The sequence below is a fragment of the Papaver somniferum genome, chromosome 4 (genome assembly GCF_003573695.1).
Source record: "Papaver somniferum cultivar HN1 chromosome 4, ASM357369v1, whole genome shotgun sequence".
NCBI lineage: Eukaryota > Viridiplantae > Streptophyta > Magnoliopsida > Ranunculales > Papaveraceae > Papaver > Papaver somniferum.
Window position 1 is genome coordinate 139,784,523 of NC_039361.1, and position 72,089 is coordinate 139,856,611.

General features: G+C 37.4%; 3 protein-coding genes and 1 pseudogene across 4 annotated transcripts; 2 read left to right on the forward strand and 2 right to left on the reverse strand.

Annotated features, from left to right (window-relative positions):
- The first annotated feature begins 16,240 nt into the window (after positions 1–16,240).
- LOC113362823 (membrane-anchored ubiquitin-fold protein 3-like) lies at positions 16,241–19,139 on the forward strand. 2 transcript variants are annotated; one of them, XM_026605323.1, is made up of 3 exons: positions 16,241–16,570; positions 17,910–18,080; positions 18,790–19,139. In XM_026605323.1, the coding sequence occupies exons 1-3, from the start codon at positions 16,441–16,443 to the stop codon at positions 18,807–18,809; spliced, it is 321 nt and encodes a 106-aa protein (XP_026461108.1). In that variant the 5' UTR covers positions 16,241–16,440; the 3' UTR covers positions 18,810–19,139. The 2 variants fall into 2 exon arrangements, with proteins under 2 accessions (XP_026461108.1, XP_026461107.1); XM_026605322.1 differs by having other exon boundaries at positions 16,246–16,570; positions 18,785–19,139.
- A 340-nt stretch (positions 19,140–19,479) lies between these two features.
- On the reverse strand, positions 19,480–20,694 carry LOC113274314 (DELLA protein GAI1-like). The gene has a single exon (XM_026523735.1). It carries the CDS (start codon positions 20,568–20,570, stop codon positions 19,524–19,526), a length of 1,047 nt encoding a protein of 348 aa, XP_026379520.1. The 5' UTR covers positions 20,571–20,694; the 3' UTR covers positions 19,480–19,523.
- A 68-nt stretch (positions 20,695–20,762) lies between these two features.
- Positions 20,763–21,812, reverse strand: LOC113273204 (putative uncharacterized protein DDB_G0272456). Its single transcript, XM_026522962.1, has one exon. The coding sequence runs from the start codon at positions 21,810–21,812 to the stop codon at positions 20,763–20,765; it is 1,050 nt and encodes a 349-aa protein (XP_026378747.1).
- A 14,831-nt stretch (positions 21,813–36,643) lies between these two features.
- LOC113276787 lies at positions 36,644–36,743 on the forward strand (annotated as a pseudogene).
- The last annotated feature ends 35,346 nt before the right edge of the window (positions 36,744–72,089 follow it).

The following is a 72,089-nucleotide window of genomic DNA, read 5'->3' on the forward strand; positions in this document are numbered from 1 at the left end:
CTTTCGGAGAAAGGACTTATAGGTAGGAAAAGTTTTAGATTGAGGTATATTTGGGTACCCTCGTCTTTTTAATTGGTATCAGAGCAGGCAAACACGAAAAGATCTAATAATCTGTGTTTGGTGCGATCTAACCTATAAGAATGAACTCGAGTTCTCATGAATCGACTTCAATTAGCGTACCGCCAAGATTTGACGGAACAAACTATCTATGGTGGAAATATGCTCTGAGATATTTTCTTAAATCATGGCTATTAGTCATCGATGGTTACAATTACCCAAAGGTAGAAAATTTGGAAACTGAGCCTAAACGCTTAGTGGATTTTTCAAACGAAGAAAAGGCTTTTGCTAAGCATAATTCAGATGGTTTGAATGCGATTATTCATGCTGTAAGTCGTGATTTACAACACCATGTTTCAACATGTCAAACTTCGAAAGAAGCTTGGGATAATCTTCAGATCGTATTCGAAGGAAATACATCAGAGAAAGAAGATAGACTTCAAACTCTTATGTCCGATTGGGAAAATGTTCGAATGGATGACAACGATACCTTTGAAGATTTTAATTTTAGACTCTATGAGATAATCAATGCTTCTTTATCTCTTGTGGAAAGATTATTTCTTAAAAGGACATAGTATGCAAAATTCTCAGATCGTTTCCATCTAGATACGATTCCCAAAAACATGCAATCATTGAAGCTAATGATCTTTCGTCTCTATCTAGAAGTTCGCTAGTTGGTAAACTGAAGATATTTGATTAAGAAAATTTGTCTAAACGAAAGGACAATCTGGCCTACAAATCCTTAAAAAGGATTCCGACTCAATTTTCGGAAAACTTTGAAGATCACGAAGATTGATCTGCTGAAGATGAAGCTGAATTAAATCATCATTTGTCTCTTATTACTCAACGATTCAAGAAACTGTTGAGACATCGAAAAAGAGAATCATCTATGACAAAGGAAAACATGTTCCTTCACATAAGTGTGAAGACACCTGGGATGATGATGATATTATTCCTCAATGCTACACGTGTAGAGGTTTTGGCCATATTTCTCCAGATTGTCCAACCAAGGACACACAGTGGAAAAGAAATGCTTACACTGCCACACTTGATTATTTTCCTAATGAGAATGATCAAGTTGTTGAGATAGATCACGTTGCAACCATTGCAGAAGGCTATGAATCTGAAATTCTTCCAACTATAGATACTCAAGAAGAGTTTACCTCTTCGATTTTCGAGGAGATATTTCCATGTAAAGATAAAAGAACTCACCTTCTTAAATCTGACATTGTTGAAATAAAATCATCGCTTAATCAACTCAAACAGAGTTTTCTGAATGATAAAGAAAAATTTAACAAGCGACTGAAAAAAATCGAAGTTACTCAATGCTCTGAAGAAGCGCAAGTGTCTAAACTCATCTCCGATATTCAATATTGTCAAGATGAGATCAGGAAGTTAAAAGCAGAGAATCAGAAACTGAGAGATAGACTCAATTGCTTTGAAAAATAATCACCATGTATGAATGTTTCAAGAGACAAGAAGGTTAGGCTAAACAAATTCGAGGGATCTAAATCCAGAAAACGTAATATTTCTGGTGTTTGCTTCTTTTGCAAGCAAAGTGGGCATTTTCAAAGGGAATGTACGGATACTAAACAGAGAGAGAGACTGTATAAAATTGTTGAAATCTTCAAGAGAAGAAAATTCAACAACCAAATTGTGACAACCTAACCGATTATCATGGATCCTTACTTGTTACCCTTGAAAGTATACAATAAGGATATAGATGTAAATATTTGGATAAAAATATTTCTAAAAATTGATTTTTCGGTGATGAATTTAATTGAAATAATATTCTCAAAGATTTTTGAGAAAAAGTTCTAGAGATTATAAGAGGTAAGACCTCTTACTTGATTTTCATAGAGATCTGACAGAATTTCTACCTCTAGTTGCAACTCTCGTAAAACCGAAAAGGTCTGGACTACATTGTTTCCTAACAAGAAACTTCGCCTCGAGTCTTCTGATGGAAATTCTGATTCATCTCCAGTGCTTCAACATGATGTTCCTAATGAAGAGATCTCTTCTCTCAATGATAATCTTCTCAAGAATCTCTCACTAAAACTAGATCTAATTTTATGTAAAGTAAGGAACATGGAAAAGGATTTGCGAAAGGAAGTTAAAGAAGTCAATGAAAGTGTTGTTAGTTTTGAATCAAGACTTGTGATTATAGATGATGATTGGAATCCTGTAAAATCTGTTGATCCGGCTTCAATTTTGGAGGAAAACTCTAAAAAGTTGATTTTAAAGTTTCAAAAATGAAAAATAGACATCAATTTTTTGATTTCCTTCAATGATTGTATTAAGGTCTATTATGAATAAAATTATTTGATTTATAATTTTTTTTTTGTGATAGTTTTTGATTTACATATCCTGTACTTGAATGCTTTTATATTATTGCTATGTATGTTTATGGGATGTTTGATTTCGGTTTTACTACCTTAATATTCGATCTCATAATGTTGTGAACCCTTGTGGTTTGGGTGACTTTTTGATTTAGCAGGATTAAGTTCTAGCCCATGTTGGTAGGCTTTATCAAAGAATCATGAGGGGTTCTGGTAGAAACAATATGTGAAAAAGTAACAATATGTTGAATCGGTTTTGGTTAAGCATAAAAGCATATGTGTTTCGTCGGTTTCCAACTTTTGCTTGCAATTGTTAAAACCGATTTTCAAACTTTCTCTGGTAAAGGTTGGTTGTTATTATTATTTTGTTTTTGCATAAGGATTTCAACATAATGATATTTCGATATCAATTCTCCCTGGACTAAGATGCAAACTTATTGGAGAAGTGGATGCGAAATTTGAGGTAACAATCTAGTTAGTTAATTGTTTCCCTGTTTAAGAAAAGCCTGAGTTTATTTTATATATATTTATTGCTTTTTCTTAACAAATTTCGGTACAATTGATGTTTATTCCATTATGTGTGTATGGATGTATGTGTGATTTAATTGGTTCCGGTTAAGAAAAACTATTGTTATCTTGCTTTATTGTGTGGTATCAATTATTTAGGGTTACAAAATTTCGGTGCAATTGTGGTGTTTTAACGCTTATGTTGATTCAATTGCTTCCGTTTGAGGTGAATAATTATGAAAGTTGATTTATTTGGTTTGTATGAATTATTTATGGCTTAGCAAAATAAAAGGTTTACGTGATGAGTTGTTTAGTCAATTCGATTCCGGATAAGAGAAACTAAGTTAATTCTGATCTTAGTTAGACTTATCGAAGTGAGGTTTCGGTTATTCAAGTCTAATCGAATGCCTTAACAAGAATTGCTAGTTAACTTACCTACATGGTACTTATCTTGTTTAAAATTGAAAGGTCTAAGTTTGTGGATAATTAGAACCTGATGAGAAAAATAGAGCTGTCTTTATTTTGGTCTTATCGAATAAGCGATTGTTTTTGTACAATCGGTTTAGCAGAGGAACTAAGGTGCTTAGTTGATTTTTGGTTTGCTAATCTAAAATGGAAAAATTGTTTTGGACAATTGTTTCCTTGATAACATATCAAAATAAAACTACTTGTAGTTTCGGTTTTGATATTGGTTATCAAAACATGGTGTGTGGAACCCTCATGCCTAACTCTACAGGTTGCAAGTCTATTTTGATATTTGTAAGATTCTTTTCGTGTTGTCCTTTATTTTTTCGTTTCTTTGTCATTTTGTGACAAAAAGGGTGAGAAATATATGGAGTAAACAAGTGATACTGGCATTGATTTTATATTGATTGGTATCGCTAAGGAAAAGAACATTGGTGCTTAAACGTTTAATCTAAACGAAAGAGTGAAAGCACATACTAAAGGGGAGTAACATATCATATTAAGTGGTATAACAAAGACGTGCGGATTGAATATCTACCTATCTTCCATAGGGGGAGTATTAGATTTATTCTTATAATGTCAACAACCATAATTTTGAGGATTGAATGTATGCAGTTTACTGTGTTGTTGAATTCGGGAATCAAGCGTATGTGTAATGAATTCATGTAATTTGTTTATCCATATGATGTAAGAGTTTTGTCACTAAAATTGACAAAGGGGGAGATTGTTAGAGTATAACTCGGTTGAACCCACCAAGCGTTGGTATGTCAAGTTTGGTTGTCATATTTTACTGAATCAAAACTCATGTTAAGAGTCACTTGATTATGTACTAGAGTCAACTTCGTATAGGTTAGCTTGAAAGTATTAGGATATGAGACACTACAAGTATTGCGAAGAATTGAAGATGTGAAGAAGCAAGGAGATACAACGACAACAATCATCCTTCCACTTCAGGTTAGTGATATTTGACTTGAACTGTTTCATTCCCTAACGTATCTTTCAAGTCATGCATATTGAAAAAAAAACTGCGAATCATGTTTGAACTCTAGATAAATATAGTATTAAGTAATACAATACGATGTTTATTTCTTAACCATTAAACTTTGTAGATAAGACATCGCCATATATAATCATTTGAATACTATTGTGATTATGTATGGGTATGAGATGAGGATTTCATCCTAGGGAACAATGTTTACATGTGTTCTAAGGAAGTAAATTCATGAACTTGGTTTGTGAATCGCAAAGGAAATCGCCAGGTGTTATTGGTTTTGTTATTCATTGCTTATCTTATGAACAACCAATATGTGTGATTAGTAGAACCGTTCATGACTTTTTGTGTTCTTGGTAAAACTATTCACAAAGGCCCTGACTTATGTATTGGTATGACTTTTATTAGTGAAACCGATCTTAAGTAATCACCTGAGATGGTATGATTGGGTTTGGGATTTTATGTCTGACCAAAACTGAGAAAAGGGAAACCGATCCTACTAAGAGGTGCAGTACATCACAAAGAGGAACCGATCCTTGTATGAGGTGCAACAGGTTTATAGCAGAAAGGGGAACCGATCCTATGGACATGTGAAACACATTTTTAGGAAAAGGGGAACCGATCCTCTGGACATGTGCAACACATTCAAGTTATATACCATATATATGTGGTGAACCGATCCTAGTACCTAGTCAACCGAATTTTGGAAAGCTAGTGTGACTATGCAAAGTACTCACATGGAGGTAGAACCGAAACTTTTTTTGGTAGAACCGTTAAACCCATGATTTGTGATTGAATGTTATTTGATCAATCGCATAGTTCTTGAAAGTCAGATGAACCAATTCTAAACTTGTTTGGAACTGTGGAAAATCGGTTTCAAGGTTGTAAGTATGAAAGAGAACTTACAAAGTTAGGATGTCGACATACTTTGAACACGTGCTGTGAATGTTTATTATTTAATTGTTCAAAGTTATTCCTTAATAGCTAAGGGAAGAGAATCCCAGGATCGAAACACAAATAAGTTAATAATCTTTTAATTAAGGTTATTAATTTCAGTTTTAGGAAAATAAGAATTAGTAATGTGCATTTACTAATTAAAGATTTTCTGAGAGATTTCGATCATTATTTTTGGATAGATCATTTCCAGGAATTAGGGAAACCGAATTTGTTCTTTAATGAATATCTTGAGAATATTTTCGGTTTTGGAAATTCCTTGGTGTCCAAACTTCCTAGTCTATAAATACTTGAAGTTTGCATTTCTAGCAAATTAATCCTTCGTAACAACAAACTTCCTCTTGTTGTGCTGCTATTGGTGAAGCCGCCTATTCGGAGAGGAGAGTAAACTAATTAAGAGAAATCTCTTACGACCTCTCAGTTTAAAGTCTTCTTTGGGATTGAGAATCTCTATTAGTACCGTTGGTGGAAACTAGATAATTACGGTTGATCTTTTGTTTTCATTGATTTGATTGACTAACGGTGGTTTAACTTTGATTGCACCTAGTTTGTTTATGCTTGAGGATCTTCTCTTCTGATATAAGATTCACTCAAATTAGTTCAGAGTTTCGACAGGGATCTTTAGACTGTTTGTAGTTCTAAAGACGATCTTGTGATAATCCATTGTGCGTGATTGATCACAAGAGATTCAAGTGATTGTGTGCAGGTGTTTATTGAAGATCTAAGAAGATGAAGAAGATATTGAAGATTTTTGATTTGCGGGTTTATAATCTTTGGTGTGCACAATACTTGTTTCGGTAAAAAGAGGATCCAATTAATAATCGGTTTTATCTTTGTGATAGAATTTGATTGATTAATTGAGTATATCGTCATCAACACAACTCTTTGGATTAAGAGTGTTGATCACAAAATATTAACGATTACTTTGATAATTTAACATAAGATAGATCTAAGGACCTGATGAAGGAGTTTATGTTAAAATAAACAGAAGAGCCTTTGTCTGACTCATATCACTTGGTTGAAGAGAGTTGATACCAAACAGATTTGTTGTTCCTTTACTGTTTGGAATACGAACCAAAGGAATTGTTCCAAGTACGTGACTTATTTATAAGTTAGAGGCGTGGGAATACAGACGGAACTAGGTGAACTATAGGTTTTGTTGCTTGGTCTCAACTATATGAAGTTAGGTTTAATTTTGTGTAGCGGCTTAATCTTGAGAGTATTCAATTCTGGACAAGGTCTCGGGGTTTTTCTGCATTTGCGTTTTTCCTCGTTAACAAAATCTTGTTGTGTCATTTACTTTTATTTTCCGCATTATAATTGTTTTATTATAATTAAAGTAAATCACACAAACATTAATTCCTATTTGCTTGATAAGTGAATCCTATTGTGTTTGGTTAAGTCCGAACCTTTTTATCAAGTAAACATACTTCGTTGTTGTATTGTCTCGATCTCGTATCCATAGACGATCGCACGAAGTGTGAACTGATTAGTTGTATTGTCTCGACTCAGTCCATAGAAAATCACTTTCGGAGAAAGGACTTATATGTAGGAAAAGTTTTAGATTGATGTATATTTGGGTACACTCGTCTTTTCAGTAACCGGTCCTGGTAACATGTGTGACTGATCACAAGTGTTTCCTTATTAGGGTATAACCGATCCTAGTGATTGGTAGAACCGATTGAACCCATGTATGTGTTTTAATCAAACACATAGTAATCTTGGAATACAGGTGAACCAATTCTAAACTTGTTTGGAAGTGTGGTATAATCGATTACAAGAATGTAAATCCATGTAAATATGAATAAGGATTTAAAGTGAAGAGATGTCAGCATACTTTCAACACATACATTAACTCTTATCATTTATTGTTCAAAGATAATCTTTAGTATTCAAGGAGATCATGTACCGAAATAAATTGAGAATCTTTTAATTAAGGTTTTTGGTTTTATATGCTTTAGTTACCAGCAATTAAATGCATATCTCTAGAGAATAAGAATTAGTAATGTTCCTTTACTAATTGGAGAATTTCAATTGAGAGATTTCGGAAATTTTGGACAAGCATTTATTGGGATTAGGAAAACCGAATTTTGTTATTCATTGCATATCTTGAGAATATTTTCGGTTTTGGAAATTCCTTGGTGTCTAAACATCCTTGGTCTATAAATATCTAAGTTTGCATTTCTAGCAAACTATCCTAAGAGCCAAGCAAACTTCATTCTTGTTGTTTCTGGTGGAGCCGTCTAATCGGAGAGTAAAGTATCCTAATTAGGTGAAATCTCTTACGACCGCTCGTTTAAAGACTTTTGTGGGATCAAGAAGCTCTGCGAGTACCGTTGGTGGGAAACTAGATAATTGCAGTATTATTAGTTTTTGATTGATTTGATTGACTAACGGTTTTTGAAACTTTGATTGCACCTAGTTTGTTTATTCTTGAGAATCTTCTCTTCTGATATAAGATTCATTCAAACTAGATCGAAGTATCGACAGGATCTTTAGAACTGTTTGTATATCTAAAGACATCTTGAGATAATCCATTGTTAACATACTCCGTTCTGTGTGTGATTGATCACAAGAGATTCAAGTGGTGTTGTGAAGGTGTTTATTGAAGATAAAGAAGATTTGAAGACGAAGAAGATTTAGTTCTCATATCTTTGTTGTGCACAAACCTTGATCGGCTGGGATCCAACTAGAATCAGATTTATTTGATTGATTAGTTGCGTGAGATTGGCATTCTCAATATATCTCTTTGAGATTTATTTTGATTGAGTGCGAATCTAAACTTGAATACTTTGGTAGTTATTGGATAGATTGATCTAACCAGGCAAAGGAGTTTAATAGATTAAAAGGAAGAGCCTTTGCGTATGACTTGAGATATCTTTATCTTGAAAGAATCGAAAGAGTTGTTACCAAACATATTTTTTGTTCCTTTACTGTTTGGAATACGATCCAACGGAATTGCTCCAGTGCGTGCACTCATTGAAGTGGGAAGCGCAGGGATACTGAGGAAACTAAGTGAACTAGGGGTAGTTGCTTGGTCTCAACTATACGAAGTTGATGCATATTTTGTATAGCGGCTTAATTCTGAGAGTATTCAGTTCTGTACTAGGTTCCGGGGGGTTTTCTGCATTTGCAGTTTTCCTCGTTAACAAAATCTTGCTGTGTGGTTTACTTTTGTTTTCCTCAACTATATTTGTTTATATAGTAAATTACACAAACGTTAACTCCGATATACTTGATAATGATCCTATAGAGTTTGATTAAGTCTGAACCTATTATCAAGTATCACACTTTGGTAGTCGTATTGTCTCGATCTCGTATCCATAGACAATCACACAAAGTGTGAGTACCGATTTGTTGCATTGTCTCGACTTTGTCCATAGACGATCACTTTCGGTAAGAGGACTTATAAGTGGATAATTAAAAGATTGTGGTGTATTTGGTTACCACTCGTATTTTCAATTGGTATCAGAGCATGCAAACATGAAAAGATCTAACAAGCTGTGTTTGATGCGATCCAACCTATAAGAAATAAACTCTAGTTCACATGAATCGATTTCAGTTAACATACCGCCAAGATTTTACATTTGAAACTATCTATGGTGGAAATCTGCTATGATATCTTTTCTTCAATCACGAGACTTTAATACTTGGCTATTAGTCTTCAATGGTTATAATCGCCCGAAAATAGAAGGTTCATAAACTGAGTTTAAACGCTTAGTGGATTATTCAAGCGAAGAAAAGGATTTTGCAAAGTAAAATTCAGATGGTTTGAATGACATTATACATGCTGTAAGTCGCGATCTACAACATCATGTTTCCACGTGCAAAACTTCACAGGAAGCTTGGAATAATATTCAGATCGTATTCGAAGGAAACACATCAGAAAAGGAAGCTAGACTTCAAACTCTCACATCTGACTGGGAAAACCTTTGAATGGATGACACTGATACTTTTAAAGAGTTTCATATTAGACTCTCTGATATAGTAAATGTTTCTTCCTCTCTTGGAAAGGCTATTTCTGAAAAATATATAGTGTGAAAAATTCTCAGATCGTTAAACGCTTAGTGGATTAATCAGGCGAAGAAAAGGATTTTGCAAATTAAAATTCAGAGGTTTTGAATGCCATTATACATGTTCTAAGTCGCGATCTACAACATCATGTTTCCACATGCCAAACTTCACAGGAAGTTTGGGATAATCTTCAGATCGTATTCGAAGGAAACACATCAGAAAAGGAAGCTAGACTTCAAACTCTCACATCTGATTGGGAAAACCTTTGAATGGATGACAATGATACTTTTGAAGAGTTTCATATTAGACTCTCTGAGATAGTGAATGCTTCTTCCTCTCTTGGAAAAGCTATTTCTGAAAAATATATAGTGTGCAAAATTCTCAGATCGTTACCATTTAGATACGAATATAAGAAGCATGCAATCATCGAAGCCAATGATATTTCTTCCTTATCAATAAGTTCTAATGAGACATTGATACTGTGATGATTTGGATGAACGAAGTTCTAATGAGATTGCTCGATCATGGAACTGTTGGTAAAAAATGTCGTTGAGCACTCAATCTACTGTGTCATGAATTCTCAGATGACAAAACGAGATTATAATGGTGTTTTGGGGTAAAAACTGATTCTGCTGGAAATGGTAAATTTGGGTGTGCCGCCGAGAAACGAATCTAAACCCTAAACAAATGCATTACATAGGAGTACTTTAGATTCAAGAGATCAATCTGTACAATCCTGTCCTAAACCAAGAATGGTCGTTCCAGTCTTTCTTAGGTCACAAAATGAAGGAGAAGGGTTGATCTTAAGGAGGGAAGCGAAGAAAGTATTGAAATCAGAATGGTTAACTTTGAAGGTGTGGTTGTTTTATGACTTGTATCATAATGTGAAACTCGCTTACGAAATATAAGCTATGAGTTCTTTTGAGTTTTTCTGGATACTTGTGTTGATAACCCTTGTTGGTTGAAATAGGTCGAAAACCTATTTATGTAAGTCATAGTTGAACGTACCCTGATCTCATAGGAAGTGGGAGTAGTTCAGTGATGGAGAAGTGGGATCGTGTGAAAATGTTGAAAACCACGTCTTTCAATGAGGGAAGACGGGTTGGTGTACACCCACTACTTCTCTGATGCCACTAACTGTCCACCTTTACTGACACTTTCTCATAATGAGCGTGTTGCACGCCGCATGCTATAAACCGCCAGACCAATACCCTGATGAACATCCCCCAGTTTGCGACGTGTTTGATGTCTCGATTATTTTCGTAAAAATATGCAGCAGGTTGCTGAGTGGGTCTTGTTTGCAAGACCTAGTTATTTTGACCAATCACGCGCAAGCTAGGCGGCGAGTGTTCATGTATTCAAATCCAATCCACGAGGCTTGCCGCAAGAAACATCATGTAACGATTCTTAGGTCAAATAATTAAATTATTTGTGAAATCGATATTTATAAAACATCGTTTGTAATTGATGCATATAATGCATCGCTTTTAAGCAAGCGGCTCAAACTAATGGATGCTCATAAAGCATCGTTGTATAAAGATGCTTTAATTTAGTCGCGGAGCCTAATGTCTTAAAAGGAGCATGACCGGCCATTTTCGAGAAGCTGTCGGGAGCCATTCATGCGCGCCAAAAATAGGCCGATCGGTCCTTATAGGAGATTGACGGTTGGCGACCACGGCGACATCTTATTGGTCGCCTAAGATTTGATCTAGGCTGGTCAATTCAGATAGCGAAGTTGGACAGCCAAGATGATTTGCGACATTTAACGGCTGCTGCTGAATTTATTTAAAATTTTTATTTGCAGCGCGACTAGCCATTTTTGGGCGATCATTTAAGAGTTATATAGGCAGGCCGCGGCTTGGCCGATTGTTCTTTATGGAAGAGAGGTAACCGGTGATCACGATGACATCTCATTGGTCCCTTAAAATTGGATCTAGGACGGTTGATTCAGAGATGTTTTGCGCCAGTTACATACTGCCGTTAATTCAATTTAGGGTTTAATATACGTGTGGCCAACCTACTTTGGGCTAACGGTTTCTACTGTTAGCGCGTGCTGGGAGCTGTTCAATCGGCCAGCACAATAACCGTGCCGCTGGTGAGTGTATCCTCATATTGCTCGTTGATTAAGATTGAATCTAGGCCGGTCAATCCGGTTGGCGAAGTTGGGCGGCCAAGATTGTTTCGCGGTAGCAATATACTACTGCTAACATAAATTAGGGTTTTGTAACTCAAGCGGACAACCCACTTTGGGTAATCGTTTAATGGCTCCGCTTGCAAGTTGGAAGGAGTCCGATTAGCCTAAGCACTAGGGGGCTCGCCGGTGTGCCTGATGACGCTTGTCCGGTCGCGTCAAAGAGCGGCCAACCTTGATAAATCAGTCGGCCAAACGTGTAGCTGTGATCGTTTTGAGACTGACATGGGCAACGTATGTCCAATTCCTTAAGGAATTAATTGTATCGACCAATCAACTTCCACTTTTAATTGAAAGTGTATGTGGAGCTTTTAAAGCAATCTGATTGGTCGATGGGAAAGGGGGCCAGCAAGCAGCAACATGGAGCATGACCAGCCGGCCACAGGTGGTGCTTGTTGAAGCTAATCGGTCGGCCAAGTGGCGTGGCCACGCCTCCTTTGCCGCTGCTCTTACTTGCCGCAGTTCCTCTTTATTTCTTGTTTTCTGATTTTTGGTAGGATCTTGCTCCTACTTGATGGATCAATTTCCTAGTTTGCGTAGGTTTAGTTTCGACCAATAGGGTTCCAACTATCTCACAGGGCGCAAAAAACCTAATTTTTGCAAATTGATAAAATTAGGTTAAAGAACTGAATTTTGCGGGTTGCCGTAAAATCAATCATTTTTTGGTGAATTTTGCATACTGATACAAAAAATCACTAATTTAATATCAAAGGGCAGCATAACTTTGCGTACCTCTGATTGAGTACTTCCACACACATCTTAATCATGATACTTCGGGAGATTCATGCTACTCAGCGGGGAGAGAGCATTAGTCGTCATGTCATGTCAGTATTAAGAGTTCAGCTGGGGAACATGGCATAGAATAAATACTCAGAAATTTACAGAATATTTGGGATTGTTGCTACAGGCACCATTCTGGATAAATTTCATATAAATATACTAAATTGCTCTATACACATGTAAGTAAAGAGGCCTGGGCACTCATCACTTTTAAATGGCTCAACTTCTTTGCAGAATGATGGCGCATTAAATACAGGATTTTACAATTTTATCCGTGAACTAAAAACCACCATCAATAAATGATTGACTGACGAACCAAATATTGGTTGATAAACCGATAAAATATTGATATCTGGATAGTGTAAAATTATCGAATGTTGATAATTGAATCAACATGAGGAATACTGCTCGGTCAAGCAGTTAAATATTGATAGTTGAATCAATATTTCCAGAAGTGAGTTCTGACCCCTGTTGATCGTTTATTTTGCTAACTTAAGCAATTTAGTGTTGATAGATGAGCAAAGCAAATATTGCTAGTTTGAGTGAATATTGCTAGTTTAAGCAATTGCTCGATCAATGAATTATTGTTAGCGGGACCAAACAAAATATTAATTAAAAATACTGGTAGCTGGACAAAATATTATATAATTAATCAAAATATTGATTGTTGAATCAACATAAATTAATTGGTGTTTGAACCTGCTCAGAATTATGCTTTGCAGAGCATTAGGTTCGAAACCCTAATTTTCGATTGATGGTTGATCAATGGATGATTTACTAAAAATCAAAAAATGAGTGAGAGAGGGACCGGGTACATGGGATGCTGGCCGACCATGTAGCGCCCGGGTGCTTGAACGAGCATGCATCAAAGTATTTTGTAGACTAGTTGGTAAAATGATGATTAAATGCTTGTTTAATCATTATTAAAATAGTACTCGTCTGAGCATTAGGTGGTAAAACCTAATTATGGAGAAAAGAGGGACCGACCAAGGGGTATGAAACCGGCCCTTGGTGGTCTTGGGACCATTTGATGGTCAATAGATCAAATTCCAAGTTGTTTGAAAAGAGTTTGAACCCAATATAAATCGTAGAAGATTAATTAGGTCAAAATCATCAAAATGGGTGAAACTGGATTTTGCAAGCCAAAGAGCCGACCTTGGCCGACCAAGGTGACATGCCCGTGTCACCATGTTGCTCGTGGCTGAACTCTGAGAGTTTTTATATTTTCTGATGTGCGTTCGAGTAATATTTTGGATTTTCAGAAGAGTTCGATCTTGATTGAAATTCTCAATTTTGCTTGAATGGGCAAGTAGAACTTTGCTCGTGCGACCAATATTTTAAGAATATTAAAATAATTATATTTAATATTTTTCGTGAGAATCCTGGACGGTCATGGGATCATTTGACTTTTTGGATTTTTAGAGATTTGAGCAATATTGGAGAAATACGGAAAAATTAGGTTTTTTTTCTCTAACATGGGAGTTTCCAGAGATGATAGAAGCAAATAATAAAAAAACAAGGAACTAAAGAGATGTGGGACCGGCCACGACCGTGGCATGGACGGTCGGCGGGTGGGCCCAGTCCTGTGACACTCTTAACTATTTTTTATTATTTTCCTAGCTTGTGTGCAAGAATATGGAAAACTAAGAGTTTTTCTAAAACAAGGGAGTTGTCAAGAGATGAGGAAAAAAATAAAATAGCTTAAAAAAGAAAACGGAGAGGTGTGGGACCGGCCACGGTGGCATGGCCGGCCCAGCCCGGTCCTGTGAGCCTCCTAATTCTTTATTTTTTATTTTTTTTTCTTTCCTATTTGCATAGGTCTCCATACTTTCTCGTTCGTCCATATTTTTGAATGCTCCTTTATGCATTTGGGTGCTCGTTTGTGCATTATCGCTAACCCATGGAATTCTATTAGGAAAAGCCATGAATTGAAGTAATCAAATATTATAACGAAAAATAGAATATATTAGGAATTCGATTGATGAATTTTGCAAATACTAGCAGGCAATCTGTCTAAAAGCATTATATTTATTCGAAAGTCGAGGTATGAGATAGTGGAACTCATTCTGAATGTTTATTTTGTATAGTCAGGAAACATTGCGACATTCTGAAGACATTATTTCTCTATACTAGTGGTTAATCTATCTAGGAGCCGTCCAATCATTCTCGATTCTATACAGGAATGAATACTGAAATTGCTCAGTATTGATGAAATATGTGAAATATTGATGGCTCAGCTGAGAGGCTTTAATGATTGCATATTTATGCGTGCTCTGAGAGTCAATACACTCAGTCAGAGTTTATCGTGGCATGAGCTTTCATGCTTAAATTCTGAAATATGAACTTCACATACTCGTCTGATTGGTGGATTAGAATGTGCGGAATTATGATTTTATAATTTTAGCCTACGTCAAAACTCCACCATCAATAATATAATAGAAGGGGTAAAAGTGCTAGAAGGAGTACCATACAAGAGGACCGACCAAGGTGGAGCAAAGAGGAGCGACCAAGGTGATAATGGGACCGGCCATGATGCCCGTGCAACGTGGACCATATTGTGTTTTTTGGTCTTCACAGCTTATTTTGGCATATTTTTTAAGAGTTAGATCTTGACTGAAAGACCTAATTTTACTATGCAAATCATGTATGCTTTTTTGGTATATATTTATGCTTTAAAGAGGTTAAATGATCAATTGGAGATTCCTATAACATTTTTTTTTACTTCACTTTTATTGTGGAACGCAAAAATATGAATCCCATACTTCCGATGCGAGTTAGAGACATATGAGATCCTCTTTTTTCTACGGCTGAGTAAAGGAAGTTTGTCGATTTTATCCTTCGTAAAAAATCCACCATCAACACCATCCTAACAGATAAATACGGAAATTGAGTTTCCGTTCAACTTTTTGTAGTCAATTTTTTTCGGTTGATGTTGGTAAATATTTGTTATGGGTTACAGGATACTTAAGAGAAAAAGAAGAAGATATAATAGAGAAAAAGAGAATTAGTAAATAAAAAAAATTAAAAAGTGAAAATTGGATATGAAACTCAGTATCCATCTAAAATGTCAAAACTAAAAAACAGAAACTTAATTTTCATAAATCATTCTTTTAAATGCAAACTGAGTTTCTGTGAGGCAAATCTTAGCTTAAACGAGGAACAAATTTGTTCTACTCACTGGCCAAATCAAGCGAATTCGCCATTTAAAGCCAACCAATGCCCCATAATATTTGTCTTTCACTATAATTAAGTAATAACTAAGCCAAAAGAGATGTAGCTCCAATTTCTTTGAAAACGATAAGATCTTTGATACAAAAACGCAAGAAGAAGGGTTTAGTCACTATTCTCTATCATCTTGGCTTAGTTTTGCTTCCTCTCTTCTCATTTGAGATGGTCTAATCAAAGAAACAACTATGAAAAAACTTAAATCCCTAAGCAAGACTGGTCGAGTACGAAATATGCTACCGTAGTGCTTGGCCTTAGAAACCGAAATACAAGTGAGTGTTTCGGGACAGACTACGATTTTCCTTTTCTTTTTTGATGGGTTAGTATAGTGGTTGGTTGTGGCCCCTAAATACTATTAGCAATTACAAGGTTCAGAATTCGAACCCTTACCTCGATAGAGGAGGGAACATGAAAACCATCAGGCCACTTGATAGTTCTCGGACTATGCTTTCAAACCACCCCAAAACTGTCCCACCCACCCACATGGAGTGAATCCTGCCCCCAAAAGCTACCGGCACGCAACCATTATAGGGTGGGTTGGATCTTACCCGGTCTAAAAGTTCACCAAGAATCTTTAAGACAAAATGCTGGTCAAAAATTTGAGAGAGGAGAGGCGGCACCGAATTTCAAGATAATTCTCAATTTTACAGTAAATAGCCAGCCAACACTTGAGTAACATGAAAAAGAGGCTCTTCTTCCTATAAAATGTACAACTCATAATAGTATTCTCTCTCTCTGTCTGTCTACAGTCTACACTGACCTTGATTCCACACCCAAAAAAACCCCCACTTTTCCACTCACAAACACACACAAGAAGAAGAAAAATAGAAGATCACCATTTTTGGTTTCATTTCTAAGGTTTTCTAGTTCTGTTTGAGTGATTCAAGAAAGGGTCAACTAACTTAAATTTTCTTCAAATGCCTGAAGAAGATTTGGTTGAGCTTAAGTTCCGGTTATACGATGGAACTGATATTGGTCCTATCAGATATTCGTCTGCATCTACTGTTTCTATGCTCAAAGAAAGGATAATTGCTGATTGGCCTAAAGGTAACAACTTCCTTCTTTAGTTCAAAGTTTTTAATCAGAGAAAAAAAATGGGTTTTGCCGTTTGATTTTTGTAGCTTTATCTGTTTTGATTTGGCGAAACCATTGTATGTTAGTACAATTTAGAGTAATTATTTGAGGAAGTTAAGATAGTCGATGTATTTGGGTTTGGAATTCATCAAAATGCTTCCCTTACAATGTCTGACTATGATTGGAGAAATTAAGTTCAGAGCAACGGTAGGATGTTTGTCGGTGTGCATTGAATTTGTCTCAAACAATTGATCTGAATAACTTATGAGCAAATTTAATGTGTCTCTTTACTAAGTTTTGACTTATGAATAGTTTTTGGTAGAAATGTTGATAAAATTGTGTAGTGGAAGTAGGATGAGATGTTTTAGTGGAATATAGGGTCCTCAGCATGGCTGCTTTTTCTTCTTTTGTATCTGGTACGAAATGCTATCTTTTATACTAGCAGTAACGACTTTAGCTTGGGTTCCCATTGTTTGGGGTTGGCGAATGGGAATAACTGGTTCGTACACCTTTATTATCCCGGTTCGATGATATAACACTTTTATGAAGGTCATGGTGGTCAGTTTGTCGATTAACGAGCATAGAAATGTGGGAGGTGGATGGAAAGAATATATACCCCATGTGAGAAGGGTTTGTAAGATAGACTAAAGTGACTTTTGAGATGTCCACATGGGGTTGGAATTTTGTTGAATGCCAGGTGATGGATTGTTTCAAGTGTACTAACCTTGTAATCTATCAACGTGACTGGAGAATTTCCCTCTTATTGATGCCGGTTTCGCTAACCACTTCTATTTTCTGAGATATTTTGATTTTTTAAAACTTTGGTTTTGTCGTTTGGATTGCAATAACTTGTCCTTACCCACAACACTCAACAAAATAGTATCTGTAGATAAATTGACGGAAAGAATGAGAGTCATATGGTGATTTTCTCTTTTCTATTGCGTCGCCGTTAGTGTAATTTGAAATCATTGTCAATTATATTTCTTCATATCACCTTGTGAATATATTATTTGCTACCGATCATAAAAGAACACAACACTCCTGTGTGCATGATATTCTTACATCTTTCAACTAAAAATATAGATAATCTTACTGAAAGAAAGATATAGGGCAACGTTTTTAGAGCACAAATGCATAATCCAACCTTGGCAGCAGTATCTTTCTTTCTTTCTTTCTTTCTTTCTTTTTTTTTTTTTTTTTTTTTTTTTTTTTTTTTTTCTGTTGGGTGCTACATATCTGTGATCTGTCATTTTTGTACTTAATGCTAATCGATGCTTCTTCAGTTTCTCATTTAAGGATTTTGATTCTGTAGATAAAAAAGTTATACCCAAGGCAGCGAATGATGTGAAGCTGATTAGTGCTGGGAAGATTTTGGAAAACAACAAGACTGTTGGTCAATGTAAAGCGCCTTTTGGTGAACTTCCCGGAGGTGTTATCACGATGCATGTCGTTGTGCAGCCATCTCTAGCCAAATCAAAAACAGGTAGTTGGCTCTTAACCCCAGCATCCATTGTTTTCCTCCATATTGCACTTTTCCTGCATTTCACAGAGGAGCTAGTTATGCTAAATGTAAATGATCCTACTTTCAAAATTCCCCACCACTTGAAAGTTAGAAGGCTAATTTGGAGAGGGATTCTGTAACCCGAGGTATCCTGGACTTGAACTCACCCCTGCCTCTTGCACTCTCTGTCCATTGGCCTAAAGTATGTCGCCTTCACCCGGGGAGTGCCAGGAACTAATTACAGGAATAGCACCATTTTCTATTCGGTTTGCCAGTCAAAGCATATGAAAACCCTAAGAAACATATGATTAGCAGTAGGAAATGGGTCATTCCACTTTTTTATGCTCCTGTCACTTGAATTTGCATGGGTTGGTGGAGAATAGGGCTTTTTTTTTATGGTCACATGTTCTTCAGTCACTTTATATCTTCAAAACCTGGATCATAGCCATGGATGAAACTGGAATTGAATTAGATGTAGCGGAGAGTGGAAACAGGTCATCCTCACCTCAATGAAACAAATCAGCTTTTGCCCTTACACTCATATGCAGTAATTAAGATTGTACATGGTTGTAGACTTGAAGCAGTCAACATCTTATCGCTTTAAACAGAATTTAAGTTTATCTATTGGTTTTACCTTGTATACATTTTTTCTCTCAAGATCATTGATTTCTAAATTGTCTGGACAGAAAAGAAGGTCGAAGATTCCCCTAGGAAGACCGTTTGCTCTTGCTCCATACTATAAACGAAGAGCAAACAAGATAACCAATTTAAACTTGTAGAGAGTTGCAAGGTCTGGCACACTCCCATCTGCTAAGATTGGTGTTGTGCTTTGATAAAGTAAAGTATATCCTAACGGTATCAACTGTAGCCTTTCGGCTGTTCTTTGTGATGCTGACATGTATATATACATGTAACACGACCACAGTAGTGCTCGATATACTACTGTTGTATACTTTTCGTTATTTTGATTACGAAGTTATTATTGTTGAGGCAGACTTACTGTTCATGAAACATGAATGAATCTAGAGAGATTTCCAAACTTATTAGGCTGAGATGTGTAGATTTTGGCAGTTGCCGACATGTTGTTTACACTGGGCCAATTCTAGGCTAGACTGCATCATATTTCTTTTTGGGGACTATGTCAACTTCCAGCTTCCACCTTGTAGAGTGACAACAACAAGAAACATAAAACAATACAAAACAGATTTTACAAGAACAAGAATTGCAGAAACAACAATTTCTATGTGGAAAGACTTTTTCTCTCATTTTCTCTTTTTCTTTTTTATAATAAAAAAATAAATTAAAAACTAGTATATGACTTTCTTTTTTCTGTTTATAGAATTTTTTCTAGCTTGTGGTTGTGCATGGAAAGCTAGACAAAAGAAGAAACAAAAGAGGCACATAATACACGCATTTTAGGCCCAACTAACAACGCCATGCAGAAGCAGCTAAGATAGCTCGATCTTGCCACCCCAGGAGCAAACAACCACGGTCTTCAGTCAACCTATACCCATCACAAGAGTACAAACCTAACAACAGTTTTGACTGAGTCAATGCGTTTTGACTCAGTGCCACCTCTTTGAACCCTTTCCCTTTCATCAACTTTCTCCACTTCTCCAACCTTTCATGTCTCTCTACCCTTTCTGATCCTTCACAGGCTACTATATTTCTTATCTCTGGCGCAAATATATAATGTTCAACCTTCACTCTTTCAGGCGAGTTGGCCGGAAATGTTGCGTGCAATGAGTCGAATATAGCTGAGTAATAATGCAGTGCTTCGAGGAATCTTCCCAAGAAGTAGGGTCCGTTATGACTTGCTTCTTGCTCAACTAGGGTTACGATATTTGGAGCTTGGTCTCTAATCATTCCTAGTAAATTTCCTAGATAATTACTAGAAACTCGGTGGAGCCGATTCACAGAGTTGACAGCAAGTGCTTCTCCAACCCGTCGTTGTAACATATGGGATTTAAGATCTTCGAGTCTTTCACCTACTGGATGAAACTCAAATCGCACATGAAGAGAGTGTGCTAGTTCTGTAAGACACCGACCTGTTTCCTTAACGAATTCAGGTGGTGACCCAACACCGGTTATACGAAGAAATGGAGCTCCACCCTTACGAGCGGCAAGAGCTTGGATGAAAGCCGGCCATTGATAACCCTGGAGTATGTCCAAGTCAATGATATGAACTCGTTCTTCGCATTCAAAAGCTTCAAAAATGGCTTGGTTGGCAGTGAAATGGGCAAACTTGATGTAAGGGCAGGCTTGGTAGAGCGTTTGATAGATTTTGAGAATCTCAAAGGAGTTTGGAGGGAATGCTGTGTAGGGTTTAGGAGTACAAGTAGTAGGAGTGAGGGTAACAGCCGAGAGTCTTGTGGTGAGCGCCTCAGTGAAGTACGAGGCAACGCGTTGCATGGAGTCACCAAGAGGAGTAACCACTTGGCCGAGGTGGTGGATATATCTTTTAGCTAACATGTAATCCTCTTTGGCCACTGCTTCAGCACAAGCCAGGAGGAGGTGCACCAGCTGAAGACCACTGTCTTGCTCCTATACATGGATATGGAATACCATATTAGGGCAAGAAAACTTGGAACTTTATACATGGAGGGACCTATATTAAATTTCTCATCTTTGATGAGATCATAGTTTTAGGGTGGATCCCTTCCGTTAGATATAGATAAAGAGTTTTACCTTGAAAGACCCAGATGAAAGAGACCCTGGCACTGGCGCCATTAAACCATGCTCAACATTGTTATGTTGTTGTTGTTGTTGAGGGTTTTGCAGTAGTTGCTGTTGCAGTTGCATTTGCTGGAGTTGGTGTTGCTGCCTTTCGAAAGAACTAAACTGATCATACAGATTCACTTCCTGCTGGTTATTCATTTGCAAGTTACCAACTTGCTCATGATCATTCAATGACCCACCGAGAAACCTAGAATTTTGATCATCAGTCTGCACAGGCAAGCTTTCTAGTATTGTTCCAAGTGTTGTTGGCATCTGATGATGTTGAGAATGATGATCGAAAGTCTCTCCTGCAGATAAATACTGTTGATTGTGGCGATGAACTTGGTCAATAAGCTCTTCTAACCCTTCCATTGCTGGAAGTTCTAAACTCTCTGGAAGCAGATAGTGATTATTATTGCTACTACTACTATTATTGTGATTATTGTTATAACTCTTTGTATGTGTATTGTTGTTGTAAACCCTTTGAAGTGGGCTCATGGAGGATTTTCCCTTCTGTTGTATGGCTGTTGTGTAAGGAGGAGAGCTACTGCATCCATCAGAAAGTATATATTGCATTTCGAGTCTTTGTAAATAATCATAATTGATTTCATTGTTAGAACCACAACTCTGTGGCGGTATGATGATTCTCCTTGGTGAAGAAATTATGTAATCTGGTGTTCTTAAAGGTGAACACATCATGAAATCAGAAATAGAATCTATTTGCTCAAAACTATTAAACAAACTTTCCCATATGTTATTTTCCTCCGACGGGTGCACGTCTTCTCCCACGACATCGCCGTCGTCCTCGAACTTTAGTGCTTGGAAATCCAAGCTTGAAAGGCTAGCTGTACTGTTTTTCTCCAGTTTCGAGACTCCCCCCGGGACTTGATCGGGTTCCTGAATGGAAGCAGTTGAAGAAGTTGGTTGTTGGTTAGTTGGACATGGAGAGTTCTCACTCTTAACAGTACCAATGCCCTCACATAGAGAATTTAACATTTTTCTTTTTGTAGAAAGACTAAAATGAGAAGAAGCTTTGGATCACCCTGTGATGGTTTTCCTTACAAAAAGATTGTAGATGATATTATCAATGACTTGAACTATTTTTCTTATGTTAACAAAAAAGTTGTTATCGTACTCTGAAAAAGCTAGGTTGTGTGTTAGGATTTCTTCTTATTGGGATTTAAGGTTTTGTCATTATATGATGCTTCATATTGTCTTTGGAGGGGAAGATAATTTAGAGAGAAGGACAATTCTAACTCTATGTTATTTGGAGGGTTTTGAATGAGGATTCCGTTATTCCATATATACTTTTACATCATCTAACTTCTACTAAATTACATGATCTTATTAGCTGTGAATTATGAGGTTTTGGGTTTTTCATGAGCATCACTTATTTTTTACGTTGATCCGTGTCTGATGTGACGTACTTGCATGGCCAAGGACCCATGTAGAGAGTGTAGAGTCTTATGTCTCTTGGGCAAATCGAAATGATCATCAATTATCTCAAGGTTAACCTTCTTATACAGACGTGACGTTTTTACTAATTTGTAGCTTTGGATTAGTTATTTGAGATAGTCTAGTCTTTACAAGAGCGTTGCACCGCAATAATATGTTCAAACAACCTGCTAGACTGCTAGTTGCTTACTCGGAAGCTTAGGTGGAATGACAGCATGCACCACATTCATGAGCCCTATACTCTCGAAAGTCCAAGTGATGTCACGTCGACATAACTAGTTTCTATCTTTCCTTTGTCTCCTGAAAAGCATCGACACCTTATGGGATTTTAGGGTTCTGTCATTTTAATTTTGTGATGCTTATGTCTTTGGAGAGATGGAGAGAGGGTTTTGGATTAGAATTTTTCTTACCTATGCATCATCGCCTTTTGATTGTAGATTGTGAGGTTTTTGGTTTGTCATGTGCAACTTCCTGGATATTTCTCATACAAGAGGAGATAGAGCAGCATTTACTGTTTGACATGTTAACAAGTTTTAGCCACCACTTAATTGTAAGAGACAAATAAGTAGGTTGGGCCCACTTTCCGCGGACCGGCCCAGAAAGGATATTTCCACTTTTTGACATTTTGATTACAGGTCAAATATAGAGACAAATCAAGTGATTATAGCATAATACAAGTCTCTCTATTGAACAAGCAATTACAGGAAAAGGATTTCAATCAATTACAGGAAAAGGATTCATAATCAAGTGCGTAATAATGTTGATCAAAATATATAGTGTTTGTTTATCATCAAAGTATGTTGAAAGTATGTCTAGTATGTTGAAAGTCAAAATATAATATTATTTATGCTCGTTGCACGGATAATGAAAGAGTTTTCCTAACATATAAGATTCAAGAAAACATGATCTACAGTTCGGAATACATAGAAATTTTATTTATTTATTTTCATTATTACAAAAATGACATTTTTCTAAATATCGATTTTTAAACTATTTTCAGTTAATACCTATAAATAGCACTTATTAATCTAGCACCCTGTTTAATCTAATGGCTTGATTTGAATATAAAATAATATTTTACGGCTGAGATTGGATCCTGATACACTAAATTGATGCCAAATCCCAAGTTCGCAAATGGGTTGCCCACTAATATAGAGCAATTTGAGTTTTCTCTAATGTTATACGCCACATCTAAATTTTTGGAAATAGATTTTTATCGATAATCATATTATGCTGAATGATATTGATTCGTTATAGTGCTTGTACAAGCCTGTATAGAAGCATGTAGCAAGCTGCACATGAATATACTTGACTGAATCGCCATGTCTTCGTTAAGTATCAAGTCAAAATTGTGCCAGACACAAGATCAGAGCTCTAACTATCCAAGCTCTAACTTGGCCGAGCTTAGGAATCACATCTCCCATGATTGGTTGTGCTAAAATCCCAAATATGATCGAGAAATAAGAAAACCCTGGGCTTTGGATCATAAACAACAGACATGCCCGAGTTAGAAAAGGTTTGTCCACCTAACTTGGACGACAAAAACTGACCCGTGATCGACCAACTTGGCCAGCTAACTTGTTCGGCCACCCCTCTTCCCATTTGACCAAGTTTGGCTGACCAACTTGGTAGGAAAAGTTTCTTTTTAAGGAAGCCGATGAAACAGAAATATGCAACGGTAACAAGCGTTGCAGTTGTACACGTGACAAACCTAGGGATGGAGTCCCCCTATAAATGTTGCTAAAAAGTGTTGCAGCCGGACCTAAGGTTAAAGTCCCGCCTCTCCCTGTAGGTTTCAATAAGTATTATTGTTTATTTAAAGGGTACATGCGACATTCATTAAATATCGATTTTGTTTAAATGACACACGCAACAGACGATGTGCGTCTTAGTAACGCGTCTTCCCAAATTTGACGAATTATATGTACCATGTACCACTTCGTCTGGCCATTGATGTCTTCATGACATAAGACTCACACAAAGAGTCATAGTTCATAAAACAAACTGTCCGTCACATGCAACAAGCCATAGACATTTTATTACCTTCACTATGAGGCTAGTCATATGCGTCTAGCCACATGTATCTAACACGGAGGATCCCCATTTCCAAAGGACTTGCCACATTCGACCGACCATATGTATCCGTAAACATGTGTATGACACGGTAAATCGAAAAGCTTGACTTGTCATATGTGACTTCTCATTATGTCAAGACACATATGACCTGATATTATATGGTTGACCATGAATAACTTATCATAGTGTCTATCCATGGATGCTTACTCCATATGGTGTAACATATATGTATTTCTACGTATGCTTAACCACTTCAGTACTCCTATAATTTATTCTCTACTCTTTCATGACCATATATCACTTCACGTTGATGTCATCAGATGCAGTGTTTAACTCGTTTAACGCATACATCTGGCATCAACCGTTCATTAAGGCATGCAGACTGACACACTTAAACTCTTATTGCTCATATGGGACTCTCGGAGACTTGGCATAAGGCCTAATAAATACGCATTTATTTTAGTCTTCCAAAACAAGAATTTCCACATTCAAATAAGGTGCATATTCTCTACAAGTCTCTCTAGTCTTGTCAGACTTAACAAGACTCATTAGTCATGGCTAGTCTGGCATGACAAGCCACTAGCCAACTGATTGACTTAATTAGAAAGTCTCATCCGACTTCATAGTAGTAATGTTTAATTTTACTAAAATTGCAAGAGACATCAAAAGATTTTCAAATGGGGAATATTCACTAGGGTATTTGTATGACATGTCTACAACATGCGGATTAGCAATACACTCATTACGAAAAAGTATTGGGATATGTGAATGGTTGATAGACTAGAGGACTAGTGGGTATGCATCCGTCTATTCTTTCTTACGAATAGGGACACGGTTTTCATCATATTCCCCACGACCTACACTTCACTGTTAATCATGTCTACAGAAAACAAATTAAAGAACCAAAATAAATATGGCTAATTAAAAGAAAAATATTCTAAAAAAATGATATGAACCGGCATATAAGATACATTGATATCCACCGATTCTTGTTGGACAAAATTAATAAAGGATATGAATCATCGTATATATGTGTCAAACATACACCGATTTAGTGTCAGAAAGTCGTACACTACGAAATCGGTATATGTGGACGTATATAAATATCGATCCTGGTTATGGTATTTGGACATTAAGAATCAACAAGAATCAGAACATAAGATACATGGATATCTTCATATTTTTGTTGTAGAAAATTTATAAAGGATATGAATTGGAATATATATGAATTGGAATCCATATACATGGATATATATAAAAGTTGATTCCAGTCATTATGTTATTTGGATAAAAAGAATATCATCCAGAATCGGCTAATGTTTATGTGCCAATACTACCGATGACGGTTAATATTCTTATGTGCAATAAATATCAACCAAAATCGGCGGATGTCAAACATCGACATTAGCCGATTTTGGTTATTTTACATTTTTAAAAAAATTTGGTTTTCTTAATATATACATCATTAAAAAACCTTATTCATAGGAATCCATTGACCGAGAAACTTACCTGTAAAACTCAATCTTTAATTGAAGTTCTCATCAGTTAATAGGAACGGGTTGAAATAAAAGATGGAGTCGTTTTTTGATTAGGTTTTAGTATTTGATTATGATAAAAATAGAAAGATACTCCATAAGTTTCTAAAAAATAAGCTTATCTGGTTTTCACAAAAATTAAGAAAAACAATTATTGTAACCACTTTTTCATTTTTTTTCCTAATGTATCCTTGGTTCCCATTCATCTGATATAAGAGAAATGGGAGAGAGAAGTAGTTCCCTTTTTATATTAATAGAGAAAAGCGAGAGAGAGAGAGAAGTGGTCCCTCTATGGATATACTAGTAAAATCATAACATTTGATTTTCCAAATATGGAAACAAGCCTATTTTTTGACATACCCAAATAAGGAAACAAGCCTATTTTTTAAAAACAGAGAGGGTATTAGGTTTCTTTTTAGAGTTTAGTACTTGGGAGAAAGAAGATAGAAGTGATTCGGCTTTTATATTGTGTTTTATTATAAGCATCAAGGTTAGTGTAGAAGGAATCTTGGTATTTTCAAAAAAAAAATAGATACCCCATATCCCACTCTCTAATTGGAGCAAAATCTGGTATGTCTCAAATTAGCCAGGTTAGTTGATTATGGATAAGTGGTTTGCTAAATTTTGACATATTAGATGTAAAAGGTTCATAACTCTGATTTATTAAGCCACGTTTGTTGGAATTTTGGTTTAAATAGGAGGATAAAACAAGAATCATATTATTGGGGATTTAAACGACTGGTTTTTTTGGGGCTGTACATGAAATAGTAATTCATGAAATCCCTTATCCTGATTTTTTTTGTAATATCTAATTTATCCTCAATTTGGTTAGTGCTAATTAAAATGATTAATCTAACTAATCAATATTAATTACTGGATTAGACTAATCGTTTTGTAAATCAAAACTTGATTTTCTTGGATTTTGAAGAAGGAAAAAGGGTGATTTTGGTGAAATTTTTTTGAAAAACTTTGAAGAAAAATGATGAAACATTTCGTCACAATAATCGGGAAAACCTTATAATCAACTCCCAATAACATTTTATCGATTCAAATCCGTTAAAAATCAGAGCAAAATCAGAGTTTTTTACCTGTTACGGCTGGGAAAATGTGTCAAACCAGCCATAAGTAGGTAATTACGGCTGGAAACCGAGGAACTCCCAGCCGTGAATACGAATAACAGATGGAAGTGAAGAACTTCTGGTCGTTATTTTGCCAAGAATCACCTGAGTCTGTATTACGGCTGCGTTAATATGTTTGGAAGCAATTTATCGTCCGTAAATGAATATATAGTTGAGGAATTTTGAGTTTCAACATGAATACATACTACGATTGAAAAGCAGTAATACTTTCATTAATTAGACCACAATAAAACCCATTACATACTTAATATATCCCAATTACAAAATTGCTTTTAATAACATCCCTTTTGATGTATCAAGAAGTCTTTGATGATGGCGAATTGAGCTTCGAAGTTGAAGTTATAACCTTTCAATTTTCTCCATTCCTTCTTAGCTTGAGCTACGACTTTTTCGTCGGTCTCACCTCTAAGTCGAGGTTGCTTGCACATACGAAGTAAAGCCATATATTCTTCCACTTTTTTGCGTATGTCTGAAAATCGAAAATAAAATTCAACTCCATCCCGGTTATTAGTGTTACCTATTCCACTACAAAATTTTTTAAAAATCTTACTCTAATACGATTGACTTGCTAAACCACCTTTCCTTCATTCTTCTCCCCTCTTTGGATAACGTAGTACAAATTTTTTGCAAAGAGATAAGTCTTCATCCAAAGTAAAGTTGGGTTTATCCTTTGAGTACATTGCATTGAGTTTGTAGGGATTTTGGTGGAGATTATTGATTTAGAGTGTATGATTTTTATTTGGAATGGTGGTTATATGGAGGTGGAGTTATTTCAAGTTTAAATAAGTGTTTGAACAACTAGAGCCTTCTATAGATCAGTATCTATTTTTTCAAAATTCAAAAAACTAGCCGATATGATGTGGTATAAAAGGAAATTATATGTGTTTACGGCTAGAAAATCAATAGGTCGACCAAGATGTAATTAAGTATAAACCTGCAGGTTTTGTGGTGTATCAGATTTACGGCTAGTAATTAAGGCCAGAGTTGTTACTTTTTGTCAGAATTACGGTTTGGAGTTCTAACCGTGACATAGAAAACGACCTGTATATCTAGCCGTAACTAGGAGTCAATTTCTTTATGGGTTATCATCATAATATAAGGCCATGTACTTCCCAACCGTAAACAAATTACGGATGTTTTTTCTAACCGTTCTTACGTTATGGCCAGGAAATTGAAAGATCGACCAAGCCAGTTTTGTGGCGTATCAGATTTACGACTAGGTCAGACCGTAAACCAGAGTTGTTACTTTATGTAAGAATTACGGTTTGGAGTCCTAATCGCGACGCAGAAACACGTCCTGGATATCTAGCCACAACTAGGAGTCAATTTCTATTTGGGTTATCAGAGTAATACATATCTAGGTTTTTCCTAACCGCTTGTTGGGTAACGGTCAGGAGTTTCTAACCGAAAACCTGTGCAAGTTTTTTTGACGACAATTATATGAATTTACGGCTAGGTTATTTGAAGCATCGACCTAGACGAAAGTGCTCAAATATTTCAATAATGTTGATTTTTTCATCATTGTTCTTAGATTAGACAAATGAAAAGACTAACATTCATTCATACATGCAAAGTTATAAAAAATCATTCGTCCAAATCCATAACCAAACAACCAAATCTATGAAGTAAAATACTAAAAAGCCACTACATATCCATTAGTCATTCACTGGATTCCTCGTCCGAATCCGAGCGCAAAACCTCATCCAAATCGTCGTCCTCTTTATGCTCTTCCACAACCTCTTCCACAACTCTAGATTTTTTACCTCTTCCACTTCCACCTTGAATTGGGTTTTTTTTTTACCTCCAGTACGGCCATCTTTTTCACCTCTACCACGGCCATCTTTTTCACCTTTTTTACCTCCACCTTGACCACCTTTTCCTTGCTTTGATTGAACATTCTCACCGGAGGGAGTATTCGAGTCGTTGCTAGAAGAAGGAGACATAACCCTCTTACTTCTCCTTGGTCGGTCTTCTTCATAAGCATATAAACCTCCTTTGTCAGGGATTATTATGTCATTAACTCGATTCCGGACTAATCTTTGTTCAGGGACTGTTTGATGTGATTTGTAGATAGTGGTAAAAGTGGTTCGATTCTCAGACTTGTAAAGGATATTAATTAGACTTAAATTCTAATATTAAAATAGAAAACTCACTAAAAATTATAGCAAACTCAATCAAAGATGATATCAATACTAAAAAAAATACTGAGGCTAAGATTCCACTATTTTCCAAGTTCAAAGTGATTAAACCAATACTTATATTTATGCAATTTTCTTGTTTAATTTGATTCTAAAATATTGCAACAAGTAGATTTTCAAAAGTAATAATTGTAAATACCAAGTATGAAGCATCAAAAGTCTTAAAACTAAGCATACTCCATCAAAGTAGATCACAATCACTCAAGTAAAAATCATATTCAATAATAGTTCAAGGCAAATAATCATATAATTATAGCAAATAAAAAGATAAAATAGAATATACCACTTTTTGTTGGAAAAATAGCTTCCTCTATCGCCTCAGCAATGGGGTTTAGCTCCTCATATTAATCATGATCTCAAAATGTGTGTTTGTTGCTCAAAAGATGATTAAAAGAGTGAAAAGTAATAACACAGACTGTTTGCAACAGTGTATTGGTGTTGCAAAACAGCTGTTACAATGGAACTGTTACAAAAAAACTGTTGCTTTGTCGCTGATTTTAAGACCCTAAAATAAGACTGCCCTGAACAGCTTAATGTTCTTCAGCTGTTAAACAACGACACTGTTCTGCAACTGTTTACCGAGCGTCAATGTTCTTCGCGTTCTTCTTTTTCAGCAGCAGCAGAAACAGAGTTTGGTAAAGCTCTGATTTCTTCTTCTCTGGCTCTCCTTAGGTTCCCAAACTCTCGACACCTCTTCTATATGACCCAAGAAATCTATATATATCAAAAATATCGATTAAATCTCTCCCAAATCTTCCAAAATCTCTTTCTTTCTCTTCACGGCCAAGTTGCGGCAATTTCTTATTTTAGGATTTCTACGCGTTTCTGAGCTTTCCTTTTTATCTGAACTCTTCCGTAGATAGATACAAATCTTTGGGAAGGTTTACAGGGTTTTAATCTCTCTAAAATTCCCTAAAACAGGTCACACACGTGACTTTCCATATTTTCTGTTGTGAGAAAAATCCGTCGATTGGGCCCAGTCTAATCGATTTAAACACCCATATCAGATTCCTAAACCCATAAGGAGTCTATCCTATGAAAATCAGAGGTTTAATCGACCTCAAACTCCTCAAAATCACGATTGCCAAAACTGTTCTTTAACTGCACTTTTTTCCCGCCAAAATCCTGTTTTTTGAATGTTGAAGATGGTTGCCCCTTATCCAGAATAGGGGTGCGATTAGCAACTACCTGGAAATGTGATGCCCCTTAGTAATTAGGTTACCCCTTATCCAAAGTGAGAGTCCGAATAGCAAATGTCCTTCGGGTGCTTTCCGACAACTTTTCGAGCCAATTTTTTCCAAAAATGTTTATTAGCCAAAAATACCTACAAATAAATAAAACACCATAATAAGTACAAAAATGAGCCCTAACAATATATAGAATCGAGACAAATCGGACACAAAGATGTGTCTATCAAATACCCCCAAACCTATAATTTGCTAGTCCTCGAGCAAAAATAAAATAGAAATAAAATCCTAACTCACTGTCGCAGGCATCGTCGATTGCATTTAGCGTATGCAATAAGACTTAAAACCCCTAGGTGTCCCTAGTGGCGGAGTGTTGTCTCCGGAGGGATTACCAGAGGTATACCCACAAAACCTTTATACTCCAGACCCTAGCTATGTACACAGAACCTTGGAAGGCACTAAAGAATCTCCTTGGTTGGCATACTTATTGACTACAAGAGGAAGTACCCTGATGCGAAATTCCAATTGTTGTACACGAGTTTGCACTCAAGCATACTAAAATTCATATGAAGTGACAGAGCTCTACTCAGATAGTCGCACTATGGACATCAATATCCAGAGTCAAAACTAATCACATGGATAGATCAAGAAGATGGATATAGAAAAACATAGATGGTTTTGATGTTTACTAGGTGAACGGTGTTTCTCATATCTGTCTGAAGGCCTCCGCCAAAATGAACCTATCCTAATGGACTGAGATACTAGTCTGACTAATATCAACACACTGGCATATACAAGGGAACCAGTGATTGATAATTCTAACTCTATGTCAACACAACTGGCATATACAAGGGTTCCAGTGGTCGAATTTATTGAATTTATTCCAGTTGGTCTGATGGTCTGGTCTTTTTTTTTTTTTTTTTTTGTATCTCAATTACTCTAATTCACCCTAGCATTGGTAACAACTTGAATCGTGAGCCCCACCTAATCACTTAGAGAAACATAGTTTAAAAACAAAACAAAATAAAACAGAAGTGAAAAGGACTCAAGGAGATATGGTGAAACTATCATGTTATTTCTAACACCTGAGCTCTGTGCTTTTATGAATAGACTCTTTAGATGTTGCCATCTAGTCAGATTGGTTCCTCAACTCCTACAACAAAAATGCTTCCATCTACTTAGATTGGTTAGTGCCATCCTTAATAGGGATAAATTTCTAGGCTCTGGAGTTTATTTATTGCAACGAAAAGGTAACAAAAAGTTCTACCCCACCTCCAAACTTAAATCTAACATTGTCCTCAATGTTTCTAATCAAAGAACAGTACCAAAAATATAAGTAACATGAGAAAATAGTAAAGAGAGAAGTCGGAAAGATAGTACCTGGGTGAAGTGTAACCAAAAACCTACAAAAATATTATACAACATACAAAATCGCCTCGATGGTCAATCAAGGTAAACAGGGTTCTCCCGAGGGACCTCCTCAACATCACCTGTAGGAAAAGGCTCTAAAAAGGGATTCAATTGCTGACCGTTAACCTTCAAAGAACTACTACCATCTGGTGTCTCAATCTCAATAGCGCCATGAGGAAAAACAGTACGGACCACAAAAGGACCGGTCCACCGAGAGCGCAACTTCCCGGGGAATAGATGCAAACGAGTGTGATACAAAAGAACTTTTTGACCTGGAGAAAATGACTTTCGTAAAATATCATGTACAAGTTTCATTTTGTTTTTATACTCCTTAGCACTATCTTATGCATCTCTACGAATCTCGTCCAACTGATTGAGCTGGAGCTTTCTTTGAGCTCCTGCCTTGTCAAGTGAAAAGTTTAAGTTCTTAATAGCCCAATAGGCTCGATGTTCTAACTCAACAGGCAGGTGACATGCCTTGCCAAACACTAAACGATAAGGTGACATTCCAATGGGTGTCTTAAACGCAGTACGGTAAGCCCATAAGGCATCAGTAAGCCTCGACGACCAGTCTTTCCTATTTGGATTAACTGTTTTCTCTAGAATACGTTTAATTTCCATATTGGAAACCTCTACCTGACCACTAGTCTGAGGGTGATATGGGGTTTCTACTTTATGGGTAATACCGTAGTGTTTCATTAAAAGAGAAAACGGTCTATTACAAAAGTGTGAACCTCCATCACTAATTATAGCTCGCGGCGTACCAAAACGTGTAAGTATATTCTCTTTCAAAAACTGGACTACGACCCTGTGGTCATTCGTTCTACACGGAACCGCCTCAACCCACTTAGACACATAGTCTACAACGACAAGTATGTAAAGATAACCAAACGAAATAGGAAATGGACCCATAAAATCAATGCCCCACACATCAAAGACCTCAATCACTAAAATAGGGTTCAAAGGCATCATATTTCTACGGGAAATGGTTCCTAACTTCTGGCAACGCTCACAAGAAACACAATGACTATGGGAATCTTTAAACAACGAAGGCCAGTAAAATCCACACTGCAAAATCTTAGCAGCAGTCTTCTTAGCACTAAAATGACCCCCACATGCATGTTCATGACAAAAGGAGATAATAATAGACTGGTCACTCTCAGATACACATCTCCTAATAATCTGGTCCGGACAATACTTAAACAGATAAGGATCTTCCCAAAAGAAATGCTTAACCTCGGATAAAAACCTAGAACGTTCTTGCTTACCCCAATGTTGAGGGGTTCGACCAGTAACAAGATAATTCACTATATTTGCATATCAAGGTGATTGGGAAATAGAGAACAATTGTTCATCAGGAAAGCTATCCCTTATAGGAAGGGAATCACTAGGGGAACTAAAAACTAGCCTAGACAAGTGATCTGCTACTACATTTTCTGCACCCTTTTTGTCTCTAGTGTCTGGGGAAAATTCCTATAACAATAGGATCCATCTAATCAATATAGGTTTGGTATCCTTCTTAGATAAAAGGCATTTCAAAGCAGCATGATCTGTATAGATTATGATCTTAGAACCTAATAGGTAGGACCTAAACTTATCCAAGGCACACACGATGGATAAAAAGTTCCTTCTCGGTAGTTGTGTAGTTTATTTGGGCATCATTCAGAGTTTTGCTAGCATAATAAATCACATGAAGTAATTTGTTTTCTCGTTGTCCTAAAACGACGCCTATAGCATAATCTGAAGAATCACACATAATCTCAAAGGGTAGGTTCCAGTTAGGTGCCTGGACTATCGGGGCAGTAGTGAGTAAAGTTTTAAGCTTCTCAAAAGCCTCTAAACAAGCATCATCAAAGACAAACTTAACATCTTTTGCAAGCAAATTGCAAAGAGGTCTAGAAATCAAGCTAAAATCCTTAATGAATCGACGGTAATGCATGCCCTAGGAATGACCTAATATCTTTTACGGTTTTTGGGACCTGTAAAGTCTTAATAAGGTCAACTTTGGCTTTGTCTACCTCTATACCCTTTGAAGAGACGATGTGCCCTAATACAATTCCTGATTTAACCATGAAATGGCATTTTTCCCAATTAAGCACTAAATTTTTTTCCTTACACCTAGTCAACACTAATGTCAAATGATGCAAGCACTCATCGAAAGATGAACCAAACACTGAAAAATCATCCATAAAGACCTCTAAGAACCGTTCTACCATATCAGAAAATATGCTCATCATACAACGCTGAAAAGTTGCAGGGGCATTACATAGCCCGAAAGGCATGCGTCTATACGCAAAGGTACCAAAGGGACAGGTAAAAGTGGTTTTCTCTTGGTCTTCTGGGGCAATAACGATCTGATTATAACCGGAGTAGCCATCTAAGAAGCAATAGTGACTATGTCCAGCTAATCGCTCTAGCATTTGGTCGATAAAAGGAAGGGGAAAGTGATCCTTCCTTGTGACCTTGTTCAATTTCCTATAGTCAATACACACACGCCATCCCGTGGTCACTCGGGTTGGGATTAATTCATTATTATCATTCTGGACTACAGTGATACCTGATTTCTTGGGGACAACCTGAACAGGGCTGACCCACTTACTGTCTGAAATTGGGTAAATAATACCCGCATCTAACAACTTAAGCACCTCTTTTCGAACTACCTCTTTCATGTTAGGGTTCAGTCGACGTTGCATCTCCCTAGAAGGTTTGGAGTCTTCCTCTAAATGAATCTGATGCATACACACAGTAGGACTTATACCCTTAATGTCTGCTATAGTCCACCCTAAAGCTTCCTTATTGTCTTGAAGTACATTTACTAGCCTACTTTCCTGATCACTATCCAAATTGGAAGCTACAATCACAGGTAAAGTCTCAGATGGGCCTAAAAAACATACTTTAGAGTATCGGGTAGTGGTTTAAGGTCCAACTTTGGGGGCTCTTCTAAAGAAGGAATTAGGGTAGTCTCAGAAACTGGTAACGGTTCGAACCTAGCTTTCCATCTATCAGTGTCTAACACAGGGGTAGAATCTAATAGAGCATTCACCTGTTCAATAGTGCTATCGTCGTCAAAATCTAAACCAAAATGGGATAGACAACTTTCTAATGGGTCTTCAGACAAGATGTTTGGTAATGACTCCTGAACTAAGGCTTCTATCATGTTCACCTCCTCAACACATGTGTCATCTAGCTCATGAGGTTGCTTACTGACATTAAAAATGTTCATCTCCATAGTCATATTACCAAAAGATAAACTCATCACACCATTTCGACAGTTAATGATCGCATTAGACGTAGCTAAAAATGGGCGACCTAAAATCACAGGTATCTGGTTCTCTGGGTCAGGGACAGGTTGGGTATCTAGGACCACGAAATCCACTGGATAAATAAACTTGTCGACCTCAATAAGAACATCCTCGATAACACCTCGAGGGATTTTAACAGACCTATCAGCTAACTGCAGTGTCATCTGAGTAGGTTTCATTTCACCAAGTCCTAGCTGTAAGTATACATGGAATGGCAGTAAGTTCACACTGGCTCCTAAGTCAAGTAAAGCTTTTTCTACCCGGAAGTTACCTATTGTGCAAGCAATGGTAGGAGAACCTGGGTCTTTGTACTTTGGAGTTGTGGTGTTCTGAATGATTGAACTTACGTGACTAGCTAAAAAGGCTTTCTTATGGACGCTAAGTTTTCGCTTTCGCGTACACATATCCTTAAGGAACTTGGCATAAGCAGGAATTTGCCTAATTGCATCTAATAAGGGAAGGTTTATGGTAACTTGCTTAAAAACCTCCACTATGTCATTAAAGTTCGATTCCTTCTTTGTTGGTACTAATAGCTGAGGAAATGGGGCTCTAGGCCTAAAATCAGACCTTTCAGGAACCGAATTCACATCATCAGAAACTTTATCAGTCTCTTCAGCTACTGGTCCTGAGAGGTGAGATCCTGAGGGGTGAACTACAGTATGTTCACTATCGGGCATGGTTACCTTATTGTCTACAACTCTACCACTTCTAAGGGTTCTAACAACATTCAATTGATTCGATGGTTTTGCACCTAATTCATGAACTCCTCTAGGGTTGGGTGTGTTTGACTAGGAAACTTACCTTTTCTCTCAAAGAATCACTTATCAGACCAACCTGGGTTTTTAACTCGGAAATAGCCTGACTATTTTCTTGTCCTATCCTGTTACTAGCTTGTAGACTCTGTTCTACGGATAACTGGAATTTTGCAGTTTGCTGAGTTAACAAGGCGAGAGATTCCTCTAAACTTAGGATTTTCTTATCTGACTGATTCTGAAACTGAGCTAGTCCTGAAGGATTCTTAGTATAGCCAAAACCTGGGGGAGCATTAGAATTACTAAACTGACCTTGACTTTGGCCCTTAGACCACGAAAGGTTCGGATGGTTTCTCCAACCAGGATTATAGGTTTCTGAATATGGGTCAATCTTTTGACGGTTATCAAATCTAGTGTTATTATAAAGAGCATTGGCCTGCTCTTCAATATTCTGGCCTTCCCAAAAAGGCTCCACTCTACCACTAGTCTGGCCCACTTCTAAGGCTTCTAACCTTTTTGCTATAGCAGCAATTTTGGCATCTGATTCATAGCCTCCTTCTACCCTATTAACGTTTCCTCTACTTAAAAGAATTGTTTTCTGGGGTGCCCTACTATTTTCCCATTGCTGGGTTTTTTCGGCGATTTCATTAAAAAATTCCATCGCCGCATCAACAGTTTGGTTTTCAAATCCACCAGTGCATAGAGACTCAACCATGGTCGTTGTGGAATAATCTAAACCCTCATAAAGGATCTGAAATAGCCTAACCTTTTCTAAACCATGATGAGGACACTGGGATAATAAATCATTGAACCTTTCCAAATACCTATATAAAGATTCTCCCTCTTGTTGTGAAAATGTGCATATTTGCGTCCTAATAGACGATGTTTTGTGCCTAAGGAAGAACTTATTGAAAAAGGCAGATGTAAGTTGTTCATATGTCTCAATTGACTCGGAGTCCAAACTATACAGCCAAGACTTGGCCTTATCTTTCAGGGAAAATGGGAATAACCTAAGTTTCAAAGCATCATCATCTAAGCCTCTAATTCTTAGAGTACTATAAATTTCCTCAAAATCCCTAACATGGTAATAAGGGTTTTCATTTTCTTTCCCTAAAAAGATTGGGAGCATCTGTAAGGTCCCAGGTTTCAGTTCATAGGGTGCCTCTGTTTCAGCTAACTTAATACACGAAGGACGGGTAGTCCTAGTTGGATTCAACAAAGCTTTCAAAGTTGCCATTTCTGGCGCTATCGGAGCACAAGGGATTCTCTCCTCAGTCAAATAAAAATTCAAAAACAGAATCTTCAAAAGCCGGACTTTCTAGATTAAGGTAATCGAGACGCTTCGAACTACTAGGTTTCTCTTTAACAAATCTACCTAGTGCGTCTCTTTTACGTTCAGGCATACAATAGAATTTTCTAAATTGGAAGGGTAAGCAAACACAGATCAAGGCCGACTCAACCAAATCAAACCTATTGATTTCTAGCAAACAAAAATCATGATGGCTCCACTTAGATTGTTTCTAGACCAGCTTCTAATCCTTCGAACGGGAATTCGTTACTATTTAAGCAAATCCCTCTAGAATCAATCTGAGTTAACGTAAGTTGAATAGAGGCGAGGGAAGCTCGGTGGAGCTTTGATACCCAAGGCCTCACCGGTATTATAAGGCGGAGCAGTCACGCATTCAACTTACAGAAACCGTCAAGAACTTCGAAGTATGCTTAAAAGAGTAACCAATATTTTTCGAATGACTTTCCTGTTAAGCTCGTTACCCTATCGGTCTCGTTCTAGTCAAAATTTTAAGCTTAGGTTCGCGTAGGTTACGTGTTCCTAAATCGGGCAAGAAGAGAACGGTGATGAAATCCGAACCCTTATCTTGTCTGGCCGGGCCTTGCCCTTTACTAGAAAAATAAATGTCCGTATTCAGTCCTCCACATATATGCATACGAAGGAGTCCAGTAACTCACTGACAGGGGATTCGCGAGTGTTTAGAATCTTACCTCCCGTTCTAGACGGGGGATGAATCGGTTGTAGTCGACTCGGGCCACTGACTCCGATGTCTAGTGTACGAACCCAAGGTGCAGAGACAATATCGTAATTGTCCTCCTTCTCAGCAAACCGTTTATATTTAAAGTACCCTTCCGTAGGGTAATAAAAAAAATGTCCCAAAGTCCAAAAGTCCAAAAGTCCAAAAAAATAAAGAAAAATTACAAAAATAATAAACCCTAATACAGTTTTTTTTTTTAAATAAAATAAACAAACCCTAAACTAAAATTGTATAAAATAAAATTGTCTTATTTTCTATTCTTTTTGCTTTAATCTTTAGCTCCAAGTCTTTATAAAATCACCAAACTCCTTGGCTCAATTATCTTTATGATCCAGAACCTGTAGACACAAGATAAATACCCAAAAACATAAAAAAGGACAAAAATAATAAAAATAAATAAAAATAAAATAAATCTAAAACCCTAAAAACAAATCCGCGTCGGCGGCGCCAAAAATTGATGTGATTTGTAGATAGTGGTAAAAGTGGTTCGATTCTCAGACTTGTAAAGGATATTAATTAGACTTAAATTCTAATATTAAAATAGAAAACTCACTAAAAATTATAGCAAACTCAATCAAAGATGATATCAATACTAAAAGAAATACTGAGGCTAAGATTCCACTATTTTCCAAGTTCAAAGTGATTAAACCAATACTTATATTTATGCAATTTTCTTGTTTAATTTGATTCTAAAATATTGCAACAAGTAGATTTTCAAAAGTAATAATTGTAAATACCAAGTATGAAGCATCAAAAGTCTTAAAACTAAACATACTCCATCAAAATAGATCACAATCACTCAAGTAAAAATCATATTCAATAATAGTTCAAGGCAAATAATCATATAATTATTGCAAATAAAAAAATAAAATAGAATATACCACTTTTTGTTGGAAAAATAGCTTCCTCTATCGCCTCAGTAATGGGGTTTAGCTCCTAATATTAATCATGATCTCAAAATGTGTGTTTGTTGCTCAAAAGATGATTAAAAGAGTGAAAAGTAATAACACAGACTGTTTGCAACAGTGTATTGGTGTTGCAAAACAGCTGTTACAATGGAACTGTCACAGAAAAACTGTTGCTTTTTCGCTGATTTTAAGACCCTAAAATAAGACTTCCCTGAAAAACTTAATGTTCTTCAGCTGTTAAACAACGACACTGTTCTGCGACTGTTTACCGAGCGTCAATGTTCTTCGCGTTCTTCTTCTTCAGCAGCAGCAGCAGAAACAGAGTTTGGTAAAGCTCTGATTACTTCTTTTCTGGCTCTCCTTAGGTTCCCAAACTCTCGACACCTCTTCTATATGACCCAAGACATCTATTTACATCAAAAATATCGATTAAATCTCTCCCAAATCTTCCAAAATCTCTTTCCTTCTCTTCACGGCCAAGTTGCGGCAATTTCTTGTTTTAGGATTTCTACGCGTTTATGAGCTTTCCTTTTTATTCTAAACTCTTCCTTAGATAGATACAAATCTTAGGGAAGGTTTACAGGGTTTTAATCTCTCTAAAATTCCCTAAAACAGGCACACACGTGACATTCCATATTTTCTGTTGTGAGAAAAATCCGTCGATTGAGCCCAGTCTAATCGATTTAAACACCCATATCAGATTCCTAGACCCATAAGGAGTCTATCCTATGAAAATCAGAGGTTTAATCGACCTCAAACTCCTCCAAATCACGATCGCCAAAACTGTTCTTTAATTGCACCTTTTTCCCGCCAAAATCCTGTTTTTTTGAATGTTGAAGATGGTTGCCCCTTATCCAGAGTAGGGGTGCGATTAGAAACTGCCTGGAAATGGGATCCCCTTAGTAATTAGGTTACCCCTTATCCAAAGTGAGAGTCCGAATAGAAAATGTCCTCCGGGTGCTCTCCGACAACTTTTCGAGCCAATTTTTTCCAAAAATATTTATTAGCCAAAAATACCTACAAATAAATAAAACACCATAATAAGTACAAAAATGAGCCCTAACAATATATAGAATCGAGACAAATCGGACACAAAAATGTGTCTATCACCGTTAAATTCTCACCCGAATTAATATTACGGGTCATGTCCTCGACCACCCAATTAACTCATTCCACCTATTTTTTCTTATCAAATGCGTAAACTGTAATTATTTATAGATAATAAAAAAAATATATACATATACAAACATAATTAGTAGTATACGTACCACCATTTCCTTCCAATCACTTTCATCATCCCTTGATGTCCTTGATTTCGAAATCTCTTCCTTCTTGAAGTGTTTCCTTGCTTCCGGTTCCAAATTTTACACATAAGGATGAGATCACTCTTGATACCATTCCATGCAATTGTTATCCACATCAAAAGTGCCATGAGAATCTTCAAGACCTCTTATATTCATTTGGTTTACTTCTTTGGAACGAGCATTCCAATGATCGATCGACGGTGCTGGTTCATAGGTCAATCTGACATCTTTGTCCTTAAACTGGGAGTTGGCTACTCTCAGTCTAAAATGAGAGTCTTCAGGTACTATTTTCTGAACAATACCAATTTGACGGAATGTTCTACGAGGATCTAAAATGACAGACCCAATTGAATGAAACAAATGCCATATGTAGGTCGCCACATTAGAAAATACTCTCACCAACTTCATCTTCTCCATCCTCATCAAGTTTCAAATAAAGATCAAAAACACATCATCGATTGTCAAAGAATCCAATATTTTCCTCATGTCGTCCATTTTCATCTCTTTAGCCTTGTGTTGGGTCTCTCGAAAGGGGTATGTTCTTCTTGTAGATTTCTCTAAATCCCATTTCTTATCCCGAGAAGGACCTAAGCATTTAAAATGGTCGTAATCCCATGCCTACGGGAAAAAATAAATTATAAATAAGATATTATGCACAAAATATAGAAGTAAAAAAATAATTTCTTATATGGAAACAAAAAGATATCTGGGTAAGAGCAACACAACTTGTAATTTGTGTTACGTTCCACCTAGAAGCTTTGCAAAGATTTTCCATCACACTAGCAAGGAGGGAGATGCCCCGCGAGTACCTAGGTACCTCGTATGTTTCCGGATCGATACTGAGAGTTTTCAACCACTGCAAATAACATGCATTTACCTTATTTCCTGGGAAATCGAGAAAAAAGACGGTGCCAAGAGAGTGCAACAAGTAAGCTATAGCTGTATTTCTAGCTCTTGCTCCGACCATCACCACATGTCCACTAGCAGTCTTGGGGACAGAATCCCCAGACTTCTCCCTTAGACGAACCATGTTAATCTTCCTTCTCATATTAACTGTTCCAGGACGTTCACCCGGTATAGTGAATGGCCTTTTAACTCTAGGCAAGGCTCCGCCACCTATATCAAACTCTTCTTCCGCTTCAAGTTTGTCCCATCTAAGACAGTCTTTCGCCGAGACAAAAAGCTCTTCAAAAAGAATAGAATTGTTGAAACTCTCGAACCCAGCTTTTCCTTCCAAAACCAGACCGGTCATTTGATTTACATCATCGGGAGTCATAGTCATCTCGCCGAACGGGAGTAAAAAAATCATGGTTTCGGGTCAGAATCTTTCTATAAACCCAAAAATAGTCACATCATCATAGGTTTTCTGCAAAGCCTCGATTTAAGATCATAACCCCGAAGCTTTTACCAAGGCTACCACATCTGGATGCTCTCTATCCAACGACCAAAACTTTCCTTGTTGGTGCTTTAGCTTAGGGACCGCTTTATTCGGAAACTACAAAGAATATAAAATTTTGGTTGTTATAATTAAAAATCCATAATAAAATGAAAATAACATATATTAAATTTGATTTATTACCTTCGCGTCACATATCCTAGCAGCCCATGATGACTGGTAACCAAACAAGATGGATCTATTTTTTGGCTCACCCCAAGGTCGCACATTCTTATTGAGAGGTAAAAACTGTATAACATCAACGATTTTTCTTGTCGAGTATTTTGGTGGATACTTCTCCTTCTTCCCCCCCTCTATCACGCCTTTACCCTTATTAATAGCAGCACCAGCAACACTTGTTTCGACCAAGTTTTCTTCTACAATCTATAAATTTGGTTGTTCAAAAACCACATTTGTACTTCCTCCACCTTCATTTCCTCCATCAGTGGAAACTCCACCTTCATTTCCTCCATCAGTGGAAACTCCACCTTCATTTCCTCTACATTCACTTCCTTCACCCATGAAAACTTCACTTGCATTCACCTTGCATTTGCACCCAATGATTTTAATTGACGAGGTTGCGGTGTCGGGACATTACAAGGTGTTACTTCTTGTGTTATTTTCTTTCTCCTTTCATTTCCTCTGTTCAAAGACAAATAAGACCAAAAAAACAAAAGCAAATAAGTAGATACGGTTGGGAAATCTAAACATAACCAAACCGTGACAAAAAACACGGCCATGAAATATTTACAGTCCCAGATGCAACGACATTTACGGATGGGTTATTTACTAATCGACCAAGAAGTAAGACCAATAACGGCTAGGAAACAAAATTTCCGGCTTAGTTATTCAAATTATGGATAGGAAAATTCGAGCCATAAACACTACCGCTGGATTAATTTTCATCACAGTAGAAGATACGAATGGGACTTTCAGTTATCGACCAAGCCGTCACATACAAAACGGCTAGGAAAAAACATTTACGGTTAGGAAGTAAAGTTACGGATAGGAAAAACCTAGACGTAAACACTAGCGTTGAATAAATTTCGAACATAGAAGAAGATACGGCTAGGAATAACCTAGCCGTAAACAAATTGTTTCGGTTAGAATTTACAGCTGGGAAAACAAGAACTCCCAGCTGTAAGCGGTTTCAGAAACTGTTTTCTCAGACCTAAAATTTTCGAAGCCAACTGAATAATCAAAAAAAGCTTAAATAAAGAGTGGGTTTTTCAATACGTACCTTATTGCAGTCATATCAAGAGTCTCGGCGGCTGGTTCATCTCCTTCTATCACTTGTTGTTGATCTTCAGTTTCATCTTCATTTGATGAAGTTGATTTCTCTGATTCTGGAGGAGGTATATTCAATGACGATTTTCCTAGTTTTTCCTTTGTCTTCATGGTTTTCTACAATGAATTTTTTGTTATCGATGATTAATCATTTTATAGAAAAGAAGAAACAAAGGAAAAAAGAAGCGGAAGAGGAGAGGAGAGGAGAGGAGAAGAAGGGAGCCGACGGTTTTTTATTTATTTTTTATTTTCAGTTTTTTTTCTTTGTTTTTAATAACATTAATTAGTTAACATAAGGGCAAAAGAGAAATAAGTAAAATATATGGAGGATGTTTTTGAACTTTTACATATATTAGGTCCCCATATCCACGTTTTGATTTTAATTATCATTTTAAGCCCCCAAGAACGCAGCCCCTACGGTCCCAATAATAGGATTCTAAAACAAATAGAGAATGATTGTATTATTGATTTCCATGATTGTTCGATTATTTAGACAATAATCCAACCCTCTGAACAAATTTACAGTGTAATAAGTGTCATAAGTCGGTAAATTATTATCCTCAAACTATGATGAAGCCGCGATGCATAGTAATCGAGTTTAAGGGCAGTGCTTCCTTCCGGCCAAGAACATACTAACAAAAAAAATTGATGGCACCAAGAGAAAAGAAAAATATTTAAAAAAAAATTGTTATAAACTTTTTGTGTATCCGATATTGGTATTTATAGAGGATTTGTATATATTGGAAATGCATGTTGATCTCTAACAGATAACTACGGAGAATTATGGTAATTATGTATGTCCGAATTTAAATTTCTGTTTAAAATTAAGGTTTCGATGGATGCATACTGTTTCGGTATAGGGGCGCAATCCCCAACTCTGCTAAAGGGCTGCTAACTTCTAATTACCCCTTTCCACCAAAAGATAATTAAAATGCGCAATGGATGTTATTTCTAAACAATTGAAAATATCCAACAACGATTTCATCACGACTTCATCCCGTTAATTCATCCATCCAACAGATTAAGAATTTCCATGTAAAATGAGTGCACCTAGTGTCATTTGAGATTCACAAACCAAAGATTGAGTTAGCTGCTGCTTGAAAGTTGCAATTGGCAAACACCTTGGCTTCTAACAATATACAGTATGTAAATACAAGTACACGTTAGGTGGACTTAGTCTTGACTCTTGAGGACGGATGATTTTTTATACGCCAATATTAAATATGTCTAAATTATATTCTCTAACTAATAAAATATTACGAAAGAGAATGACACGTACGAGATATTTCTATGACGATTCGCAAACAAGGATTAGAGGCAAAATAAGGGAAAGAGTCGAGAACTTGTGTCAGGGTTCCCCGGGACTAAAACCTATCCTTGGGAAATTAATCTCCCCAAATCAATTGGCTTTTTTTTCTGGTCCACAAATCACAGATAACATAATTATTGCTCACGAACTTATTCATTCGATGAGAACTTCCAAGAAAAAAAAGGGTTTTCTAGCACTAAAGCTAGAGCTATCAAAAATCTTTTGATATGGTTGAATGGAATTTTGTTGAGAGAGTTCTCTTGGCTTTTGGCTTCTCGGATTTCTGCACTAAACTTGTTATGCAATGCATTTCAACAACCTCATTTTCAATCCTTCTAAATGGTTTCCCGGGGCCATCTTTCAACACTTCTAGGGGTCTAAGACAAGGTGATCCTTTATCACCGTATCTTTTCCTTATTTGCATGGAAATTCTCTCTAGACTCCTTGAAAGGCAATTGAAGACAAGAAAATCTCGGGTTTTCCAAATAAACAAAGATGCTCCAAACATATCACACCTTTTTCTTGCGGACGATTGCTTTTCTTCCACAAAAGCGTATACGGGGGAAGCAAAAAGTCTCTAAGAGATATTACAACTTTTTGGGAACATCACGGGACAATTGGTTAACCTTTAAAAATCTAGTGTCTATTTCAGCCCAAAAATTCATCCAAGACATGGAAAGATTTTAGCAAAAATAGTAAAGGTGCCGCTGATGACGAAAAATGATAGATATTTGGGTACACCGCTCTTCTTCGATAAAAACAGAAAAGCCAATTTTGAGCCTTTGTTACAAAGGTACTACTCTACGCTACAAGGATGGAAATCAAAATTGTTATCTCAAGCGGGAGGACTGTTTTAATAAAATATATTCTTCAATCCTACCCAACATATCAAATACAAGTTCTTGCTCTGCCGAAGGAAACTCTTGATCAGCTCGACCGCATTCAGAGAATTTTCTGGTGGAAGAAAGATGGGAAAAAAGGACAAGGAGGATTTATAAGGGCTTGGAAAAGTATATGCAAACCCATTTCTCAAGGTGGTCTAGGAATTAAAAATCCCCATCAATTCAACTTGACTCTCCTCACTAAACTTGCCAGCAGGCTGGTAACAGAACAACACCAATTATGGGTCAAACTCTTAAAAGCAAAATATTTCCCAAACTCACACCCTCTTAAGAAATCCAAAACTTCGAATCTATCGTGGATTTGGACCAGCATAAAAAAAGTATTAGAGTTAATAAAAGGTAACTTTATTTGGCAAGTCAAAAATGGAGCTTCGGTGAAAATATGGGAAGACAGATGGATTCCTAATGTGGATATAATCCAAAGAATCCCTAACTCTCAAGAACAGGCGCCAACAAGAGTACAAGAGCTAATAACGGATCAAAATAGATGGGACCAGGAAAAGCTAAACCAATTCTTCTACCCGGAGGACAAGGAAAAAAATTCAAGCTTTAAATCCAAGAAACCATGAACAAGACGTTATTAGATGGAGACACCATCAATCGGGAAAGTTCTCAGCCAAAAACGTCTATACTTTTTTAACCAAACAGGATATTGATAATAATGATTTCCTAGATTTCCCATGGAACAAGATCTGGAGAATTCAAGTCATCCCAAGAATCAAACTATTAATCTGGAAACTAGATCAAAAAGTGCTACCAACATCGGCGAGACAAGGTGCTCACAATACGGAAATTGATCCGTTCTGCCAGTTATGTACAACCAAGTGAAAGAAACGGAAGCTCATCTATTCTGTGGGTGTCCTTTTACAAGAGTCTTCTGGTTTGATTTCTCCCTTCATAACATTATACCCAGAAACCCTCACAACAACATTATTGATTGGATTAATGGTGGATTACAGAAGATAATTTGAGCCATAATCAGGTTAAAATATCCACTACAATTTGGTTCATTTGCAAATACAGATGCTCGGTAGTATTTGAGAAAATCCACCCAAACCCAGTCAGCTTAATAGAACTAATCAATAGTTTCCTAAATTCCACCCCGTCAGATACCCTTCAAAGCAATAAGACGAGTCAAAATAACATACCAACCAACACTACTTGGTCCAACCTAAACTCGGATTGGATAATATTCATTGATGCTTCCTACAAAAAAGAACACTTTTCGATGGGATATGCGTTCATCCTATATTCTACTGATGAGGAGACATTCATGCATCTTTCTGCAGGTTCGGAGTGGGAAACGTCATCTTTCCACGTGGAAGTAAAGGTCTTACTAAAGGCTCTTACATGGCTAAAAAATGTTTTTATCAAGTGTGTCCATCGTAACAGATTGCAAAGTTTTGGCAGACAATATAAACAGGGTTACTACTGAGTTTTCGTGGTCGGCAGAAAATACTTTGCAGGAAATTAGGAACTTTGGGAGATCTTCCTCAAGCGAAAGTGAAATATATAAAGAGAAAAAATAACAAAGTTGCGGACTACATCGCTAAGGAGGCAAGGATCAAAAGACTACAACACATGTCGGAAAACCTAAACCAAAAAGTTTATAAATCTAGCATTGATTCTAATACTTTTAGTAAAAATGATTTTGTAAAACTTATGTACTACATTTGCTAGTTTTTAATATATGAGTTTTTCCATAAAAAAAAAAGAAGAGAGAGAACTTGTGCACTCGTTTGTATTGTAGTAGTACTATGAAAGTGGGAGACGGTTTTCAATGGTGTTTAAGTGGTGGTGGATAAGATTGACATGATCGTCACCACCTAGGCCTTGGGATTTTCCAAATCGAACGGAAGTGTTTGTTCTGGCTGATATTAAAAAAAAAAAAAAAAAAACTACTTTTGTTTGTGGTTATATTATAAAAACTTTTTTTTTTTGAAGCATGCATTTATAAAAATAAGATTAGGTTAAAATTTGACGGGGTATGTGGTACCCACGGAGTCATGGTAAACAATTTGATTAATAAAAACAGGTATTGCCTGGTCCCAAATTTTAGTTGAAAAATTTCCCATTTGACTTTCATTTGCTGCATGGTTGACCAAACCATCCGCTGCTTGATTTACTTCTCTGTAGTTGTGTTGTATAGCTGCCTATGGAATCTGTCGCATCTTATTCTTTATTTATTCAATCATTCCTGTGATGTGCCAACGTGGGGGAATAGGGGATGTGATGAAGCGCAGAAGGTTCTCTGAGTCTTTCTCGAAGAGAACTTTTGGCCACTGTCTTTCTGCTGTTGTTCTCGACGCCAAGAGCAGAACCCAAGTTTCTGCAGTTAAGGCAGTCGTAATTCCCAAAGGTTGAGCTAGAGCTATTACCGTTCGTGCGTCGGAGTCCCTGCAAATGAAACCTACACCCGCAAAACCCGGATCACCCGTGGACGCTTCATCAATGTTGATCTTAATCCAACTCATGTCCGAGGTGGTCCATCCTACCGAGATTGTTGAGATCCTTTTTGTGCTTCTTGATTGGCTGACTATCGGCGAATCTCCCGGTAGGACCGGAGGTAAGGATTGTAGTGCCGCAGAATATTCTTGTTGTTGCTTTTTAGCCCAAGATAGTATTTTTTTGTTGTTGTTTGCTTTTGGATGTATATAAGTTCATTCCTAGCTAACCATAAGGTCCAGAATAGATAACAGAATGAGGAGATGACATATGTTGGTGCTGAATGTTGTAGGACTTGGGAGATGGCTGTATGAGGCGTTAAAGAAAATGTAGGGGTATTTTTGGAACTTGTTGTGGTTGAGGGTTGAGAAAGTAAAGTGTTCCAAGATGTAGTTGCCGTTGGACAGTGAATTAGCAGGTGAGCCGCTGATTCCGGTTCATTATTGCATCTGGGGCAAATGTCTGAGTTGGTCAAATGAATGTGATGAAGGAGAGAGAAGGTTGGTAGACCTTCATTGATTGTTTTCCACAAGAAAATCTGAATTTTTGGTGGACACGGTAACGTCCACAGAAATTTGGTGGGTGGGAGGGGGGGTATGATTAGGTTGATTATGGGTTAGACATTTGCATCTTGATGAAGTAGTGTATTTTCCGGATTTTGAATGTGGCCAGATAATTTTGTCTTGTGGGCTATCTTGGAGGAGGTGGATGTTTATGATTTTTTGGGCTACAAGATTTGGGAATGTGTTTAATTTTTCTTGGTTCCAGTTATGAGAGATTGGATCGATGACATCAGCTACCTTTCGGAATGGGTAACAATGAGTTGGTTCTAGGTTTGGGGAATGTGGAATCCAGTTGGCTTCTATTGGTGTTGATAACCCATTTCCAATAAGATGAAATATAAAGTATTGCATGGTAGGCACGATTGATGCCAATTGTCTCCATTGGGGGATGGAGGAAGATGGTATGGTATCAATGCCTTATAGAATTGGTTGTTGATCGAGATACTTTTCACTGAAAAGACTTCTACATATGGAGTTGAGTTGTTCGTGTAAACTCCAAATTCTTTTCATGAGAAGAGCCTTGTTATGATCACTGCTTTTTCTTATGCCTAATCCTCCTTCAGATATTGGTGTTGTTACCTTGTCCCATCCAATTGGATGAAGCTTTTTAACTGACGAATCATGTCCCCAAAAGAAATTTTTGGTGATACGATCTATTTGTTTATGGACATTGATAGGTAAATTTTGTGTTTGCATAAGGTGATTTGAGGTGGGGATTAGTGAGGTTTTAATGAGTACGAATCTTCCATCCTGGGTTAGGCATTTTGCCATCCATCCTTTAGCTTTTCGAGCTAATATTTGCAGGAGTGGTGCAAAGGTATGGTTTGATGCTCTTCCATGTTTGAATTGGACTCCTAAATAGATTGGAGGTTTTGAAGTTGCAGGCATATCAAAGAATTGCTGAATATTAGTAACCTTGATCTGGTCCAATCTCGGGTGACGAATGATTATTAATTTGGAAGTATTAATTACATGTCCCGCAGAAGTGCCGTAGGAGTGTAGTAGGTTCTTGAGATGAAGTTTACTTTGAGCAGAGGCTTTATAAGTGATTAAAATTTCATCGGCATACATTAAGTGAATAATTGGTGGTGATTTTTTTGATATGCTAAGCCCCTGAAACAACTTTTTATTTTGAAGGTTACCCAAATTTGTAGACAAGATCTCTGCACATATTATGAAGATATACGAAGATAGCGCGTCCCCTTGCCTAATACCTCTAATTGGGATGATATATCTATGTGGTGTACCATTGATGTTGATTGAGTATGTAACAGTTGTGACACATAACATGATATAGTCTATAAATATTATCGGAAATCCTAGTTTGCAGAAGGCGGTTTTGATGAATCCCCAATCTAACCGGTCATAGGCTTTTTGGATATCTAATTTGAGTGCTATGTTTAGGTCTTTGGTGAGGCTTGATGTTTTTATATGATGGAATAGCTCTCCCGTGATTGCTATGTTATCATAAATTGATCTTTGCGGCACGAAGGCACTTTGATATGGTCTAATTATAAAAGGGAGTAAGGATTTAATTCGATTCACTTGGACTTTTGCAATGATTTTGTAGGTGACGTTACAAAGCCTTATGGGTCTGAATTGTGAAGGTTTTGATGGATGATCGACTTTGGTATTAGTGTTATATTTGTGTGATTCATGAGAGGATGTATATTAAGATCATTGAAAAAAATTCGAACCACTGCTATCAATTGTTATTGAGTTGTTTCCCAATTTTTTTTGAAAAACTTACTTGTGTAACCATCTGGACCAGGAGCACTCTCGGAATTTATGGAGAATAAGGCTTGTTTGATTTCCGCTGTAGTTACCTCCTTGGTAAGTAGGTCTGATTGTCTGGGAGTTAATCTGGAGTTAATATTTCTAAAAAGATCTTCGTCTATCACTGTAGGTGGGGCCGTATATTGTTGAGAGTAGTGATCAAGAATGAGTTGAACAACGTCTTCCTTCTTGTTAACCCAGTTGTTTTGTGGGTCTTGTAATTGTTGTATACTGTTACAGGCCCTGTGAATTGTTGCTTTAGTATGGAAAAAAGTTGTGTTAAGATCGCCCGATTGTAACCATTTGAATTCGGGATCTTTGCTGCCAGTATGTTGCATGACATTGAAGCATCTCTGCATGATCGATTATTAATTGTTTTTCCCGAGTCAACCAAAACTCCAGATCTATGCCAGATTGGGTAGCACACTGATATTGAGCAAATTTTATCTTGACTGTCGATTTCTTGATCATAGTAGGAAGGTGACCAAAAGTTTCCTTGTTCCATTCCAAGAGAGTTTGACCAGTTATTATGAGTTTTAAATGAAGGTCAAGGGTAGGCTTCATATCTTGATGTTGTGCCCAGGATGATTAAACCACTTGCCTGAGTTGTGGATGAGAGAGCCATAGATGTTCAAATTTGTAGTTTTTTGTTCCTTGCCAATCTATTGCTTTCTTTTGTAGTAGTATTGGGGCATGATCAAATGATATTATCGGAAGATGTGTAACTGCTGCATGTGGATTCGCCGTACGCCAATGTTGGATTTCCATTACTCTATCTAATCTTTCTAGAATGTTATCTTGCCCCATTTGGTTGTTTTTCCAAGTGTAGGGGTCGCCTCGAAATCCCAAATCTATAAACCCCATCTGGTCCATCATTGTGAGGAGAGGTTGAGATTGAGCATAAGTTACTTGCCTTCCTCCTTTTTTTCCGGATTGATCTAAGACGTCATTGAAGTCTCCTAGTAAAAGCCAAGTCATGGACGGATTGGTGTTGCTGAAGATTGTTGGGAAGTCTTGCCATAGGTTTTTCCTTATATCCGGATGTGGTGGCCCATAAATACCTGTGCAGAGCCAAGGTTGTTCAGGGGGTGGTGGAGTAACCATTGTATGTATGTAATTTTGTGAGTGAAACAATATTTGGATGTGGAGGTTATTGTCCCACATTAGACAGAGACCACCCCATCTTCCAATTTTTGGGACGGAGAAGTATTTATGGAACTGGAGGGCTTGTGTTAGGCTTTTCATATGATGATCGTTAGCTAATGTTTCAGATAGAAACAAAATGTTGGGTTTGTGAAGGGAAACCAACCCTCTTAAATGTTGAATGGATGATAGATGGTTTATACCTTGACAATTCCAAGCTAGGATAGTCATTGTTGTTTATATAAAATGAGAGATTCTATAGGGTGAGAAATGACTGCGGAGGATAGTGAAGAAGAGGTACCAGTTGGTAGCTTTCTAGAAAGTAAAAAGATTGAATCCCACGGTAGGAATTTGAAGTAACTATAAAACAAGAGAAAGCGAAAAATTATAAACTAGAAGGTGTGCTTTATATCATATCACTTACAAGAAATATCTTTGAAGTAAGGTGTCCTTTATAATTATAACCTAGAAGGTGTGCTTTTTCAGACAACACTTACAAATTGAAAAACAACTATTATTTAGAAGGTGTCCTTTATGATATATCACTTAGAAGGAATATTACAAGAGATATAAATGTTGAGTAACACTAACAGATTGGAGAAGGAAAATAAAATAGTAGTTTAAGATCCGGGGGCTTAGACTGATCGGAGGAGCTTCGGATTGGGAATTGCGGATGAAATATTCATTTGGACACACATTTGGACACACATATTTGGCATATAAAAATACAACTCAAAATGCAAAGCAAATGTTGAAAAGAGGTTCTCATTTTTAAGTCTAAACTAAAGCCAGAAGTCAGACCAAATAAAATAGAAATAAAACTTACAAAGAAAAATGGTTGTCCTCCTATTTCAGAAAATCCCAAGAGGAGAGACAAAAGGAGATAACCATAAAAGAGGAAAAGGAGAACGGAACCATCAGAAACTCAAACCATCTTCAATACAGGCAATGAGTGCACAACTCTATAATCTACAAAGTACAAAAAAAAACTATCTCTGAAAGTTAACATGGAAAGAGAGGTGACAATAGGAAGGTCAGGTAAGGAACTTGAAACTATTAAGCAGAAATCTATAAAAAGGAACTGGGATCTAAAATAAACCAAATTGCAAGAGAGGATTATCAAAAAACAAGGCTACAATCACATATGCAGCAACTATTCAGTTAGCAATTCCTTCGACGAACAATGGCACAAAGCATAAAAGCTTTTACACTAACATAAGACAACAGTCGACAGAATAACTCAGCCAACATACATGAGGCAACTTCTACACCATCATAAGAAACACAAGGCATTGGCCAAAAGACCTACAGGAAGAACGAACACAATAAGAATGGCTTACAGACTGTTAGGAAGGTTTTCATTTTCCTTCAAAAACTAAGAACCCCTTAGGACCCAATTTTAAGAGACTTAGCTCTACAACACCTTTTAATACCAAATTTTTAATTAAATACCAAATTCATTTGAATCACATAATATAATTTTCAATTTCATTTAAGTCAAAGAAAACCAATTCGGAACCCCCAATCAGATCACCATTTACCAACATAAGCGTTTCAACTCATATAATCAAAAAGCCTAAACATGAAATTCTAAGAACCGCATCTACTAATAACCCCAGCAAGGAATCATGTTAACGAAGTCAAAGAAGATGGGAGCAACATGAATAAGAAAACAGGAAACCAGTTAATAACCCTAAACGGGTATACTCTAGAAGTGGCAACTCAAAAAGAAGATAATAATTTTCTGCAACCAAGGTAAACTAAGAAAGAAATAAAACATGATAAACTTTAAAACATAGATCCTTTTCTAAACATCAAAAAATGAAACTTACCCCTATCAGTGAATCGGATCTAAAAAAACCGTAGAAGGAATAAGGACCAAAATACCTTTTAAATACTGTGTCATCCATCAGTTCCACAATTCCACAACCCCCATCTCTTAATTTTTCATTCATCCCCCAGGAGTCCTAGGGATTACTCTTGATTAAAATTGGTCGCCATGAAAATCAATTTTTGGATTGGATTTTGAAGTTTAAGAATAAGGTTTTGAATTAATCAATTTATGAGAATGAAGAATACTTGGTTTTCATTGAAGAAATATAATTTGATGAGAAGATGTGGTAAGGTTTGAGGAGAAAATAGATTAAAAAACTTGTTGTTGTAGCCGGCACAGAGTTTACGTTATTATGCCTCCCTCATACGCCAAGGTTTTTAGTTCGTACCGCGTGTCAGCGATGTCATTTTTAGTTATCACTAGTTATTTTAGTATTTCTTGTTAATTGCTTGATCTGCCGGGTTAGATTTGATTTTTCATATCTGCCGGGAAAATCAACGTTAGTACTATTGGTTTTTATAATATTATTCAATAAAACAAATAGTTGATTCAACAATTTTTCTATTTAGGTTTTTGTATTAATATTTTGCTTTGATAGATCTAATGACTTTTCTATGTCATCTAGATTTGTTATACATTAGTCAAGTTGGTGTTTTTTTTTTGTGGTGTTGTTGCTTCATTGTAATCAATTACATCATGGACGATGATCTTCTTCAGCAAACAAGACCAAGATTGGCAGCAATGATATTATTTTGGGCATAATTACTTCCTTTACATGGAAGCATTTAACATATACGATGTTAATGATCAAGAATCAAAATGGTTTGAATTAATGACCATTAGAAGGATGTCAATTTCGTCGACGGAATGTAAATCAATACAATTTCATTTTTTCGTTTCGTTAAGTTTCGAAATCTGTAAAAGAAAAAATTGAAGAAAATATGTGTTTTAACAACCCCAAATTTTCTGTAAATTTAGTACTAGGTTATTCTTTCTGTTTTCTAGTTACGTTTTTTTTAATATTCAAATTTTTGTTAACAATAATAATAATAATAATAGTTTACAGGTCGGTGGAAGGCATCCTGGCGACAAGCTGGGCGCCAACCTCTTTTTGAATCGCCACGCCTATTCTATGAAAAAGGGCACTGCCTATTTTATGATTGGCATCATAGCTTCGAAGTCAGTTCCTTAATCTGTTCAAAAAAGCAATTGTATCGTCCCCCAATTCCCCAAGAGTTGAGAATGCCAGCACGACAAATCCATATCCATGGGAGGAGCATTTATCAAGGTACTTATGTAATTTGCGGGTAGTAGCCATGGTGATAGCGTGACCAGGAATAAAACTGCGTGTACAAGCGTTGGTGAAGGGAGAGACGCCAGTGACATCAAAGCAAACATCTTTCCCATTCACCCAGTTGAGAACGAGAATATCCGCCGATTTAAGATCTTTGGCTGAGTTGGAATGAAGGCCAAGGGAAGCTTCCTTTCTGGCCGGAACCCCAGCTTTATAACAGATATCTACAAAAACGTCTCGAACTTCATCGTGCCGATACTTATTCCCCACGTCCTTAGCATAATGTACAACATGGTCTCCGAAGATATCCAGGGTTTGTTGCAGCAAGCACAGAAGGTGTTGTCGACGAAGAGGGGGATGCCAAGCCTGTATTGGAGTACTGCGCGGAACTGCCTAGGCCCCATGCCTAGTTATGTAATTGATATTAGTATTACTGATTCCAATGGGTGGAATGGTTATTCTCCACCACTATGAATCCTTCAAACCTCAATTTTAATGAGGTAATTTAATAAATTTCAGGTTGTTAAAACCCATCTTTCCTTAAAAAAAAGTATTTCTTGTTAATCAAGAATAACTTAACTCAAAATTACACGTGAAAGTGTAAAAGATAATAAAATATACGAGAGAATGGATTTTTGTATTGGAGAATGGATTTGTGAAGAGAAGTTCAAAAATCCATGAATATTTGCATTCCTTGATGCAAATAATCATTCTCTCTCTCATACTATATTTTATTAATTTTTTCGTGCCAATGATTGGCTTTTGCCTTTTATATGGATGCGCAAGATAGCAAAACCCGTTAAATATATCTAAACTAAATCAAGATCAAACATGCAACAAACATATTTTCACTTTAAACAAACTCAATGAGGGATTTTTTTAATTAAAAATCAAAAATAATACAACAAGAGGGACAGAAAGTCATAACCTCCAAGAAAATGAACAAGAAGGGAAAAAAAAAGAAAAAAAAAAGAAAGAAGTAGAGAAGAATATATTTCTAAGCTTACCATAAGTGTTTAATTCCAAGACTTGTCATGTTGGACTAGCATTTTCTTGTTGGAACTATATGTAAAAACAGGATGAAAATCATCCAACGAATATGAAATTGATATTGGATATCCTCTATCATTATGTTAGCATTAGCTGCTATAACTAACTTCTTAGAAAAGATCGATAGTCTGGTTCTGGATCTTTGCGAATAAATCTCGCCTTTCTCCTCAGATAAATCTGCCAACGGGTTTATTTTCGAATATCTGGACTCATGATGCGTTTTGTAGTGCAACAAATTACTTAATATATTTCGGACTAACTAACCAGTAATATAGCATTAGTGTGGATCATTCCAACAGAGAGTTTCGTAAAAAACCAAAACAAAGTAAATAATGATAAAGGGGGATTGAAATTGATTAAACTAGATAAAAGTATATATAATAAATAAAAGAAAGAGATGATTATGGAAATCCTTTTCCTTTTCCAAACGTCAACAAAATTAATATAACTATCTACCTTTAGTTAGAATCAATCACCACATGCAGTGGAATAATAGCTAGCCCAGTGCTATCCCCAAATTTCATTTCATCACTAAATATGGATGCTTTCCGTTACGAGATTCTATTTGTATGAACCACCAAGTTGTAACTCACCCAAGGTGGAACCCAATCGAACGCTCAAATCTTTGTGATTAATGTTGATCCCAATAGTTTAAATCTTTGCCCCATGTCCATTTATTGATGGTGTTTTCACTCAAAATTGCTCCATGGAATCCCTCTGCAAGGTCTTTCGATTTTCACTTGACGATTACACTTATCACCCACCTTCTACCATCATAAGAATGATCAATAAATTAATCTAGGGTGCACTCCAAAAATCTAGAAATCAATCATAAACCTTAGGTGTAGTAAAGACAAACGATAAAATGATTAAAACTCTCAATAGACTTATATAACTAATAAACTTTCATGTTTGGAACACTGAATTCATCCTTAATTAATAAAATGTTTAGCTACTCATATTACAAAGAAGAATGGTTTCCCCCTGTAGAGGTAAACCCTAGGTTTACGATGTAAAAGAAGTGATATTAGATGTTGATCATATCTTGCTTGAGACTTTGAGGTCTTTTTTATAGCCTTAATGCTTGGCCCTCAAGTATCCTTTCCTCCTATGGTTTAGAATCCCATTGAGACCAAGTTTTCTTGTCTTGACTGTTTTATGTATAACTTCTTCGTCCAATCTCGGAATCACCTCATTCTTTTTGCGTTGACTTCTTCTTCTTTTTTTTCTAAAAGATAAGTGATAGGAAATTATGTATTTGAACGAGTTTTTTTTGGTCTTTCCCCATTGGATTACTTCAATTCCTAACTCATTTCAATACTTCCTAGGTCCTTTTTGGACGATACACCTAATATAACACAACAGATAGAGAAAGAAAAAAATAAATAAAAATGAATAATATGCAAGAATTATAGATATAACAAGTATATAATTGGCAATAAAAAAAATGTGAGTTAATCACTTATCAAATACTTTCATATTTAGCTTTTGTTATTCCTCAAGAAAACTACATTCCTAGAACCTACTTCTTTTAATAGGAATCATGATTACACTAAGTATGTCCAACAATACTTTAAACCTAGTATTACATGTGAGGGTTTACAAGAGGTATACCCATATAACCTACTCCAACTTCCGAATACTCCAAAGCCGCAAGCATCCAAAGAGACACGAAGATTTGAAGATTCTCTACCTATTGTCAAGAACTTAGAAGTACAAGAGAAAATTTCAAATATAAATACACGTAATAGATAAGAGGGAGGGTGTGTTGTGTTAAACCAATGCCAGTACTACCTTATGCAAAAATGATGGAAAGCACTCTTGAGAGAAACCAATAAGCATCATTTATCGTCGACTTCTTCCTGACACGTAGGTCACTCTCATGATGATAGAAACAGGTTTCTCACATGTGCAAGCAGTAATAAACATAAAATTTTACACATGTTGAACGGTAACGCTTAAAAAAATATATTTTTTTTTGTTTTTTTTGTGGATCCCTAAGAAAGGAAATCAACCATATGAGAGGATGTGAATACTCAGTCACCTTATCATCCAATCTACAGTCAACGCCACTCACAGAGTCCAATAGAAACGTCTTCGTCTTCGGTCTCATTCTCATCCTTAAATCCTACGCCTAGGCCTTAAACCTTCTACAAGTTAATCATACCTCTGCTCAACAATCTACATGTGATTATCCAAGGTCATACTATACCTCAACCAAGATTGTGCTCTCTTCATGACACACATAGAATTAGCAAACCTCCTTGAGATATTCACATGACTCAAGCTTGCTTCCACGGGTATTCCTTCATCCAATTTACGATAACTATGGAGAATATTGCCACATCGATCGTACAACATGTTACAAATGAAGGATGATCACATCACAAATTAACGAGGGATAAACTTAGGTTTTGGTCTGGCAGTCTAAAGCACGTGTGGGTATAAGCCTACTCACAGGGGAAGGAGATAGTTGGTCATAAGGAATCAACTGGTTGAGGATAAAATCAACCCTTGGTTTATTCGTAACTATTCCTGAGAATAAGGGGGATTACGGTTTTGCAGAGCAATAAATAGACCAACATTCAGTCATTCTAAGCATAGAACAACATAACAATTTCTTTACAACTGTCTCTCTCTTAGAGCTTCTTCATCTCCAAACTCTCTATAATTAACAACTGTCACCTCTCTCACCCTTCCTCCATAGACCAACCCCGACCACCATTTGGGAATAAAACAGTATTAGAACGGCCATCTTCTTGGGGCGGGGTCTGTTCGTAATCAACCTTCCACATTCATACCTTCTTTTACCTTTGTAACCCTACCCATTTTTCATCGCCTACAATAACGTAACTTAAATAATTAAATAAAGGATAACTTAATCATTTCAAAACTAATAAGACAATCCTTATCCCACTATACTAGATGGCATAATCACATAGTTTTCCTCAAAAAAAGATGGAGAGGTCTTTAAAAAATTATTCTTAGCTAACCGTTATATATCATATACAATATTGCTTGACTTTTATGTCTCGTCTTTGTTTTAGGTTTGAAGTGGGGATTATGCATCAAAGTTCAACAAAAAGAAACAGCTTAATGATCATATTCTAAAAGAAAAGTGAATGACTAGGGTACCAAGTGCACCATAATCTTTTTGAATAATAGTCTTCAAGCATACGAGTAGAAAATGGATTTTAATATTAAATAACTTTTATTGTGGAAAAACTAAAAGAACAAAAATACAATAGTTTTGTTAATGAGGAAACCGCAAATGCAGAATAACCCCGGGACCTATCAAGTTTTGAATACTCTCATAATTAAGCCGTTATACAAGACTATTACCAACTTCGTATGGTTGAGACCAAATAAACTACCCCTAGTTAGTATCCCTGCGCTTACAACTAATCTGGCCAACGCACGTGAATCCTAAGATAAAGTCCACTATCTTAAGTTGTTTCACCCCTGTGAAGACTTTTGTTAAAGCATTGCTCGGTTGAACCCACCAAGCGTTGGTATGTCAAGTTTGGTTGTCATATTTTAGTATCAAACTCAGTTAGAGGCGCTTGATTAAAATTACTAGATTCAACTTCGTTTAGCTTATACTAGAAAGTCTAGGAATGTTGGGAGATACAAGTATTACTCTGAAGAACATGAAGACGTATCGACTACAACGAATACATCATCCTTCCACTTGAGGTTAGTGATACTGAATTGACTTGTTATCATTCCTACCGTTTATTTCAAGTCGTTTAATATTGAAAAAATAACATGCGAGGTTATATATGTGATACTCTAGTATTAGACTTGGTCACATTAGTATGATCAGGGTGTCAAGGAAGTATATGAATTACAATCTATCTTTTGAACTTCGTAAAATGCAACATTAACATAATCTATGTAACTTGTTACTTGATTGTGTATTGTATATAGGCGTGATTTAATCCTAGGAAACCATGTTTTATTACGTTGGTTTAAAGGAAGTACATACACGAACTTTCTTCGTAACCGAAAAGAAATCAATAGTTTTTTTACTCCGGTTTTCTATGAAGATCTTTTGGATGACCAATTCTAACCTAAGGTGGGAATTCAGGCAAAACTGATCTTAACTTATGTTGAAAGTCAAGGTAGAATCGATCCCTACCTATCTTGGCCTACTTGGTAGAACCGATCCTAGCTTTTGTTGGGAATCATGGTAGAAACGATCCCTACCTATATTGGGAATTTTGGTAGAAACAATCCTAGTTATTGTTGAGAATCATGGTAGAATCGACCCCTACCTATATTGTGAGTCTTGGTAGAACAAATCCCAGCTATTGTTGGGATTTATGGTAAAATCGATCCCTACCTATATTTGGAGATAGATAAAACCGATCTTAACCTATGTTAGGAGTCATGGTAAAACCGGTCCCAAGAGAAACACCGATTTTCAATATTCACATATCACTCTAGGTTTTTTTGTGAGTTTGGAATTAGGTTTTGCTAGATAGGAAAGTTCCATATGTCGACATAATGTGAACATGTACATAACTCTTATCATTGATTTTAAAAAATATATTCTTTTTTATACAAGGTGATCCCAAACCGAAATATTGAGAATCTTTTAATTAAAATTTTTGAATTATATGTTTTTGATTTTCCATCAATCAAAACATATGTCTAGGAAAACTATAATAGTTAACTGCTAAACTAATAATAGATATTTTCTAAAGAGAGATTTTGGAATTACAAGTTGGATATTACTTGGAAATATGAAAGATGAAATTAGGTTCTTTATTGCATATCTTGAGAATATTTTGGTTTTGGAATTTCCTTGTTGTCTAAACAACCTTGGTCAATAAATAGTAAAGTTTGTTCTTCTTACAAACCATCCTTAGCAAAGAGAACTTCATTGTTTTCAGCGGAGCCAACTACTAGTATTACTTATAATATTATACCGGAAAGGAAAATACCCTAATTAGGCAAAAAATCTTACATACGCTCATTTAAAGACTTCTTTGGGATCAAGAAGCTCTAGCAAGTACCATTGGTGGGAAACTAGACAACAGTGTTATTAGTTACTTTTCGATTATTGATTTGATTGACTAACGGTTGTTGAAACTTTGATTTAACCTAGTTTGATTATTCTTGAGATCCTTATCTTCTGACATAAGGTCAGTCAAACTAGATCAAAGTACCGATGGGATCTTCATAACTGTTTTTAGATCTGAAGACAACTTGTGATAATCCATTTTTAATAGACTTCGTGATGTGCATGGTCGATCATAAGTGGAATCAACTTTTTGTATGCAGGTGCAATTGAAGATTTAAAGACAAGAATATTTTTCTGATTGGTTTGGCAACTTGTGATATTACTTTAGGCACACTTATTGATTGGTTTGGATACGACTAAGATCTAATTTATCTTTAGTAGATTTGATCAAGTAGTCGTATAGATCGACAACTATCATTTGGTGGTATTCATAAATATCTGAATCCGATAGTTGTGAATTTAGATTTGATTATTTCGTATCTTGATTGATCTTACCCGAAAAAGGAGTTTACTTGTTAAAACGGAAGAGCCTTTGTCAAAACTCAACATATCTATATTTCTAAATATTGATAGTGTTGTTACCAGAAATCTTTGTTCCTTTACTATTTGGAATACGATCAAAAGGAGTAAAGTGCTTAAGACTTTACATCGGTAAAGCAACTCAAGGTAGTGATTTCTGTCTTGGGATTCACGTACGTTGGACATACGGTTGTAGGCGTAGGGATTCTGAGGTACCAAGTAACTAGGGGTAGATTACTTGGTCTCAACCATACGAAGTTGGCTTTGTTCTTTATATAACGGCGTAATTGTGAGAGTATTCAAAACTGGACTAGGCCCCGTGGTTTTTCTTCATTTGTCGTTTCCTCGTTAACAAAATCTTGTTGTGTGATTTACTTTTACTTTTTTTTATTACCGAAATTCTCGTTAGGACCTACCCGTCCTAGTATACGAAGATGACCTCACTTTTATTAGAATAGTATGGAAAAGAGTCCTCTTTCCATTGTACCTTGTCCTTTCTTATATAGACTTTCCAAAAGCCCATTCTTTTTATGACACCTTGCCATGTGTCCTGAACTTCCTTATTTACAACTAGTGTCATCCCTTCTCTAATATAACCTTCTTCTTTCTTGTTAATTCCTTTATTGTCTCTTCTATCTTATGGATACTTCTTTGATGGATTTGGGCCTTAGTCTCCATGTTTTGTGTGTGACCTTTCCCCTTTTTGGGGCACTCCATCCTAGTTAAGGGAAATTATTTTTTCATGTATCAACATTAGTCCCCTGACTATGAGGTTAATCGTGAGATAACCTTGTAGTCATTATATGGGAATCTTCCATCTTGGCGTTCGTGGGCGACGTTTGACTCCTAGCACGACCTCTTCAGTTCCTTATCAATTATCGTCTCTGTTTGTGCAACTGCCGCCTTTATGCCTTCAAATTCCCTATACATATGAGCCCTCCAATTTACTTGTTTCTTTCACTTCTTTTACCGTTTACCTCTTTTCTCTTCACTGTGCCCACACACGCGCCATGTCTAGTAATTCTTATGATGGTAATTCTTCTAGTGATTCTGACGAGTCGAAGGAAATAATGAGCAATGGCTCGGAAGAGAGCGAGTACTCGGGGGAGCTAGAGATCCACTTGCCTCCCCCTGTCGATGGTGAGTCTTATACACTTATAGAGTTCACCGGGACTCCCGTGCTAAGACACGGGTTAAAATTAAAGGAGTTCTGAGAGGGAAGACGCGTGATGCCCCTGGACGATAATCTTGTCCCCCGTCTCCTGAACCCTTCGGTATTGCAGATAGACGCATTCATGTGTCTATTTTGATCTCAATTACGTGTATTTTTAGTCCTCGATTTTGTACTTATTTGGTTGTTTTATGTTTTTGTAAGTGTTTTTGGAGAAATACACTTGTGCGGATAAATTAGCTCGAAAAGTGGAATTTGCACACCCTGGAGAAAGACACTATTCGGACCGCGAAAGTATGTTGGAGACACCCCAGTAAAGTTATATGTACACCTCAGAAGAATTGCTAAAGGGACCACAGCAGTGGATAAGGGGTAACCAAATTGCTAAGGGGCGATCACCTTCTATTCTCACCACAGCAGTGGATAAGGGGCTTCCTATCTTTTTCACCATTTGAAACCAAAATTGGCGGGAAAAATCCAGTCACCTGCGTTAATTCTGTGGATCGGTTTTTGGTGAGATTTGTTCGGATTTTCTCACGGAATTTTCTTGGAGATGACCTGTTTCATTATAACAGGGAAGGTATGTGTTGTGGGTTCGAAGAAAAAGGAAAGATTTCCTTTCATTTGATAAAACATGGAAAAGATATTCAAGGGTATCTGATATATTTGGAAGAGTTTTAAAATAATTTAAACACGAGGATTTATTGGTGACTTAGTTATCAGGGAGAATGACGTGGTCTGAGAGGTAAAACAAGAAGCAAATCTTCGTATATTTGGTAGAAATCCAAAACAAGGAAGCGGGTTAGTTACAGGATTCTCTGGATTTAATTTTGGGAGTTACGTGTAGTGTAGGGAAGGTTATTTCCCCAGAATCGTTATCTTACCAAATACAGAGGAGTTGGATTAAGGAAGAGACCGCGCGAAAAGATTAAGGGAGGAAGAAATCACCGAGACTTGGCAGCGAAGCAATAATCTATTCCCGGGAAGATTTGATCGAGAAAATTGGAGTTTTTGGGTATAAACATGGTTGCCGGGACTCAGAAAAAGGTTCGTCAAGAGTTTGGGGAGATTTTGGGGTAGAGCAGAGGCCGGAGAATTGAAGAATCAGAAGTTGCAGGAAGTGGTTCTGCTGCTGCACAGCTGAAGAACACGAAGAACAATAGACTCACAGAGTCCGTCGCAGAAGCAGTCTTATATTGAACAACAAAAATCTTTTATCGCTTCTGACTGTACTTGCTTTATCCTTTCATCGACCATTAGTTTCCTTTCAAAAGGCTTTTTGTAACAACAGCTCATCCTTTTTAATAAAAACACCTTTTGATCTATGAATTATTATTTTGAGCGTGTTTTGAGCATGAGGAGCTAAACCCCAACACTGGGATGACGGAGGAAGCCATGTTCACAATTTTTTGGTAATTATAATTGATTCTTATGACTTTTGCATTGATTTTTAATCGATTTATGATTTTCATTGATTATTTGTGATTTTGTTTGATAGTGTATGCTTAGTCTAAGAACTCTTGATGCACTATGCTTATGATTTACATCTAATGCTTTATAAAATCTACTTTTGGCAAAGAAATAGAGTCCACAAAAGAGCTAAAATTGTTATGAACCATTGTATGAACCAATTGATTGTGAAGTTTGGTGGAATCCTGATTCCTAGTAGTCTCTCAACTTTGTCATCATCCTTTACTCTATTTGCTAGTTTTAGTATTTTCTTTAATTAAGTCTAAAATCAACAACTTCGCAAGTCCGAGAATCAAACCCTTTTCTTACCACTGTAAAACTACATCAATTTCCTTACCCAAACGCCCCCGAGTAGCTCATGTACCCCGAGCCGGCTGACACAGCTACTTATCCGTTCAAACGGGTTCCGCGTATGGCCATCCATCGTGGTGATTATGAGCTTTCTGATATCAACACCCGTTCTATATCGAAAACTCCCGCGATATAGCCACACTGGGTGACTTATATCCGCGATAATCCCGATCACGCGTCCATGCTTCGTAGGGCTAGAATTTATGATGCTATATATTCTTCTCTCTATCGGGAAATAGAGAGATTCCGGCGCGACACGACGCGACTTTTCTGCCGTTGGATCCCTCCCGTCCATACTCTCCTTACAGCCTGGGGCGACTCCACCGTGGTTTTGGAAGATATCGTCGCACTTACTGGTCTGCCTCTCCATGGGAACCATTCCTACAATGGGGTGGCCATTTATGAAGCATTGACCCCAGATGATCGGGCATTATAGGCTTATCTGCTAGACTGCAAGGATGCTTCTCGTGTTGAATTAGTGCGGAAGGACAAAACATCGTCCGTAAAAGATCTAACGCGGAAAGTCGTCACTGTGGGGGGAAAGACTATCATCACCAGCAAAACAAAGTCCTCGGGTGTCGCTAAAGGGAAATCTAAGCTTATTGGGGATAGGAAAAAAAAGAAAACCCCGACTCCCTCGGAGGAGCGTCTCCTTAGTAGCTCTTTCCACACTTACGAGTCGATTCATGGTCCCAATTCTTCCGCTGTTGTAACTGACTCTGAATGGTTCCCCAAGGATCATAAACGCGCGTCATTCCCTCTTTGGCTTCGGTTCTGGGCCCCGAAGCTTGTAGAAGGAAAGGTGTTTCCCCCGGAGCGCCAGGAGCCGAACTCTCGGGCAGAGTTGGTCGCCTTCATTCTTCTTTGGCATGTATCGACGTGTTTGAGTATAGTCCCCAGGATACAATAAAGAACGAGTTGATTCCCATGGCGGTTTTATTGTATCGAGGGATCTCCTTTCCTCTTGCTCCTATGTTCCTAGGTGGTTTATACCGTCATTAGGATTTGTTCTGCCAATATCTTAAGATGTGGGGTCGACGTATAAAATCGAGGCCTTTATCCACGCCTCTTTCATGCTTGTGTGGTCTTGGAAACACATTCTTCCATACGCCCCTGATCCCCACGTCTTGGAGGTTCACCGCAAAGAGGATGTTAATCAGGCTGATGGTTCGGTGAAGAAGGTTCTCGTCGAGTATAGTTATCCTCGCATGGCCTCTCTGGCGCAAGAATGGGAAGATACCGAAGGGTGATATAGCAAAGTTATTAGATGTGGCTAAGGATTTCGATCCATGTCCCCATCAAGATGGCCGATCCGGTCTATCCCACTATGATTTTACAGCGCCTTTCGACGCGGATTTAGACTCGACGCAAATTCTGTCTGAATCGGATTTTGACGCGGTGATGGCGGTATTGCCTGGATATCTTCCTGGCTTTCATGCCAGTCAATTTATATCCATGTCTTACAACCCTGATCGTGCGGCTCGTCAAATCGGGTTTGAGCAAGGAGTCCCCCATAGATTTCCTCCTCCGGAGAGTACAGATACTTCAAATATCATTGCTAGTTTTAATCGTTTCATTTTTAAAGGTCTGGTGCGCTTGGATGATCAAGGGGTTAAATTTTCGCTTAAGCATCCTCTTGCGGGTCGGCCCTCAGGGGTTACCGAGGGTGCTCATGACTATCAACTTCCGACACGATGACGCGCCTTGAATTTCTTCCTCCGGGACCCGGCCCCTGCTCGGTATTTATCAAACGCGGATCTTAAGGCACTTCATGCCTCGGGGAGGATTAAACTTGACGATGCATATCCATGGAACAACATCTCTCCTCAGGTACTAAAGGTCGTCCCTTAGAGCCTATTGTGACTTCCTGGGATCCTCCCGAGGGTTGTGATCCTATCCGTCCGAAAAGGGAGACGAAATTTTCCAATCGCAAGCCCCCTCGTTTGAACGTACCCCGATTATCTTCAAGCCCTTTGGAGGTTTAGGTATTAATTCTAGTCCTTTACATTTCATAGATATTGTTTATTATATATTTATTTTTAGACAACCCGGTCGCTGATGGGCCATTGGCCCGTCTGTCCCAGGGTGCTCCGCCGTCCACTTTTGTGGGGTGTAAATACCCTTCTTATGTGATGGAAGAGTATTTAAACATGCCTGAACGCGACTGGACCGAGAAGAGTATTGCTAAAAAGGCTAGACGCTAAGCGGACAAGTTCTCGGATCTTCCTATGCGCCATTGTTCCTCTGCTAACGTTTCCCCTTTACAATTTGGGCAGTCTCATCAAAGAGGCGAGTCGCAGTCTCTTCATGGTGTTTTCAAAAATTCATCTCCCTCCTTTGCTGATCAATTACACAATCTCGGAATAAGATTGTCCGAGGGTGGCGGCGGATGGGTTTTTTCACGCCTGAAGGTGTTGTTAGTCAATCCTCCTCGGGCACAGACTGTTCGTATTCGAGGTGAAGTGCATATATCTTCTAATGTTGTTCTGGAATCAATGAGCCCATCTAGGTCTAACCGATCAGTGTTTGGTGGGTCCTCAACCCACGTGGCGTTTCCTACTGGGGGCTTTCAATGTAACCAATTACTCTGTCTTGTGTTTATGAATGTTTCTCCCTCTCTCTTCCCTTTATTTTTGTTATAAATTATCAGGATTTGTTTATCATGTTACTCCCTTTTGGATTCTCAGGCGCATCTAGCGGTCCAACCTCGTCATCTGGTTCTTCGGTGTCCCATGACAAAGATACCAATACATCACAACGTCAAGCCGCGTCTAAGGTTAGAAAACAGAGCTAATATTTTTTTCTTTATTTTCCATGAACCCACATCTATATTAATAATTATTTTCATTATTAGACTATGGGTAGTAATCACAAGGGAGGGAGCAAACCCGAAATCCCTGGAATTGATGTCGGTCGGCGCGTAATGGCCAGCAGTGATTGCGGCTCCAAACGCCCCCGTAAAAATGGCGATGGATTTCAAGCAGACGTGCAGCTGCCCAATGTCCAAGTAGCAGCCCCTCAAGACGATATAGGTGCGCAGCTTCAATTCCCCATGGTGGTGGAGGCCGCTGCGGCCGGGGTTGACCCTTCCACTCATACTCTGGTTTATGGGTTTTGGGTCCCATCCATTTTCGCTGCCGTGTACAAAGATATTTTTGAGAGCATTGGTGGTCATATGGTTAGTTTCGGCCTATTGGATATGAGGACGCTATGCTACATGACCAAGAATCTGTTGGAGGTTTCCGACAAGCTTACTAAGGTGGGAAGTGGTCCCATCTCTGCAGCTAAGATCAGCGTTTGGGAAGCGTCTGTGCGAACGGCCATCAACTTGAAGTTTCTGATATGTTGGATGGAGGCATTGTTGGTGCAGGTGAAGAATCGTAAAGACCCCCGCGTTCAACTTACCGCTCGGGTGACCAAGCTCGAGGAAGAATTGGATAAGTGTTCTGGGGTGACCAAGTAGAGGAAAGAGGCGTTGGACCAGCTTCTTGCACAGGTGGGAGTGGCGAGCGATGAGCTACTTCGTACAGAAACTGCGGAAAAGGGTTCCTGAGATGCTCTTGAGCAGGCACAGCAGGAGTTTTCCTTCCTTTAATCAATCTGATGCAATTTCTTTACCTTCTATCTCATGAACAATTTCATCTCTCCTTTCCGCTAAACTATTCTTAAACCGGGTTGTTGTTGTGTGTGTGTGTGTGTTTTTAAGACTTTTGATGTTGTTTAAGTTAATGGTGTTGGAATCTTTTAATTGTGTGTGCTTCCTTTCCTGCTTTGTTATTTATTGTTTTGAAAATTTCGTGCTTACGCGTCAACACTGAGGATTGCGTATGGTATGAGGTGGACGCGCCTACTCTCCCCTTTATTTTTCTCAAAGGGGATTGGGAGGGCGGGGAGTATATGTTAAACGCGCCTACTCCCATCCTTTATTTTTTCTCAATGGGGATTGGGAGGGCGGGGTGTATATGTATGTTAAACGCGCCTACTCCACCCATTTATTTTTATCAATGGGGATTGGGAGGGCGGGGTGTATATGTATGTTAAACGCGCCTACTCCCAGCCTTTATTTTTTTCTCAATGGGGTTGGGAGGGCGGAGTGTATATGTTAAATGCGCCTAATCCCATCCTTTATTTTTTTTCTCAATGGGGATCGGGAGGGCGGGGTGTATATGTATGTTAAATGCGCCTACTCCCCCCTTTATTTTTCTCAATGGGGATTGGGAGGGCGGGGTGTATATGTATGTTAAACGTGCATACTCCCATCCTTTATTTTTTGTCAATGGGGATTGGGAGGGTGGGGTGTATATGTTAAACGTGCCTACTCCCATCCCTTGTATTTATTTGACACCCTGGGGTGTGAGTGAGCGGGGCATAATGTGGACGCGCCTATTCTCCTTTTTCCTCTTTTATCTATTGGTCGAGCTTGACCTTTTAGTTATTTGTTAGTTGAGCAGGCATGATTGGCGTTCCTACTACCTTTCAACAGTCAATCAGACGCCATCGGCATCCTCGTATTTTAGTGAATTTTTCAGCCGATCGGGTACCTTTGGCATTCCACGACTTTAGTAAATCGATCGGACGTCATTGACATTCTGCAATCTTTTGTCAGTCGGTCGGGCGGCATTGACTTTCCCGCAACCTTTTGTCAGTTGATCGGACGTCATTAACGTTCCACAACCTTTTGTCAGTCGATCGAACGTCATTAACGTTCCGCAACCTTTTGTCAGTCGATCGGGCGCCATTGGCTTTCCCGCAACCTTTTGTCAGTCGATCGGACATAATTAACGTTCCGCAACCTTTTGTCAGTCGATCGGACGTCATTAACGTTCCGTAACCTTTTGTCAGTCGATCGGACCTCATTAACGTTCCGCGACCTTTTGTTAGTTGATCGGACGTCATTAACGTTCCGCAACCTTTTGTCATTCGATCGGGAGCTCATTGGATTTCCCGCAACTCCTTTTTTTGTAGCCAACTCTAGAGAGAGATTTTTTTTTCAGAATTATTTATAAGGGAAAGACATTACAGAGTATTTTTTTTCTTTATCCGTTGTTCGCTGTCGCGTTTTTTTTTTTAGCTTATTGGTTTCCTTTGTTCTTAATGACGCGGGAAAGGGTTTTTCTCGATCATTTGTCTTGCCGCCTCAAGCCCTCCGGACTCGCGTTTTCTTTCAAATATGCTTTTTATCGCGAGATATTCTATTGTCGGATGTCCCATTCTCCTATGATATTGGCAATACGTTGCAGCGTCCTTATTCATTTTGTTGACATCCACGACCATCGGCGGAAGTTGAACCTCTCCCTTGGCTACCCATTGGTTGAGGATCCGAACAGTCTGTTCTCTTCCGTACGGTAGTACATGAGGAGTTGGTCTTGAATCCTTTCTAATCCATTTGTTTTTACTTTGGATGAGGTCCCCCCTTATTGCCGGCTTATGTTTACCTCTTTGTTATTAGGCTTATAGGGGACTACGGATGTGGTGCTTACAGTATGACGCCGTCTAACGTCTGCGGGTCATTCTTCCATGCAGTCGGCAATTCTTTCAGCAGCTTCCTCTAGTTCGACGAAGGTTTGGAAGCTGAAATTGATCAGACTCCCTTTAAAGGACTGAATCATTCCCCCTACGCATATTTCCACGAGTACTTATTCACTAATGTCTTCATGGAAATCCAGTGCCGTTCGTCGGAACCTTGCTATATATGTACCTATTCTTCACCTGTCCTCTATCCGCTTCTGCTCAGGTTTATGGACGTAACTTTCCGCTTGGCTGAATAGAATTTACCCATAAACATCGAGTACATAATGGGACAAGAGTCTACGCTCTATGCCTTTAAGTTATCGTACCAAGTAAAGGTTGTTCATGTCAATGATTTGGGGAATTATCTCAAACACAGCTTCTCGTCGGAGATTCTATCGTTCGTGGCTGAGAGAAAACGGCTGACATGTTCTCGCGCATTTCCCTGTCCATCGTAAGTCTTGAACTTGGGAGAAACGTAGTCCTCGGGGTAATGATATTCCCGGACACTTGAAGTATATGGGTTGTTCGTTTGATGGGGGTTATCTTGTTTCGTGATATGATACCTATGCTCCAGGTACTCCACCATTTCCTCCTGTGTGATTACCGTGACTTTGGTATTCTGATGTTTCCCCGATTCGGCTGCTTTCCCAGGGGCGCTTTGGCCCTCCATCACAGCTTGCGCTATCCATTCTTCCAATGCTTGCCTCTTTTGCAATCGTTTTTCTAATTCTTTCTGAATACTTTGCATGACCGGGGTTCCAGGTTTTTGGTGAGCGTCTTCAAACTGTTTGTTTTCCCTTTGATATGGTGTTTCTTCCTCGATATCCCCTTCTTCTATGATGACCTCTTCGAGGTCAACGGGGCGGGTGGATGGTTGATTTCCTGCCGTACCAGGATTACTGCTATCTGGATGCATCATGGTGGACTAGGCACGAGCCTCCGGGTGTGGTCGCCAAATGTTATTACCGGAATTCTCGTTAGGTCCTACCCATCCTAGTATACCAAGATGACCTCAATTTTCTTAGAATAGTATGAGAGAGAGTCCTCTTTCCATTGTACCTTGTCCTTTCCTATATAGACTTTCCAAAAGACCCTTCTTTTTATGACACCTTGCCATGTGTCAGGAACTTCCTTAATTACAACTAATGCAATCCCTTCTAATATAACCTTCTTCTTTCTTGTTAATTCCTTTATCGTCTCTTCTATCTTGTGGATACTTCTTTCATGGATTTGGGCCTTAGTCTCCATGTTTTTTGTGTGACCTTTCCCCTCTTTGGGGCACTCCAGCCTAGTTAAGGGGAATTATTTTTTCATGTATCAACACTTTCCGCAATTATAATTGTTTTATTATAATTAAAAGTAAATACACTAGTATGTTAATCCATGATACTTGATTGTGATCTTATAGTATATTGATTCGACACCGAAACTATTATCAAGTGTATAACTCATTGTTGTATTGTCTCTACTTTTTCCATAGATGATCACACTTGGTATCGGACTTATAGGTTGAAAACAAAAAGATTCGGATGTACTTGGGTACCCTCATCATTTCAACTTCTAGCACTCAACCCTATAGACTATCTTCCAAATAGTACAGGACTAATCTGTTTGGTAACCACTCTTCTGATCCCAAGAAGTTAATCAGAGATATTCTAGTTGAGATTAACAAAGACTTTTCTGTTTAAATCAATAAACTCATTTGTAGGGTTAGATCTTCCAAGATATGGATTAACAATTTAACCAGATCAAGTCAAACAGAATTATCAGATTCAGATATTGAAGAGTACCACCCAACGATAGGTCGATCTAAATACGACTAGTCAATCGATCGCATATCAAAGATAAACGAGATCTAGTCGTAACTAGACGATTAAGTTTGGGAATAAAGCAAATCACAAAGATACGAAATCAATAAGAAAAAATATTCTTGTCTTCAAATCTTCAAAGTCTTTTTCTGTACCTGCAGAATAACAAACTCGATTCCAACTTATGATCAGTCGCGCACAGAACATAGTCTATTAACAATGGATGATCACAAGTCAATGTCAGATATAAAGACATGTTTGAACTACCGCTAATATCTTGATCTAGTTTGAGTGACCTTATGTCAAAAGATAAGGCTCTTAAGAATAATCAAACTAGGTGCAATCAAAAGGAGATTAAGGAAGCAACTTCTTCTGGTACTAAATACTCCTTAACAAAAGTATCACAATGGATGCCACCGTAATTTCCAGTTCAACTTCCTGAATCTGATTCAGATGTGGACTTGGGAGATTCTATTATAATTCAAGCAGATATTATTTTGGATACTCAAAACGAAACTCCAAATCAGAATAATAATGATAAAAAAAACGGTTGGTGTTGAAGAAGGATCCAAAATAACATATGAAGAGTTATTGAAATGAAATCTCCACATATGTCCTTTTAAGAATAAGTCTAGTGTTTTGAAAATCTCATATGTCGGTCATGTTCAATTACAGCCTCTTGTCGCTATAGAAAATGCTTTACCAGTTATTTTCAAGAATATTTCTAGTCAGATAGATAAGCCAGCTGATTTGAATTCAATTCGGGATTATCCTTCTAAACCTACTAATTTAGGGTCTATTCGTACAAGCAACTCAGCAAGATGTTTCAAGAATGCATATATTCCTGCTCAAAAGCCAATCATTAATAGAGAAGAAGTTACCACTCTTGCAGATTAACATGATGTTCTTTCTAAACATTAAAAGAAATATTAATTCTAAAGCTTATCTTCGTAAAATAAGTATAGCTAGTAGTTCTACTCTGCGTAGCATTGTTATTATTCCACCTGAAAACCCTATTAACTCAACACCAGATTATAACAATCTTTGTCCTTCTATTACTAAATT

Excerpts from the sequence above, each read along its gene's own strand:
- LOC113362823 (XM_026605322.1), top strand. The coding sequence starts at position 16,441 with ATGCCTGAAGAAGATTTGGTTGAGCTTAAGTTCCGGTTATACGATGGA. Across the intron at positions 16,571-17,909 it reads AATTGCTGATTGGCCTAAAG|ATAAAAAAGTTATACCCAAG; the intron begins GTAACAACTTCC and ends TTGATTCTGTAG. Across the intron at positions 18,081-18,784 it reads TCTAGCCAAATCAAAAACAG|AAAAGAAGGTCGAAGATTCC; the intron begins GTAGTTGGCTCT and ends TTGTCTGGACAG.
- LOC113274314 (XM_026523735.1), bottom strand. The coding sequence starts at position 20,570 with ATGTTAGCTAAAAGATATATCCACCACCTCGGCCAAGTGGTTACTCCT.
- LOC113273204 (XM_026522962.1), bottom strand. The coding sequence starts at position 21,812 with ATGTTAAATTCTCTATGTGAGGGCATTGGTACTGTTAAGAGTGAGAAC.